The 70,223-nt window shown below is 44.1% G+C and overlaps 4 protein-coding genes across 12 annotated transcripts; 1 reads left to right on the top strand and 3 right to left on the bottom strand.

Annotated features, from left to right (window-relative positions):
* Positions 1–13,563: 13,563 nt before the first annotated feature.
* LOC117835092 (serine/threonine-protein kinase Nek2) lies at positions 13,564–18,629 on the bottom strand. Of its 3 annotated transcripts, none has more exons than XM_034714456.2 (15): positions 18,142–18,629; positions 17,257–17,380; positions 17,109–17,175; positions 16,778–16,843; positions 16,555–16,601; positions 16,414–16,459; positions 16,241–16,321; positions 16,109–16,151; positions 15,970–16,019; positions 15,800–15,881; positions 15,662–15,711; positions 15,380–15,453; positions 15,248–15,299; positions 14,719–15,159; positions 13,564–14,569 (listed from the first exon to the last, which is right to left on the bottom strand). In XM_034714456.2, exons 2-15 carry the CDS (start codon positions 17,340–17,342, stop codon positions 13,892–13,894), a joined length of 1,863 nt encoding a protein of 620 aa, XP_034570347.1. In that variant the 5' UTR covers positions 17,343–17,380; positions 18,142–18,629; the 3' UTR covers positions 13,564–13,891. The 3 variants fall into 3 exon arrangements, with proteins under 3 accessions (XP_034570347.1, XP_034570346.1, XP_034570345.1); XM_034714455.2 differs by having other exon boundaries at positions 13,564–14,572; positions 17,257–17,375; positions 18,142–18,622; XM_034714454.2 differs by having other exon boundaries at positions 13,564–14,572; positions 18,142–18,620.
* Positions 18,630–33,478: 14,849 nt separating this feature from the next.
* Positions 33,479–35,101, bottom strand: LOC117836491 (leucine-rich repeat extensin-like protein 6). Its single transcript, XM_034715929.2, has one exon. It carries the CDS (start codon positions 35,008–35,010, stop codon positions 33,847–33,849), a length of 1,164 nt encoding a protein of 387 aa, XP_034571820.1. The 5' UTR covers positions 35,011–35,101; the 3' UTR covers positions 33,479–33,846.
* Positions 35,102–39,588: 4,487 nt separating this feature from the next.
* Positions 39,589–47,873, bottom strand: LOC117836604 (protein NETWORKED 1A). Of its 3 annotated transcripts, none has more exons than XM_034716073.2 (6): positions 47,716–47,873; positions 45,834–46,064; positions 44,479–44,826; positions 43,080–44,401; positions 41,184–42,956; positions 39,589–40,881 (listed from the first exon to the last, which is right to left on the bottom strand). In XM_034716073.2, the coding sequence occupies exons 2-6, from the start codon at positions 45,934–45,936 to the stop codon at positions 39,835–39,837; spliced, it is 4,593 nt and encodes a 1,530-aa protein (XP_034571964.1). In that variant the 5' UTR covers positions 45,937–46,064; positions 47,716–47,873; the 3' UTR covers positions 39,589–39,834. The 3 variants fall into 3 exon arrangements, with proteins under 3 accessions (XP_034571964.1, XP_034571962.1, XP_034571963.1); XM_034716071.2 differs by lacking the exon at positions 47,716–47,873 and adding an exon at positions 47,206–47,670; XM_034716072.2 differs by lacking the exon at positions 47,716–47,873 and adding an exon at positions 46,636–47,133.
* Positions 47,874–56,496: 8,623 nt separating this feature from the next.
* Positions 56,497–60,930, top strand: LOC117839007 (organic cation/carnitine transporter 7). 5 transcript variants are annotated; one of them, XM_034719232.2, is made up of 8 exons: positions 56,497–56,702; positions 57,384–57,501; positions 57,721–57,988; positions 58,654–58,703; positions 58,815–58,891; positions 59,034–59,568; positions 59,658–59,860; positions 60,536–60,930. In XM_034719232.2, the coding sequence occupies exons 3-8, from the start codon at positions 57,732–57,734 to the stop codon at positions 60,743–60,745; spliced, it is 1,332 nt and encodes a 443-aa protein (XP_034575123.1). In that variant the 5' UTR covers positions 56,497–56,702; positions 57,384–57,501; positions 57,721–57,731; the 3' UTR covers positions 60,746–60,930. The 5 variants fall into 5 exon arrangements, with proteins under 5 accessions (XP_034575123.1, XP_034575121.1, XP_034575122.1 ...); XM_034719230.2 differs by having other exon boundaries at positions 56,498–56,702; positions 58,654–58,891; XM_034719231.2 differs by lacking the exon at positions 57,384–57,501 and having other exon boundaries at positions 56,498–56,702; positions 58,654–58,891.
* Positions 60,931–70,223: the final 9,293 nt, after the last annotated feature.

The following is a 70,223-nucleotide window of genomic DNA, read 5'->3' as shown; positions in this document are numbered from 1 at the left end:
GGTCGACGACGCGCTTCGGTGGCTGCCTGAGCTCACCCCGCCGCTCGAGCTCTCGACCCCACCGGAGTCCGCCCCACTCTCGTCCAGCTCTGCTCGCTCGCGCGGTAGCACGACGGAGAGCCACGACATCGAATCAGGATGACCCCGTCCGCTCGATTTGGAGGGACGGGGTCATCCCGCATATTGGAGGAATATACCTATAAGGGGATGATCCCATCCCACCTGACTCCCATCCAAACGCCTCTAAAATTGGGACCGTCCCATTCTGTCCCTCCCGTCCTCGGAACCAAACACACCCTAACCACTCACACCTCATCTCCAATAGAGTCGCACAAAGTGTCTCACAACCCGGCCCTCTGAAGTAAAGGGGTACCAGTAGGGTGTCCTCAATGGTTGATTTGTAGGTGAGGGCAATTGTGAAAACAAAAACTCGAAGGTGATCGTGAGAACACAAGGAACACGAGAGTTTTAGACAGGTTTGGGCCTCTAGAGAGTAATACCCTACGTCATGTATGCTAGATTGTATTGCTTTGCGATGGTGCGTGGAATAGTTGGGATGAGGTGCCCTCGGGGGGCTCCCTTGACCGCCTTATATAGGCTGATGACCTAGGGTTACAAGTCAGTTTAAATCCAATCTACTTGGTAGTTACATGGAAAGTAATCTGAGTGGGACTATAATACGTGTTCCGCAATATCCGGGCTGATTTGAACTACCCGATTGCCTTGACGTGTACTCCAAGTATCTTCATGTCCTCGGCCGCACGCTTCGGTCGGTCGGGTCTACTTGTCACGTCTGGTCAGCGAGCCAACTTGTTAGGTCCGGCTAGTATCTTGGTCGGTAGGGACCCATGGGGTACGCGTATCCCTCAAGCCCCCGAGCGATGTGTAGGCGAACAGGAACTTGAGGTCATCACAATGAAGCTTGGAATGTAGTCGGCTGAAGCTGCGATGGTGTCATAATGACGGAGAGGCTATGCAGTGCTCAAAAAAGAAGAAAATCCAAACAAACATAGAGACAACGTGCACAACAAAGTCGAGTGCCGAGTTGATGGATGTTGAGCATCCAACAAGTCGAAGCGAAGGATATGGAGGGTGTCACAAGACGCACTCCATAGGAATAACTCCCGAGCATTAAACCAATTAGGATAATCGATCCAATGGTCAAAGAAGAAAAAGTTCATCCTTGAAGCAGATCCTAGTGCCCGAGCACATGATAGGCGTAGCCACGGAGGCCCACCAACCAAAAGTACGCGCCCTGGTCTTTATGGATAATGACTGGTGCAACGATGGAGACAGGACAAAAATGCATGTCCACAAATACTGCGCTACCTAAGCAACTGCAAGATTCTTGTTGACCCTTATTGAGGTCAGGCCAAGCATCACGTGGAAACTGTGCAACCTTATCATATTGGGAGAATCTTGTCATGAGCCCTCATGGACCCGCTGTAGCAGCACCTTGCTGTGAACTAGCAGACATGCTATAAATAGACCAGCATTCAGCGCGAGGAGCCATGGCCTGAATAATAGCACTTGTAGGCTGGAAACTTGTAGTCTTTGATAGGAATAGCACCCGCCTGGAAGCCCGATGCTAGAAGAATTCTCGTGAGGAAAACTATGATGCTCCTTTCCTTTGCAGTCTCTTCGATGAAGTCAAAAGGTAATGATGCTAGAAGAATCCTCATGATGAGGCTGTATCGTGAACCCAGCGAGCTTCTTGGAGACACCGTTAGTGGGGAGGTCTTCCATGTAACTTTTTTTTGTATTGTATAGCTTCGTAGCCGATATCCTGGGATATCAGCTATCTTAGAGTTGCCACAGGCATTTGTAACATATATCATCATTAATCGTTCCAGGGAATATGGTTGTAGCTAAGTATATATATGCCCTACATCCGAATCTAGGGACTGATAGGGCCGCAGAGGCATGCTGACTTGAAATAGGGCATCCAGCCCCCGAGTATGAGGACTGGCGGAGCCGCGGAGGCACGACAACCTGAAATAGGTGCCATCCCCCAAGGGCGAGGACTAGCAGAGCCGCAGAGGCACGCCGACCTGAAACTGGCGCCCAACCCCCGAGGACGAGGACTGGCGGAGCTACGGAGGCACGCCAACCTAAAATAGGCGCCCAGCCCCCGAGGATGAGGACTGGCGGAGCTGCGAAGGCACGCCGACCTGAAATAGGCGTCTAACCCCCAAGGACGAGGACTAGCAGAGCCACGGAGGCACGCCGACCTGAAACTGGAGCCCAGCCCCCGAGAATGAGGATTGGCGAAGCCGTGGAGGCACGTCGACTTGAAATAGATGCTCAGCCCCCGAGGACGAAGACTGGCCGAGCCGCGGAAGCACGCTGACCTGAAATAGGCGTCCAGCCCCAGAGGACGAGGATTGGCCGAGCCGCGAAGGCACGCCGACCTGAAATAGGCGCCCAGCCCCCGAGGACAAGGACTGGCCGAGCCACGGAGGCACGCCATTTGAAAGTGTAATGGAAGACCCTTAGATTCCGTTCCGCGCATGCCGCATTAATGGAAACCCGCAGATTCCACCCGGCGCATTGCGCAGCAATAACGGGAGACCCGCAGATTCTGTCCGTAGGTTACGCCGTCACGCCCCTCAAAAGCGCGAGGGGTCACAAAGCCATTGCATTTTCATCTGAAACACTCATAGCACCATCGCCTTAGTCCATTGAGCTCATCGCCGCTGCACTCGCGAACCCTAGGCCGCGCCGCCGCAAGTCCTAATTTGCACACGCGCATTCTGCCACCGCCACCCAACCAGCTGCGCCGCCGCTGCCTGAGTCACCATGCCGCCGTATGCACATCAAAACCCTAGCGTCCATCAGATCCAAATCGCAAGGCTTGGAGACCAAAGAGATGGCAGAAGCAAAACATTCCTGATCCATCTGCGATCTGGATGAAGTCTGTGATGACCCAAGAGCGCATCCTGGAGCTCGTCGACTGAGGCCTCCTCGGACCTCAGGCGTTGTTGGATTGGAAGCCCACCGCCAGCCAAGATTTCCCATTGGAGGAAAAGATGGAGACGGTGGTCTTCGCTTCTTTCTTTGAGCGCAGGTTCGGGATCCCGTGCGGAGACTTCTTCCGGGGTCTTCTGCACTACTACAAGATCAAGTTGGTACATCTAAATCCCAACTCGATTTTAGATATTGCGGTATTTATCCATCTGTGCGAGGCATATCTTGGCATCCCCCCACATTTTGACCTTTGGAGATATTTGTATCACTTGAAAATCATTGTGACCAAGGGGAAGCAGCAGCGAGTCATCTTAGGTTATGGTTTTTCTCTGCGGCCGAAGAAAGTCTAGGAGTACTTTGACCTCCAGTTGAAAGATTCCAACAAGGGCTATCACAAAGAGTGGTTTACCATCGCTAATCAACAGCCCGAGCTCCCGCCACGCACTGGATACGGGCCAGTGGTCATGCCCGAGTAGTCGAACCAACCGACCTCGGAGGAACAAGTCCAGGTGAAGGAACTGTTGGCAAAGATTGCTGATCTAAAGTTGCGTGGGCTGACGGCCAGAGCGGTTAGCATAAACTTTTATCGGAGATTAACTCAGCCAATCAAGCACCAAGTGCATCCGGCATATGAGTACGCAGAGCTGCAGGACCCGACCCGGGAGGACCAGCGGAAGGTGCCCAAGGATGATATCATCAACCGGGTGTCCGAGTTCTTCGTGGGCATTATCATGAACAAGAGTTGCCCCAAGGATTTGTTGTTAAAGAGGAAGCCATCCAACCAGGTAAGATTGTCAGTGGCATTGCTTCTGCATACCGTTTGTGCTGTTGTATTGTTTCTAAATGTGCTTTGTGAATTGATCAGGAGACCGAATTTGTATTCTTTTGCCCGGCGCCGCTGCCTAGAGGGATCGAGCCGCAGCAACCCAAGGTCCGCCCAACCGACGAGCCCAACGAGCTACCTGCCGACCTTGAGTGGAAGTCCGACTCCTCCATTGGGTCGGACAAGAATGTGCCAAACAGGCTGGTCAGGCCCAGGGGTCTGAGCCAGTGGGACGCTGGACATGGCAAGTTGTGAGGAAGCTGCTGGCCACCTAGACCTAGAAGCAGAGCGGGAAAAGAAAGAAGATGACCGGCAAGAAGAGGGAGAAAGCTGCCATGAGCACAGCCTCCACGGCCAGGTCGGTTAGCGAGGCGGACGAGGAGTCCAACATGCCGAGCCCAATTGCCAAGAAGAAGTCGTAGCTCCAGGAGACCACCGCGGCCGATGGGGAGTGTGTCAAGGAAGCGCTGAAGGCGCAGATCTGTGGAGGATCCAGCGGGGATGTGTCGGCACCGCCACCACCATTGCACCCAAAGTTCTGGGTGACGAAGAAGAGCACCATGTAAGTGTAATCTGTTTATGCTGTCTGCCCTGGAGTTACTGTTGCCGCCTGACTTGCTTGAATGATAACTTCCTCCGTCAATGCAGGACTGCTGTGCTGGATGATCAATCCGGTGCGCAGCTGACTGGGTGTTCAGCCCAGATTGAAGTGACGAGCGGTCGCACCGTGGACCAACCGCCACCTCCGGAGGCCAGAGCTGATAAAGAAGGTCACGCCAGAGGAGTTGTCTCAACTCCAGCGTTGCAACATGATGAAGCCGGCTCTGAGGCTGCAGACATTGCCATAGTCGACCCTGAGGTCGAGCAGGTTGCTGATGAGAGGGCCAGAGCCAATCCCCTACAAGAGGAGCTGCCTAGGGATGACCTGCCGTCGAAGAGGTCCACCGGGAATGTTGATGTTGGCATGCAAGGTCGATATGATGGTGATACCTTGAACTTCTCCGGGTCGGGAATGGTTGGGGGATGCAGCCATAGATCAGAAAACTCTTGCCGAGCTATGACAGTCTTGCTCGAAGATCACCGAGTTTTTGAATGTAAATCTGCCGACCAACCTGGAGAACTTGTATATGGAATCTATATTCTTTTGTCAAGCTCTGAATGTTAGGACGTATGCAGGGTTTGGTCGAGCATGCACAGAGGAGGGCGGACGTGAGCTAGCAGGCCGAACACTATCCCTTGAAGGTGGAGCAACTCGAGGCCGACCTCAAGAAGGCCAGAGAGGATGCCACAAAGCACGCCGACCAACTTCCGCAGAAAGACGTGAACCATGCTATGGAGAAGGATGTGCTTATTGCACATTTGGATGGTACGTTGTGCTGACCTTGTGAATTGATTTTGTAATTGAAGTCTTGGCGGTGACATATACTTGTTTGAATCAGCAGATGGCGCGGTGCGGTAGCAAAGGCTCAAGAGGCACCTCAAGGAGTGCGAGGATTCCAATGCACGCCTTCAGCGGGAGCATGATACGGCGGTCCATCGTGAGTATGCGGTATCGCAGAAGCTGAACTATGAAGTCAACGTGCGCAAGGAAACCGAGCGTTGCTTAGAGGCTGCCGTAGGTAATTTTCAACGTGACCAACGTGTGATTGTAGGGCTGGAAGTGGAGCTGGAGCAACTACGCAAGGCAGCCGGCTATGTGATGTACATGGTCCACCCAGAGGCCGACCCAACCGCGCCAACGCCACTCTTGGATCATATTAGGGCTGCACCTGATCGGCTGAAGGCGTTGCTGAATGACACCGCGGTGGAGTGCGTCAAGAACGTCTTCACACTGCTGGCAACACACTTCCCGCGACTGCCCTTGGAGCGTGCTACGACAGGAGTCACGGCCGACTTCAATGCGGACTTGCTTCCCGAGCTGGCAGACTAGTACCATGATGTAGCTGAGACCATTATTAATGATTTGGACCTGTAAAAATAAACTTCATGATGTATCAATCTGTCGTGGTGAAACATGTGATGTAATGAACTTAATTGTATGCGGAGAAAAAAGGCTCCATCCCTTCCTTGGTGTATACGACCGGACAACGTGTAGCCGAGGCCTGTCGCCGCTAAGCGCCTAGCCTTGCCTGACCAGCATCCTGCTGAGACCAGATCTCGAGCTTGTAGGAGGGGTGAACGCAAGATTGTCTAGGGTTCGTGAGTTAGGACGCCGACCATATGAGTCAGTTGTATTGCCTTGAGAGGGGGAGGATGATGATGAGAGACCCAGAGGTCGGCGCTTGGGAGGTGAGAGACCCAGAGGTCGGTGACTGGGGGAAGGCCCTGAGCTTTGAAGCAAGTGATTTTTTGAACAGGTTGGACAGCCCCCGAGCGTCAGGAACAGCTCGAGCATAGGAACAGTAAGGCAGTGGGTATGTAAAGAATCACAGAAGTTTTATTTATTGAATAAAAGGGAAAAATAGAGTACATAGCTTTTAAGTCTTAAGGGTAGAAACGCCGCAGGTGCTCGATGTTCCTTGATTAGGGGATAGGTGCCTGGTTGGCTAATCCTTTTCGTTGATGATGAAGGGGCGTCATGGTCGTCATGGTGGCGATTGTCATGACGGTTGTGGTCCTTGCAGTACTTGTTGCGACGAGGTCATTTGTACTTCACCGAAACACCGAGCTCTTTCTTGACGACTACACAGTCCTGGAGACTGTGACATGCGTCCTCATGGAAGGGGCACGGAGCATTCATGGTGTCATTAAACTTTTCCCAAAGTAAGCTGGTTGTCCTGGCGTGATCAGCTTCAGTAGTGAGAATCTCTAATTCACGGACGAGCTCTATCTGACCCCCCACGCGGTTATCGCGGTCGCCTTGGCGGTGACCGGGTCTGTTGTGAGCGGATCGGCTTTGGGGGCGCCAGGTAGAAGTGGACTGGCTCCGAGCCTATTCTTTGATCTGGGCGTTGGCTGCGAGGATACGTGCCCGGACTCGTCGAATTAGCTCTGGAAGGTGTTCCAGATTAGCAAAGGCAGCCCCTAGGTTGGCCTGGGGTGTGGTGAAGACGTTGTGGCCAGCCTGTTCGAGGTCGGCCTGTAGATTGTGGTCGCGCACAAGACGCCAGCGTCTGCCTCGTGCACCGTCCTGGCTGGTGTTGTCACCATCGGTGTGCAGTAGGTCGGCGTCGGCAGCGGGCGGTGGTCGGCGTTGGTCACCTCCTGCCTCGGCTCCCATTTTAATAGCAGATTGATTGCCATATATGGATGGATCGTCGACAGAGACCACGAAGACTTTGTGACCTGGTGTGGCGGAGTTGACGTTGTTTCCATAAAGGTTCGGGGTCAGGACAATGCGGGGAATCTAGAACTCGCCACAGTTCGGAAACTGAATGGGTGCGGGTGGATCTCCATGATAGATTGTCACTTTGTTGAAGTGCTTGCCTTGCCCAGTGCAGTATGTTAAGGGCATTCTTGGAAATGATGGGATCCTAACTAGGACACATTTTAAGATTATACAGACTACCTAAAGAAAATGTTGCCACTGGATCTCCTCAACGCATTGATGGTTTTGAAAAGTCATACCTTCTGATCCGATCTGTTTCTTTACCTCTTTGTTATGTGTCATTTTCATTAAGGATGCTGTGTTACTATGGTTCATGCTGTGAGTGAAGTTATTCGTTGGTGTTAGATCTCGGCAAAGTGGGGCTCCGGCTGGCAAAAAGCCCAAAATAGTTTGTACCGAAAGTACGTAACCAAGTTCGCCCACGGGCAGCTTTCGTGATGGTCCAAGCTGCTCGATCTTTTCTGGTTGAGTAATAAATAAATAAAATAATCAGGCCGAGCCACACCCAGAATAATAAATAAATAAAATAATCAGCTTGAAACCAAGTCTTTTTTTAGTTGGGAAAATGACCGCCACACCCGGATTTTTTTTAAGCCAAAAAGATGGCCGACACGCCTCACTAGTAGAGAACTGACTTTCGATACGCCCCTTTTAATCCCGGTTTAAAGTAGGCCCGATATAAAAGGGGGTGCGCAGAGCTTTACTCTCGGTTGGTATTTACAACTGGAACTAAAAGTCACCTTTTGTCCCGGTTCAAAAATCAGCCACCCGTAGGGACCCTTTAGTCCCGGGTGAAAAAATCAGCTACCCGTGGGGGACCCTTTTGTCTCGGGTGGTAAGAATAACCCGGACTAAAGGTCACCCTTTTAATCCCGGTTGGCGTTACCACTCGGGACTAAAGCTCACGACACCAACGGGATAAAATGGGGTCTTTTATCCCGGTTGGAAACTCCAATCGGGATAAAAGGATCCCCACGTGTGGCTGGGGCAGAACTAAATTCTTCAGACCCTTTTATCCCGGTTTGTAATACCAACCGGGATAAAAGGGGGTCTTTTATGGTTGCTGTTTCCAACCGGGATAAAAGGGTCCCCCACGAGTTAGTATAAAAGGATTGGATCCCCTATATAGTTAGATGTGGTGTGTAGGTGGGATGGCAAGAAAGCTATGCGCGAGGCTTGAGGTCGTGGATTCGAATCCCACGAACCGCGCACGCGCATATTTCGCGTGACTTGCGACTTGCGGCCGTGTGGGGGGCTTCCCTGGGACCCCTCGGGGATTTATTTATTTTGCAATTTTTTTTTGCAAAACCATTTATCACGGTTGGTATTACTAACCGGGATAAAAGGGGGCCTCTACCGCGCCTGGCGTGGCAGCCCATTTAGTCACGGTTGGTATTATCAACTGGGATTAAAGGGTGTCTTTAGTCCCGGTTGAGGGACCCGGGATAAAAGACACCCCCTTTTGTCTCGATTGCTATATCCTGGATAGTTTTTCAAGAGATTTGCACCCTTCCAACCGGGACTAATACTTAGTTTTCTACTAGTGCCTGGCCCTATGAAGGACGCGGGCTGAACCATGTTTGCTCAGATCCGGTGGACTCGCGATTTTTAGTCGTGGTTGTGGTTTAGGTTGTAGTTTTTGCATTCTAACTCTTACACTCTGAACAGTTTCGATAAGAGATTCATGTAGTGCTATTCCTCTCAACTTGCTACTACCAAATGAGATCTAGATTGGAGCTCGATCTGAGATACGACGGATAGACTTGCCACTCGTTTCACGACCGTTGAGAGGTGGACAGGCACTCGTCTTTATGGATTTGCAAGAATTATGTAGAGATCAATCATATTGCAGTCACATCTACTCTCTTCGTTTGAAACTGTAAGTCGTTTTGATTTTTCTATCGTTATGTATCTAGATATAAATTATGTACAGATACATAGTTAATACTATTAATCTATAAAAATCAAAACGGCTTACAATTTGGAATGGAGGGAGTATATGGAATCAGTGGAAGATTTTTGCATCTCAAGCTCTCAACGGGGCAAGGTCACAGCCCAAAATGTCACAAGCCCACACAACTACTTCAAAAGCTGAAAGAAGGACGGGTACTACAAGTTTACAAACGCATCATTAGTAAGAGACGCACAACTAGGCCGCCACAAAGCCCACAAAAAACAAATACAAGGTCTGGTCATGGTATACAAATACAACAACGAACATGGAGAACTACACCATGCATATGGCCAACACGTACGTCCGTCGACCGTCGATCGATTATTATTAGCCCTTCGGCGCCAGGGGGCACGGCCCGCTGCCACAGTTGTTCTTGTCGTTGGAGCCCCTGGAGTGGCTGGGTCCCTTACCAGTTATCGTGGCGTCGTCTGGCGTCGTCGCCGGGCGCATGACCACCTGCCAGCCGCCAGCACGCGGCGCCGCCGCCGGCCGGTGGTCATCGGAAGGCGTCGGCCTCGCGGCAGCGGCCGGGGAAACGTCGACGACGAGCACCAGGATGACGGCGAGAAGAGCAAGTGCCGCCACGACATGCCTGAGCATCTTGGCCATGATCGATGGTTGCCGGTTGGTATCACCGCCTGCGCGGCAGTAATTATAAGACACGCAGCGAGAATCCGGAGAGCACGTGTACGTACGTGGTTTCTCTCGACTCCAGCAAGAGATTATCTATCAGCAGGTTTCTACTTCCAAACGAATGCCAAGTCGATCGTCTGTGCTTTGAGAGGACGAAAAATGCCGGCCGGAGGTGGCGTCGTGCAATCGTGTCGTGAGCCTGTGAGCTAGCTGTGCTGGTGTACAGTACGGATCAATGCATGCACGGGGGGCCGTATATATAGTAGGTCGTAGAGGAAGGGGCAATGATAAAAAACAATCCAGAATTTGCCTAAGAGCTTGAAACGGTCAGACTTTTATTACACGGTACGCGGTGGTTAGCTAGGAAGCGAAAAGGGACACCAAGAGACGACTGGCTAAAAAGAAGCTCGGAAGGGAGTACTATACTTGCGCCGTTGCGCGCATGCATGCATGGCTCCGTCCGCCGTTGACTCCTACCACCTTTTTCTGACACGTTGACTCCAACATTGCGGCAACTACTACTGTAGACAAACTGCTCCAGATCGCTCTCGTTTGTGTGCTGTGTCATCACGCGGTTTAGAGCGTGCGTGCTTTATCTTCGGTTGCTCCCCACCGACCTGACACCAAAGCACAGGAGACCGGCTTGGCCAACCTTCGTGCCCAAGGCAGGCACTCGCCGAGTTCTTCTTCTTCAACCCCGGACGTGCAATCTGAAGCATGCAATGCACGGAGGGCAGATAAGGAACTAATTAAAATCCCTTAGAAAACAGGTTTTGCGTGTCGCTGGTGAGGCAATGTTGAGGTTGAGCTCACACTTTTGTACTAAAAATGAGATTCAGTCTGTACACTCAGCCACCTATAAAAGTTTAAATAAAATTTTCATTTTGTTTGTCTTGGTATAGTTTACGTTTTGGATTCAAATTTGTGGAATGATAACTTGTGATTGTACCCTATGTTAAAAAAAATATGTTGCAACTTTTGACGATTGTGTTCTTGGTTAGAGACATATAAAACCAATTTAACCATCCAGATAAGAAATTAAATGGAAAGTAACTATGAACACTTCATAAAGTATGCACGAAATTTGAACTTAAAAGTCAACTCAGAAAAAAAAATACAAATCCCATTATGGTGGCTCCAACAAGTTTAATAATTTGTGAGTAAAATAAAGAAAATTTTCATAAATAGAGTAAAGTAAACACACTAAAGTATCTTTTTTTGACACAACAGAATAAATTATCTTTTTAATTAACATAATAAATTATCTAGTACAGTAAAATCGACTGCATCCGTAAGGCTGCTGAGTGCTGCCAAGCGGCGGCCCGCTATATTGGCCCAACTATATATGATAACCGATATAGAATTGGGGATGTATCAGCCCGGCCCATTTGAAAAGTTCTCATGCACACAAACACAACAAAGGACAGGCTGGGCCCTGAATTGCCGAAATCACCCCGACATATTTTCTCTCTCTTTTTAATTTAGTTTGATTTTATTTTGTTTTAAATGCACGGGCTAATATTTTTAAAAGCTATTGAATCTAAAAATTATTTAGAAATTAAACTCCCAGCTAATAATTAAAATTGTTTACCTACTTCTCTCTTATTTTTTCAATACTTCAACATAATACTCATACAGATATGTACTTATCTTTATCATTAATTAGTAATTACTGTATAAACCGTTTGATCCACATTCACGCTTTTTTCATTTTGTATCGTATCTCAATATATTGTGTTTAGCATAAAAATCAATATTTTCCATCAATTTCTCATATACATGTATAAATGGTCTATATAGTGACACTCGTCATGTGTATATACTTTAACTTAGTATTTCTATATTAACAATGACATAAATAGGTAATTTAGAATCATATATTAGTTTGTTTTTTATGTTTCTGCATGATGCACATGAAGATAATTAGATTAAGATTTAGGTGTTTACTTTATATTATTTCTAATAACGACATAAGTGGGACTTAGATACAAATTTAGAATGGCATTTTAAATTATGCTTTATAATGATACGTATGAGTAATTGGATGAAGATTATGAGGTCACTTTAAATTATTTTTTATAATGGCCGATCTCAATAATTTAGATATAGGTTTAGAGTTTATTTTTAAATATTTTCATAATGATAGTGGTGGGTAACTTTTTAGAAAATATAATAGATCAATGACTATGATTATTAGAGTCTACATGATTGGTGTTTTGATGTTTTTGATTTTTTTTAAATTTCTAGGATTTTTTTTCCTAGTGTGCCTCGTGGGAACTAATGCAGAGTCTCCAATGAAAAAATGAGACCACGTTGCTACAAAACTACTACCATGAGCTACATCTCATTTGTTAAATATTCAAACACAATACTTATATAGATATATACCTATTGTCTTCATTCGATTGTGAGTTAGTAATTACTCTATAATATTTTCATCTACATTAATAATCTTTAATAATGACATACGTGGGTAACTTAGATACAAATCTAGAATGGTATTTGAAGTTATATTTTGTAATGATATTAACTTTTCACTTCGCATCGTAGGTATGCGCTTGAATTTGTTTAAGGACCCTAAGTTTACGCTATAATTTTAACATAGAAATCTATATTCTCATCACTTCCTTTATATCTTTATAAATGGTGACGCACATCATGCATATATATCTTAGTTATTATGTCATATGCCAATAGTGTAAGAAATAAACGATTTAGACTCTTATATTGCTATATATTTTTAATTAAGGTGATTGGATTCAGATGTCGGGTTACCGGATGTTATTTTTAATTATGGCATATGTGGATAATATAGATGCAAATTTAAGGGATTGCTTTAAGTGTTTTTAAGTGCTAGTGGTGGGCAATTTAGTTGCAAATTTAGGGGGTTATTTTAAATATTATTTATAATGGTATGAGTGGGTAATTTTGATGAAAGGTACGAGTTACTTTAGTTAATTTTATATAATGGTAGAGATGGGTAATTCATATATGGATTTAGTGGGTTACTTTAGACTATTTTTATAATGGTATAGGTAGTTAATTTTTTAGAAAACATAATAGATCCAATGGCTATGATGATTTGAGTCTTCCAATTGATGGTCAGATGTTTTATTTTTTTAGTGAGAATTTTTAGATTTTTTTTAGAGTGTCCACCTGGAAATAGTAATTGAAGATGGTAGCGCAGAGTGGAGCTGGAAGCAAGAACCTGATGGAATCAAGAAGACGACAAGCAAGAATCTGCTACGGAGCGATCGTGGCGACGCACTATTGCACTGAAGCTCTGACCCTGCACAGTAATAGTAGTACGAAGCAATGCTTGTCCTCTTGTCTCTGGACCCATCGCTGTGTCGGCAGTCGGCACACGGTGGTACTCGTACTGTGATAACCTCACGTGTGTGATTAAATCGGACCTGTCACGTACTCGCACTCGCAATACGCAGCGTCCAATGATCAGCAGCGGATGGCCAGCTTTTGCTAGCTTTGCTCTGCTCCTCGCGTGTCGTCCCTCTGGCCCTAGTCAGTCTATCCATCCACACAAGCAGCACAGGAACAGCTTGTCAGAGCCCATGCACGCAGAAAAGCAGAGGACACAAGCATGGGAACTCATGCAATTATGCTCGGTGCATTTGGCATGGTGGCGCTTTGGTCAAGAGCTGAAGACAGCGGCATGAGCCCAGAACGCACTGCCAAAATGCCAATAGCCCAATATCATGACATGCATGATTCCAGCAGCACCACAGCATGTGCCTTCAAGCAGGGAGTGACCTTGATGCGTGCATTAGCAACCAATGCAGGCGTCAGTCAAATGATGCCCAATCCATCGATGGATAAACATTCTTCAGTCGTCAGCACGGGTGACTGAAAGTCTGAAACTAACCCTTAATATAAGTTCTCAGATGGTTACAACCTCGGTTGCATGACCTTGCCTAATAAGGATCTCACTACTTCCTGGCTCAAGACACTACAGCTACTTCCTGCTGTCAGTTCTGGGGGCCGGCCTTGAGAAACTACTTGCTAGCTACTAGTACGTAATGGTTAAGCTGGGGCAACACTGAGATGGTGTCCACTCCCAGCATCTAATTAGCTCACTGACCAACGCTAACGCTAGATCATTTCACATCATAGAACTGCAAGAAGAGGCCTGTGACGATGCTTGCAGGCAATAGGCGATCGGCGAGGCTGCCTACAACCCCGTCTCCTTGAAGCTCCTGGTGAGCCAGATGGCCGTCTCCCTGGGCGACACCTTCTCGTCGGGGCCGAACGGCTTCAGCAGGACGCCCAGCTCCTCGTACCGCTCCTGCTGCAGCAGCTGCGCGCTGAACTCCAGCAGACCCTCCAGCGCCTCCGCCCGCTGCTGGTACGACGTCGTGTCGAACCGGCACCGCTGCTGCTGCTGCTGCTGCCGCCGCCTCGACGATCCCGACGACCCGCGGCTCGAGATCGCCGCCGCCGCCGCCGTGGCGTTGTTGCGGCCCGTGGACGAGTCGTCGTCTTCTTCGTCGCCGGCGACGCTCCTCCGGCCGTTGTCAGCGGCGGTGGCGCGGAGCGTCTGGGCCGTGCACTTGTCCTTGGTGATGGACCGGTCCACGAACGAAGGCGTGGCGGGACTGGCCGCGGAGCACGACCCGTGGGCGGATGATACTGAGGGCTTGTTGCTGCTCGGGAACGGGGGCTCCTCGTAGGAAGCGAGCGGGAACTCGGCGATCCTGTCGATGCGAGGCGAGTTCACGGAGACGTCAGGGGACTCCAGCTGCTCCAGGATGCTGATGCTGCTGCGCTTGGGGGTCTCGAAGACCGGCAGAGGAAGCGACGCCCTGCGGGCAAGTCGAGCGCTCCTGTTGTCAACTGGTGTTGTTGAAAACTGCTGGAAATGGGGAGAACACAAGTTTCAGTATCGAGAAAAACTGTCATTTCAGCGCATATAACAAAATATCGGCTGTTTGAAAGAACATTAAGAGCACACCTAGATATTTCGCATATGTAGATTGAGTTTCACTACTGGATACATACCTCAATATGACTTGTCCTATCATAGGATGCTTGCGTAGCTTCTAGCCGGTTCTTCAGAGTTGTCATCATCTTCCATGGAGTTGTCTTTGGGGTCCTCATGATACTCGAGGTCCTTGATGCTACGGTTTTACTAGTAACCTCCTCAACCTGACTGTCATCAACAGATAGCTCTTTGACACCCTTTGTGGTGGTGTAGTCCTTTATGCTCGGAATAGAGCTGATGGAATTCCTCTCCGGAGAAGGTTTGCTCAAGGTTACTATCCTTTCATTTCCCAAAGAGTTCCTCCTGCCCTTGCTTCTGTAAACAGGTTCTCCGGCGAATGTCATTCTCTTTTCACTTGGAGATTGATGGACATGAATCATGCTGCGAGAAGGGGAAGATTTCAAATGCACTTGCAGCACGTATGGTTGTAGATGCGGGTGTTTCAGTAGTTCAGCTGCCTGCTCAAGACAGTGATGCAAGGATTCATATAGGTGTACATATATTATTGTTGATGAATTGATTGGTAAGAGGATTATAAGTAACTACACTTGGCCTGTGCTCTGGACTTCTCCGCAGCATACTCCTAACGAGTCCCCGACTGCAAGAGGCGGTAAATTCTTTCAGAAAAAAATGCTACAGTCAAACTAGGGAAATTGAAGAATAAACCAGGAAACTCACAATGCACCGGAATATCTTGTTGGCAAAGGTGATACAATCGACTTGGTAATCTTGTTAATAAGGGCTTGCATATCCTGTCGAAAAACAATCAAAGCAGAAATTGTTAAGCTGGAAGGTTACCAAACCTTTCAGATAAGGAGTTCAAAATCTATATGTATCTTCGAAATTGAGTCAACTAAAACATTCACTAGCACCACATAGATGAAGTCGTTTGATAATTTAGTCAATCAGGAAGCTCAGATAACACATAAAGCAGCTAATAAAAGCATTTTCAGAACTTACGAAAGCTTTAAATGCAGGTCTGAGTGCAGCCATTTCATACATGCAGCATCCTGAAACAGAGTGAACCGGGCATTACAGTCCAACCGATAGCTTCAGAACTGCAGGCATGAGATCTCTTACATTTCACAGATACCTTACCTAGTGACCAAATATCAGATTTGTTACCATAAGGTATATCAGCAAGAAGTTCTGGGCACATGTGGCTCGGTGTTCCTACAACCTGCATCAGGAGCATAGAGCCAGATGTTGTGACTAAGAAATGATATAGTGAACGGAAGCAAGTGAAGAGGTGTGTTGTATGTGCTAACCGAAGATGCTAGGTCATCAGGGGTCAATATTTTCGCAAGCCCAAAGTCTCCTGAATTTGTTTAGAATGCAAATTAAATTGCTCCATACATTATGTAACTTGCTAAAAAAGCATGCTTGTACGAAAGATAGCTGACCTACCAAGTCTTATATTCTGGTCCCTGGTTAGAAATATATTGGAGCACTGCAGCAAATACAGATCAGCTTCAGAAAACATATATTGAAACATTGTGCAAGAGAATTATGATACTTCAAACAGAGCAGAACTCTTACCTTCACATCACGGTGAAGAATGTGATGTGCGTGCAAATAGTCAAGAGCCATGAGAAGCTGCACTAGCCACTGGCAAAGCTTCTGCAGAGTGAGAAAACAGCTCTCATGTGCATGACTTTGCTACCAGGAACCACCCAAAAATAAATGAACAAAAATTAAGTCATGAACTGTACCTCCTCAGAAAAGTGGGTATCATTAGCTCTTTTAATAGCTTCCGCCCTGGTAAAAGAAGGAATATGTTAGTGATCAAAATGTTCCAGAAAGTTCAATGATGGAAGGATTAACTGCATACGTTGCCTCAGAGAGATACATACATGTCTCCTCCCTCGCAATACCCTATAACAATGCAAACGTAGCAACCCTGGAATTGAAACATAAAGTGCAAATTATGTTAATTCATTTTCCATAGTATCAAATTGGTCAGAACACACATAAAAGAATCGGGGAAAGTCCTCCACAAGTTTTATTTCAAGATTGGCAAGCTCTGTATATTTGATGCATTAGGTCTATTTCTTTTTCCTAAATACTCTTACTGACCTTATCCACCCATGAATCCTTGTACTCCACAATGAATGGATTCCTCACTGTAGCAATGAGCTGCATCTGCATTGGTTTTTCAGTTTTGCATAAGTGTGCTAACAACACACGTATCAGAAAGCAGACGATTTCTAAGTTCAGATCTCAGTTGGGGGGAAGGATAAGCAATAGCATCATCATGAATACACTAGTTTGTGGGAAACCAAACCCTGGCAAACACTAATCATTCTGTACGAAGAGTTGACCTTCACAAGCCATTCTTAGTAAACAAAAGACTTGCGTGAATCATAACTAGGCACAAATTGATCCACGCAAAGCAGCAGCTGCATACCTCCTGGTGGGCAGACCGGCGAGTGCGGTCTGTCTGACGTGCAAGCCGGATCTTTTTCAACACATACCTGCACAAGTTCAGACTCCCAATGATCAAAGTGGACTAAAGATGGTGATAAAAAACAGTGAAAGCAATGTGCTGGCCTCACTTCTTCTTCTCCAGCTTGTGCCTGACCAGCAGAGCAGAGCCAAATGCTCCTTTACCGATCTGCTCCAGCACTTCATACTGATCCATGGCTGTCTACTTTCAGCAAGATGTTTTGTCCTTCTATCCTGCAAAGAAATTCAAGAAATCAGAAAGATTTTTCTTGGCATTTCTGTGATTTGGACCAAACAAAAGGAAACCTAACCAAAGAAAAAACTCTACTTGAGAGCGCAAAGATTAATCTTTTGCTCTTACGGTCAGTAAATTCGACAAGCAGGTGCATTTAAGCATCCTACAGCTTCATTATTGCAAGGGTAGTACTAGAACGCAGTTAAAAAGCAGGTGCGTTTAAGCATCATACAGCTTTTGACATCTAGTAGAATGCAGTTATAAAAAAATTACAGATCGCAACTTTAATGACCTAATGGCGACAAATTTTAATAAGGATACAGTGGTGCCAAAATTGGTGACAGGAGAAAATAAAGGAAGTACCGCCACGTGAAGCTAATTGAACTTTGTGACAAAATCAGCCGACAATGCTGAAGCTCTCCATTTTCCTGAATAGGAAAATGTGAAGCTTTGAACCCCAAAATACCAAACTGAAGATTGAAGGCCACAAGAAAATGCTAAAGACTAAATCTTGAAAGGTTAAGGTTCCCCGGTTTCGAAAACCAAAGCATACAACTCGAAGGAAAAAAAAATTCAAACAAAGAACTCAAATGCCAACCCCAAAAGGTCAAAGAGAGCAATGTTGAGCAGCAAGAACACCTCGGTATACCCAACGTGACCCTCCAATACCAATTCCAAGAGCACACCTAAATCACCACAGGAAATCTTGCAAGAGAAAGAACTGAAACCCAGAAATGAGATATTGACAGGCAAAACTCACCAAAACCCCCGGAATGGCAGCTGCCGGCTCCGAGAACTGACCCCTGGAACAGCTATCTCCCCAGGGAGCAAATGCAAGAAGCGGAAGGGGAGGAGGAGAAATCCTTGGCGGTGTTCAGCTTACACACACAGATCTCGGCGCATTTGGTGAGAGAGACGGGGACTGGGGGAGTGAGTTCAAACTTCAAACCCGCTGGTTGCTCGGAAGCTCAAAATTTTATATGGACAAAAAGGAGGAAAAAGGCGAGGGCGAGAGGGAAAAGTATTCGGAAGAGGAGAGAGAGAGCGCCATGGAATTGGAAGCTGTAGAGACTAGAGAGAAAGCGACAGGGGAAGAGGACAGGGAGAAGAGGGTGGAGGCGGGCGGTGTTTTGCTGAGGCCAAGGTCAAATATGTGCTTTTGAATTCTGGCAATGTGTTTTGTGTTTCGGCGCGTTTGGTTCCTCAGCTTAAAGTTTAGTCCATATTAATCAAATATTTGAAGGTTAATTAAGAGGATTAAATATGAATTAATTATAAAACTAATTGCACATTTAGAGGCTAAACGGTAAGACGAATCTATTAAACCTAATTAATCCATCGTTAGCAAATGTTTACTCTAGCAGCACATTGTCAAATCATGGACTAATTAGGCTTAATAGATTCGTCTCGCCGTTTAGCCTCCATCTGTGTAATGGGTTTTGTAAATAGTCTACATTTAATACTTCTAATTAGTATCTAAACATTCGATGTGACATGTGCTAAAAATAAGCAGCTGGAACCCAACGCCCCCTTAGTCACTTTATGCTCGTGCTGTCGTGCACGGCTCGCTTTATGTATTAAGGGCCTGTTTGGCTTCACCAACAGCTCCACCGCCAGCTTCTGGTGAAGCACCTTGCAAAAGGGTTTCATGGAAGAAGCTTCCTAAAAATCCGCTCTCGAAGCTTTTCGAGGGAGGGGAAGCTAAAAAAAATTAGCTCCCCTCAGCTTCACCCTCGGACGTGGGGGCATATGACCCTTTTGCCCACCGAGCGATGCAGGGAGGCGGGGGAGGAAAAGGGAGGCACGATGGAGAGCGGCGGCGTGGGGAGGGACGGTGCAGCGTAGTCGGCGAGCGGTGCGGCACGGGCGCACCAAACTCCTCATCTCACCGCGCAAGACTCCCACGCCGAGCGCCCGAGCGAGAGCAAGCTGTTCTCTCAGTCTCCAATGGCGCGGCCACAACAATGGTAGCGCGGCGTGCGGCAGCGCCAGTGGGGCTCCTATGCGGACTACACTCGCCGACGGCTATGCATTTGATTGCTTTCTTGAAGCAATCGATCCATGGCGTGGAGCTAGCTAGCTGATCGTGGCGGGTTTCTAGCTGACTGTGGCGGTTCCCCTCTGGTTGCAAGAAGATAAAGGATCTGGCTGGGCACCGATGAATGGATAAGAAAAGGAGAAATTGGGCACCGGTGATGGATAAGAAAAGGAGAGAAAGGAAAAAATAGGAAGAAAAAAAATAAAAAAGGAAAATAAAAAAGACAAAGGGCATTATAGAAATTTCGTATTTCTATCTAAGTTGAGTAGAAGCTATTTTACCAAACGTTTTTGTTAGATAACCCGAAGCTAAAAAACTGGTCTATCGGAGAAGCCACAGCCGCAGCTGTTTTAGCCACAGCCGCAGCCCTGCCAAACGAGCTCTAGTTTCATCAGTCACATAATGCAAAGTACGACTACGGGTGCCTATTTTGGTGAGTGAAATCCTGTTACTTTTGTATGGTTACTTCTTTACCATTAAGGGCTTGTTTGGTAGGGCTACGGCTACGACTGTGGCTTTTCCAATGAAGTGGCTTTTTTTTTTGGCTCGGGCTTGTCTCGCTAGAAAAACATTTGGTAAAACGGCTTCTTCTGGCTGTGTACCAAGGATAAAAAGGATGAAATGTCTGTAACATTCTTATCCTTTTTATTTTTATATTTTATTTTTCTATATTCTTCTCTTTTTTTTCTCATATTTCTCTTTTTTTATTTCTCCTTTTCTCTTCTCCTATTCTTTCCCCTATCCTCCCTTCATCTCTCCTTATCCATTCACCCATCACCTCTGCCTCTCTTTCTCATCCTACCAGCCCCGACACCAGCCTCCGCCTCCTGCCAACGCCGCCGCCATCCTCGGCTCCCACGCACCCACCCCACCACCATCCTCCGACCCCAGCCCCCTGCGTCTGTGCCGCCGCCGCCATCCGGCCTCCAGCGTCCGCGCCGCCGCCGCCATCCAGCCTCCCCATGCCCGCACCGACGGCATCATCCGATCTCCTCGCGCAAGGATGGGGACTTCGGCGATGGCAGCATGAGCAAGCTTGGACTTTGGCCCCCACGGTAGCCGCGGGGAGCTGGTATTTTGGGCTTCTCCTCCCTCTCTTGGCTCCTCTTAGCGGGAATCGCGGGCTTCTCCTGCAAAGCCGTTTCGTGGGCACCCGTTTAGCAGGGTTTCGTGAGAAGCCGATGGAGAAGCCGCTCAAGAAGTCCTGCCAAAGGGGGCCTAAATTAAAGTCTAAACAGCTTAAACAATATTGCAGTTTTACAAATGTTAGATGTCGTTTTAGGTGACTAAATAAACGTTGAGCAGCCTATATCACCACCTTGTGCTCAATCTTGTTACAATCTAGCATCGATACGTTACTCGTTAAGGAAATTTTTTTTCAAGACTTACAATCATAGAAATCAATATTATGCTCCATGCATGCATGTATGCATACTCCAATGGCTATTGTTGTATGCTCTTTTTTTATAATGGTGGAAATGACGTTTTACCTTTTTTTTCACTTAAGAACTCTTAGTTTTCTCTCATTTTCTAGTATATCTATTCGAAGATTAACATGAAGACTCCAAGACTCCCATTAGTGATATTTTCTATAATTGGGATGCAGGAATTGTTTTTTTTTTGAACATTGATGCAGGAATTGTTGGATGGGGACTTCACTGACCTGCACCGGGAACAGTAAACTTTTGTTTTCTGGTAGGAGTAGTTCCGAATAGAGTATACAAAGAATAAAATATACCCCCGTGAGGCTATAACTTTGAAATAGATGTATAGTCCTGAGGTGCCTGGTGGCACTGGACGTCTGGACGCCAGGCAAAACATCGGTTTGTATATACGTATGGGGAGTGACATTTCTGGCGTTGTATATGTGGAACGAACGAGGCAGCCAAGTGTCGTTTCTACCTGGCAGGTTTTGTTCATCAGTGGTCGATCGCCATTAGCCAAGATTTGTTAACGAAACGATGCGGTGGTGTTTTTTTTTTTTTGTTTTTGTTTTGTAGGAGTACGTGCACTTGCATCATTGCATGGTCCGAAGACCTGAATCCTGGTGATATTGTTTCGTGCATCAGATCGATGACGGATCTGAGGAAGACGTACGTACTGCGCCTCAATGCGCGTATCTCCCAAAGACGCGTGCAGGCTACACACTGCACTACTACAGAGAGCCAAGGACGGTTGCACAGTATCGTAGGAAGTACCACTCGATACTGTGTAACGTATCCGCTATGTACAGTACTTATTAATAGCCTTCGTTTGTTCTCTGAGGATATCTTTCCTCGCCTGAACTGAAGGCCCCACCTGAAGGGGCAAATGCGTGTGCAAGATACGTATCTTGCCGTGGAGAATCCAGAGCAAGATACGTGTGCTCGCTGGCGTACGGTACGTGCACGCAGTGCTGCTGGGTGTAGTCTACATCGTGCTTGTCATATTGTGGATGGAGAGGGAGGGAGAGTCTGGGACTGCGACGGAGAGGGCTCGGCAGTGCTCCACTGCTCTTTCTTCCTCTCTCGTCCTCTTCCTCTGCTCTCGGCTGCCGCTGCAGCCGCTTCATCCGCGTCGCTTCCTTCGCTCTCCCTGAGAGCAGGAGCAGCTGAGCTTGGTTGCACTTGCACCAATGCATTGCCTGCTCAAACACAGCATGGCCTCTCGGCCTCGATGAATGCTTCTTTCGGTACACCATCTGGTGCTGTTTCTGCAACAGTCTTGGAGTTACTCTCGGCTGAGTCGCTGTCGAGGCACTGTAGCCTTGGCTACGCATTCCCCGTTTTCTTTTCTTTTCGTTTCGTTTTTTTTCCTGACACCACCGTCGTCATTATTCGACAGTAAAAGTAGCAAAAGAACATCGATAAAATTTCGGGGGGGAAAACCGCAGCCAGCAGTACGTACCGTACGTCCCAAGAGCAGCGAATGCGCAGCAAGGACGCACAAATGTCTGGTGTCGTGGCGAACAGGCAGCTAATGACCATTTTGCTTATCATCTGTCGGTTGGATGGCCCGTGCGCATGTTATCGGCATCAGGTGGACGTGGTCACCGCTTTGACAAAAAATGGCACCCGGCCATGTGGTTGCAAAAACTGGAGGGGGAGGGGGAGGCCAGAGCCGAGAGGTGTGGTTGGCAGGATACCGTCACTCATCACAGCCCCTCCCGGCTCACTCACAACGGAGCCGGCCCCTCCATTCTTGAGGAAGGAGGAAGAGCCCATTCGCCCCTGTTACTCACGCATGATGTCCGCCCAAAGATGAGCCTATAATTCCCCTCGTCATCCACCCGAACGGGAAAACCAACTTCGTATTATTGGTGCTGGTGCACGAATTAGATTTAGATTTAGAGCCTGTTCGGAACTGAGGAATGCAAAACATAGGAAAGGGAAACAACATAGGAATATGATAGAAGTGCAGTGATAAAATAGAGGAAAGGAAAAATACAGGTAGGAAGAAGAGTTTGGAACGCAGGAATATGAAATATAGGAATTTTTATTGGAAGAAAGAAATCTCATTCATTTTAAACTGGAAATAATTCATTTTAGGACTAATTCATTTTTTATACTATTCATTCGTTTGAGAGACTTCTACGGCCCAATACCCAGGTCCAAAAGAGGAGTTGGGATGCTTCGATCCACCCGTTCTTCCCCAGAGGCGCACCTTATCTACTTGACCGGGAAAGAAAAAAAACAGCACATCGCAGTTGTCATCGTCCCTTCGGCGACGGCAACCTCAACCAAGAGTGGCAGCAGACTGCAAGATGCGTGAAGCTGGGTCACGGCGGCGTCCAGCGCAGCCTTGAGGAGCTCTTCGACCTCGAGCACTAGCGACGACGAATCCGCGACCCCGAGCGACAGCGGCAGCGGCAGCAGGCAACATCCGTGAGGCCGTGAGGGCGGATGAGTCCTTTCTTCTTGTTCTTCTGTTTCTCTCTCTTATTATTCCTGACTGATTTTTGACAAGAAGAACAAGCTTCTTTTTATCTCGTCTCGCCTCAGTCGTCCGCGAAAACCACGGCTCGCACTGGATGCTTTTTTTACTTTGTTTTCTGAAGCGAGCCATTCCTTACCTCTGGAACGACAAAAGTGATGTCCTCCATTCCAAACGGTGTATGATGTCAGCAAAACGAAGGAATGCTTTCCCTTTGAAATTCGTATGAAAATCCTATGTTCCAAACAAACCCTTAGGGCCTATTAGTTTCTCTCCTAGTTGTGAAGTAAAAAATCATCACGACTCTGGCATCACAAATAATGGGTAGTTTATTTCAAATTGTTTATAATCTTAGGATAATCTTTTATCAAAGTTCGCCGCTCAATGGAGCTCAAGGATGGCACGGCCTCGGAGGAGCATAAGAGCCCGTGGTTTAATACGACTGAAATGATTAGTGCTAGCACGTCGATATTAGCGTGCTGGCGGGCGGAATTGGCACCCGCCGGCACAAAGATGATCGGGCCTGCCAAGCCCGCCAGCACAGATGTATCCCATCTGTGCTGGCGGGTGTGTTAGATGGCCTGCCAGTACAAACACCGCTTATATAAAGTCGCGAACAGCTTCTTCTCCAGCCAACCTTTCATTTGAAGCTTGTCTGAGAGGAGCTCGGGAAAAGCTCCAAAAATACCAAATCTAAAGGGGAAGGTTTTGCTCCTGTTTTCTTTGGAGGAGGTGGCTATAAAAGGTAAGTTTGTGCCATTCCGACCTTATTTTTCAACTTCTATCCATCATTTCTAGTTTCATTAGGTTGTCCTCTGGATCTAGATCTAGACTTAGAAGAGAGAAAATAATTAGAGATGGATTATTTTTTAAATAAAATTTTATGATCGTATTATAACCATTACAATGCTATAATTATCATTTTAATGTAATATAGAATTAAGTACTTATTAATTATTACATCCATAGTTTTAATTAATGAGTTTGATTGAATCTAATATATAATTGAGTTTGAATTTTTTCCTTCTACTATTCATTATTACATCTATGGTTTAATTGAGTTTCATTTGGGGTAATATAGAATTATTTTTTATTATATTTTTCCTACTTATTAGCTACTACATCCATAATTTATTAGTTACTACATCCATAATTTAATTGAGTTTATAGAATTGCGACCCATAGCTCATTAAATTAGCTAATATAACATAGAATTGTTATCCTAGGTTGTTAAATATGGAACATAGAGCATGGATGTATGGCATATGGAGACATTCGCATACATTCATGTCATAAGTACCAAAGTTTGCGGAGGCTGCGGAGAAGCACGCTCGTATTTGCAAGACAAAGCAAATACGTTATCCGTGTTTTGACTGTAGCAACAATATTGTATGGAAGGATACTGATGTCATCAAGAGGTATTTGATAAAGCGAGGTTTTATGAATGGATACAAAATTTGGTCCCACCATGGTGAGCAGGAGGTACTTTCAACAACACAGATATCGATACTAGCTTTGATGAAGTGGATGGTGATGATGCAAACGAAAATGATCATATTAAGATGGATGATGATTATGATCATGGAGATCAAAATGGTGATCAAACAGATGCGTGTGTGGAACCAAAGGTGGACGAGGAACGTGATGTTGATATGGAGGACATATTGCACCACATTGAACCGGAAGTGTTGTTAGAGAGTGCTAAAGGTTTAGAGAATTTCGCGATACTCAAGAAGGTAGCAAAGGACCGTATGTACGAGGAATGTGGGAAGGAGTGGATAGTGTTTTGTTTCATCCTACATCTTCTAATTTTGAAGGCTAAATTCAGCTGGTCAGACAATAGTTTCAATGATCCCCTTATTCTGCTGGGCAAGTTGCTCTCGAAGACTAACTTTGTGCCAAAAAAACACATACAAAGCAAAGAAAATTATCAATTTGTGAGGACTCCATCGGGAATAAGAAGAAGAAGGGTGCAAAAAAAAAGTGCTGGTGCTTAAGTGGAGGACGAGTCTGTACTGACACGACGACCGTTGGCTCGCTCCGCTCAGGTCGACCAGGAGGCGATCGCGAGGGTTCTCCGCCAGCGATTTCTCTGCGAGGTTGTTGCCGGCTCGCTCTGCTCGTGTCCTCTGCGAGGGTCGGAGCCGAAGGTGGCCTAGGTCCGCCGCCGCCGCCCCTGGTTGCCGCTGCCGGTGGGTAACATGGAGGAAAACAGGATTCTGTGGCCTTCCTCTATGATCTGAAGCCCTCAATTTCCCGCCCGGCTGCCCGAGGCCCTCCATCCGCAAGCCCATCTTCAAGCCCTGCCCTCCATCAACGACTGCTTCCTCATCTCGTTGCCCCCAACAACGAGTTCCCTAGTTCATGAGGTGAGGTAGCCATTCATTCACTCAGAACTCTGTGCTTCTCGCAATTTTTTCCTAAACTCAAGATACTGTGCACAGTCCATCATTACTTAACTTTAATTTTGTAATTATGTCAATTCAATTGATCTAGGTGTTGATTTGTTCTTCTGTTGGTTTGGATATCCGATATGGGCATATTAGTAACGTGACTAGGTGTTCTTTGTTGTTACTGTCATTTTAACTCATGCGGTAATGCCCGATGAACACTTGTGACTTGGCGAAAGTAATTTCTCATGGTGTAGATTCATAAATTCATCATTAATTAATTGCTTTCTCCAAAATGGTCCAAATCAATTCCTTATGGCCACATTTGATGTTTAAAGCAGAGTAAAAAATCATGTCTGCAGGAACTGCCTTCAGTACCTTTCCATGCTCCATTTAGCTAAAGCCTGTTGGAATAGCCTAATTCTTTTATAGCTTACTTTGTTTGTCTTGTTTTCTTTTCTTTTTGATTCTCAAGATCTAAGGCTTACATGGGTGATGCTGGATTTTCAGAGTTCCTTTGCAAGTTAGCCTTCATCTACTATAAATACTATGCCATTTTAGTGTGTTAGGGTCTTTAAGATATATACATCTTTGCTCATGATTACAAACAATTATGTACATGGCAAACCTATGGGTCCATAACATGAAATGGAGGCCTTAGGATTGGCTATACCTAATAAAAATCCTTCCCCTATTCTCTCTCTCTTTTTTCCTATTTTTCCATAATTCTTCATGACTCAATTACATTTAGTCAGTCTCAGTTAATTGATTACTGGACTTATAGACCTCATGTTTGCTTTTGTGGATTTGCCTCAATGATTGTTTATCTGGGCTACGAGTTAGTCTTATATTAGATGCATATCAAGTTATTTACACTTCAGCCTTGCTTTGCAGTACAAAACATACAGTCTTGCTTTGCCTCCCTCGAATAAATTAAAGACAACAAGTTTTGATCAGAATATACTATGGTTAGATATTGCGTGTGATTATGAGGAGGCTGGACCGTACCACCGGGATCGGACCCGGTACTTGAAAGTCTTGGCATCCTCTTCAACTTACATCTATGATTGGATCAAACACAACGGCATGAGGTCAGATACCTATTTTCCTTCTCAGCTACCAAATTGTTGATCACAAATCCTCTTGTTTATATAGATACTCCAAATTGGAGATTATTGTGCATAACCATACACTGATTGGTTGCAAAGTTTCTAAATTTTTTTGCCACTGCTCTTGAGCTTTTGCACACTAGAAGAGTCCGTGTGTATATGTCAGCAGATTGATAGAAGTATATTACTCTGCCAAAAACTCTTTTTTCTTTATTACTAATAGTCGACCGTAGTCATGTGGTTTAGAAACATATTTAATTTTCTGACCTCAAGTACTCTATTTTGTTCTGGCTTGTTTTTGAATTTGCTACACAAAAAATTAATTCTCGATTAGAATGAATAATAAGTTAAATCAATAAAGGATGGCTTTTAAGATAAGATTTTTGTTTACTAGCAAATGGTTTGGAACCCAACATTTAATACTCAACTTCAACATTTCAATTAGTTTCTCTACCATTTTATATTTCTAGTTTCAACAATTCCAAAATGGTATGGTTTGAATATTTGCTTAACATGCACCAACATTTTTTTCTATGTTATTCAAACAATTTTTATACTCTAACCAACATTTTTCTTAAGAATGACCAACGTTTCTTTACATACACAGATATTTTCCTTTAACTTATTTGTGGACACACACCAACACTTCTAGATATTGACCAACATTCTTTTTACATAAATCAACATTTTTTGTGTTTGCAGAACATTTTTCCACTCTCTGACAATTTATTTGACATACACCAATATTTTTCTTGATACACCAACATTTCCTTTAAATAATTCAACAGTTATTGATTGCTGCCAACATTTTTTGAGCATGTACCAATATATTTTTAAAGATGTTTTTAAACTCTTACCAACATTTTAGAATCTGTTCAACTTATTTTTAAACACATCTCCAACATTTCCTTTATATTTCTCAATATTTTTTTCCTAAATCAATATTTATTGATGATTGCCCAACATTTTCCACAATCTCCAATATTTTCTTGACCATTATCAACAATTTTTTCATACACGGTTTTTTCTTGAACTTATTTTTTAATATCATCCAACATTTTTCTTTAACTTATTCTAGACACATAGCACCATTTCTTGATATTGACCAACATTTTATTTAACATTCACCAATATTTTGCTTGATAGACCAACATTTTCTTTACATAATTCAATATTTTTTTTAACATATACCAATGTATTCTTAAATTGTTTGTCCAATATTTTTTACATACTCCAACATTTTCCCAATAATAGCCAACTTTTTTTTGACATGAACCCAACATTAATCAAGAACCCCACTTTGCAGGCTTGGGTAGTGTGGCAACTACTGTTCCTGATGCACTAGTCATTTTCAAAACAGAAGCTCAAAAGGTCTTTTATGACAAATTCACTTATGATATTCCATGAGGAAAATAGTTGTTCATCTTAGTTTTGTTTCAACGCCTCTCTTACAAGTAAAACAAATTTCATGAAAAGTTCATTGACATGCTCCTTTAATTCATGTTATTCTCTACCTTTTGCTTCCAGGTTTGTCACAAGTTTCATATCAATAATGATCTATGTTCTAGACTTTCAATGTTATCATACAAAAATAACATCTTTCTAATATTTTGTTACTATTACACAACTAGTAAATGTTTTCAACATTTTTAGCTGCATGTTCACTTTTTATGATGAGTGTTTCCAACATATTTTAGTTACTACTACATATGAAGATCCAACAATTTCATAGAAATATGTTCAATTGTTCTGAATCTAACCTCATATTGTTCAACAATTATCTAGTCAAAGTTATTATGATCTTTAACATTTCTAATAGTTCCTTTTCGACATCCCAACATTTCTAAAGCTTACTATAATTCTATATTTATTATTAACAGGTGCTCCAATTCTTCATGAGGAGATGATTCATTTTAGGGTTGATGTTTCTTAGTTGAAGATCGAATAGACCTGGTGTTTACTTAGTTAATTATTACTGATTACTAATTATTACTGATTTGTTAGTTCTTAAATTTCTGTAATAACAAATTCCTTCTTGTGTTTTTTTGGTTGGGCATATCTTGCCGATCACATGTAAAAATTATATATTAGTATATTAAACTTCAAACTTTAAGTTGCAAGTGCCCATCCGTTAGTATCCCACTTTAAACCACGTGCCCAACAAAAAAGTCAAAAAATTGCAGCAGTCAATTAAGAACTAGTGTCACGCGGGGAAAAAACGCCCTCAAAAAAGTTGAGGGCGCGCTCAAATATAATAGCACCCTGCTATATGTCCGACGTGGCGTGGCGCGGGATAATTAATCAAAGGGACTCCGACGCGGCGCTGTAACGGAACTGAATGGAACTCCGCAACTAGGCCTTGCTGGCTTTATAGCCATCATCCGGTAGGTAGGAGCCTCCCGCGCTACTTAGCTTTTCCCTTTTTTTTCTTTTTTGAGATCACGTGAATAGTTAGTTGGATCATTGGATGATACATACGGGACCTTGGTACGTGCGCGTGCGGACTACGTAGGCGATGTTTGGATCCCCGGACTAAACTTTAGCTCCTGTCACATCGAATATTTGACACTAATTAGAAGTATTAAACATAGACTAATTACAAAATCAATTTCACAATCCCTAGGCTAAATCGCAAGACGAATCTATTAAGCTTAATTAGTCCATGATTTGACAATATGGTGCTACAGTAAACATTCGCTAATGATGGATTAATTAGACTTAATAGATTCATCTCGCGATTTAGCCTAGAGCTTCTGCAATTAATTTTGTAATTAGCTCATGTTTAGTCCTCCTAATTAGTATCCGAATATCCGATGTGACACGGACTAAACTTTAGCTCCAGAATCCAACAACACCCCTAGTGTCCTCCGGGCCGGGCGGTCCGTCACGTCATTGTTCGTTCCAGCCCAGCCAGCTCGCAGCAACATCAAACCAATCCGCCGGTTCATCTGCCTAGGCCCGGTCCGACTAGCTTAGTTCTCACGCATAGCTAAGCCAGCTGGCGGCCCATGCCATCTTGAGCCCCTTTATTTCTTTCTTTTTAATTATTAAAAGGAGGATGCGCGCGCTTCCCACAAGTTCAGGTGCGTCATGAATCATGACAGATGACCATTTCGTCATCCGATGATCCTACGGGGATAGTCATTACAAGCACTAGCAGGATATTAAAACAAATGTAACTCATAGCTGTACGTGTTTAGAAATGCGTCACTTTGAAGACCTGTACAGTTTGGAAATACGTCTGGTCTGGAGACGGCTTCAAAACAACCTTGGCAGACATGGGCTCCTCTTTACTGTAAGTTCCATGTAAATAGTTGATGGGAGGCAGCAAAGATGAATGTGCGCCACTGCCACATGATGTGCTTAACTTGGATCAGACTCCGCCGAGACCGATCGATCAAGATGAATGCATGGTCAAAGGGGAGGGCCCAACATGCTACAAATAAAAGCAGATCTCGTGCCCAATGGCGACGGCTAACCAGAAAGGCCACAACACACCACCAGCCTTAGCCTGCTGCGTGCTCTGTCGCACCAGGAATATTAAGTTTGGGCCCATGTAATAGTAACGTCACAATCATCAAGAGATATTCATGTGCAAGCTAAAGTTCGAATCCACCAATGATATTCTAACAAAAGAACACAAAAAAGAGTTCGGATCAGGTGCGTTTTCCTTCCCCACTTCTAGTGATTAATTAATTATTATAAGCTAACCTTGTGTTTACTTCTGTTTGCTTACTTTTTAAACGTACTACTACAACAAAACTTTCACCTCAACTTCTTGAAAATCGATGTTAGTTTATTCATTCGATATTAGACACACATACTATATACAATTTTTCGTGAAAAAATATATACTATACAACAATTCATTTTTGCTCATGTGATGCTTATATATGGATAGTCGCACAGTTGTGTTCAAGTTTCACTAAATCTGGACTCTTGCATACAACTGCATGCATCGTTGACTGCTAATTTACTTTCGTGTCTATGGTAATTTTGTTCGAACTAACGTTGCATTATTTATTAAAAAAACGTTGAATATATATAGGCAAATAGCAGAGAGGGAGGTTATTTGATCTCTAGCACAGCTTCTGGGAAGAAAGAGATTGGCTACCAATTTACCAAAATGCTTCTAGATTATACAACCACCTCAACAAAAACTAAATTGTAAAGATCACTTGGATCCATCATGGTGGTGCATCTCCAACACAGAAGGGAACGATTATTGGATATAGCACACTTAGCGCTCCACTTACTCCCGCATAATGTATATTATTTGCACTGTTTGGTAGTACTTGCCTATAGTCTTTCTTTTCTAGACGCGGATGGCTTTTTCCTTTTGATCCATTATACAGATGATGTTCCATACGATATATACAATTCTAATTAATATTTTGCATTGCATGCCCTTTGATGATATAACCAGTGTGCTCATGACCACTCTAACAACACATCATGCATGCATCAGTCGCAAATGCTCCTTCTTTAATTGTTGTTTTGATTAGATGGTTGCTTTTCAGTGACACCGTATAGCACAACAACACATTATTCAAGATTCAGGGGCGTTTATGTTTTGTTTACCCAACATTATTCAAGTTAGTTTTTATGGCACATACAAAAGCTATGGAATCTACATCGTCCTAGGGCGTATCTAGACCCCCCCTGAATCAATATTGTGTTGTAGTGACAATTATTACTAAAATTAAAAACGGTAAAAAGAGAGAGCAGACAAGGCACATGCATGCTTGCTTCATCAAGAAAGAATTGATCATGACCAACTCTCTCTGAGATAAAATGGCACTACGGTTGCCTTCTCTCTAACTCCATTGCTTTTTTACAATGAGTCATTTTCCAGCCCTTTCTTTATCTCGAACGGCTAGTCAGTTGACTCTTGTGTCATTTACTGCCAAGAAAAGTACATCCCTAGATTATTTAAGAGGTAACGGGTCATTATCAACAAGTTATGTGACCCCACGTGACTACAAAAACATATATGATCAAAGCTTCATGGTAGCAAATTAACTCTGTAAGTGCGACGCATCATCATTGGCTCACCTTTCTGTCTCCATTATCTTTTGGGATCTTGATCGTGTAATCAACTTTACACACTATTCTTGGTCAATTTTAATAATTGGAATATGGCATAAAAGCTTGTCCTGACTTTACAATATTGACTTTATGATATTAATTGTCACCATCGCGTTGTGCGTTATATTACAAAATAAAAAAGGCAGGAAATAATACTTTTGACCTTGGATTGATCGATTGGCAGAAGCAAAGGCATGCAGTACATATATGTGTCCCATATGCATAGAATGAAATGTGGGTCATATATAAGATGTAAATAGGACAATTATGAGAACCTGTCCCAAGAATCTTCAGTTGTTAATGTTCCTTTATCACTAATTCCTTTGTTCATATGGAACACATCTTGAAATGAATATAGTTCTTAAGCTCCAATTATGAACCATAGAAAGACCAAAGTCCAATCCATTTATGTTTTTTGAACCAAATGAATGCAAAACACAAATGAAGACCAAAGTTCCACAATGATCCTTTGAGCATGTGTGGTAAGTAAAACATAGGCCCATTTTAACACAAAAATCATAACCTTATGGACCATTTCACCTTTCAACTTGAAGAAACAAAGAATCAATCCCAATTGTTATAGCGATCAAAATGACCAAAACGCTTTAAAATTAAATTGAACATAGCCACAATTTACATAAAAAAGAAGTCCGACAAAAAGAAGACCCACAATTTTGATTGAATTAGAAGTCAATGCAATAATTGTTAGAGGAAAATAATTAATTAATGAGAACAGTGGACGTATGTTCATAAATCAAGTATGGCATTCGCAGTGTGAAAACATGCAAAGCGCCACCCCTTTTTGATGTTTTGTTGCTGGTCTTTTAAAGCTAGGGGTCATTATGTGCATCCTCCATTTCCACTTCTTTTTAACTTTTCTAGTTGAGCCACACACATCAAAAGTGACCAAAGATTTGATGGAGATAGATCATGTTGTAGCTAGTTTGTGCATTACACACAAACATTATTTAGAACAAGTGGCGTACTATAGTTTGAGTTAATGTTAAGATATATATAAACTTTCTGAAATAGCTAGGGAGTTAATGTTAAGAACTTAAGGTATCTGACACAAATGCGATCTAATAATATTAGGCACCAATTATTAAGCTAAGGGATTGCGCATGCGTGCACTAGCTCAAGTAGTTATGAAGCTAATTTCCATGCAAGTTCTTCAGGTTTAAATATGGTTGCACACATAATGCTAATAAAACATTTCTTGACTAGAGAGTGTGATTTTAATTTTCATGATATTTTTTTGCATATAGATTGAGAGGACAGCAAACAGTAGCTAGATTTCGACGGTATATAGACCATTTAATATTATGCTGCTTATAGTTATTATATTTGTAGTGTACTGCATATTTATAATATAGAATTAATTTTCTTAGTAGGTGTTAGATTTTCTATAGAAATTGTAGTTGTATCTTTAAACAAGAATAATATAACCATGTGCCTAGTTTAATGGATGATTAATTCAGCATGTATATATGTAACTACAGGATATACGGGGGGATTATTTGGCAACCTAAAGACGTTTATAATAAAAACAAGATGCAGAGAGACAGTGAGGACTTTTGCAGCCCTTATTCGAATTCTTATTTGAGGCATATATAGTTACATGTCACATTTGTATTGGGTTACATTAGCAATATGCCTTTATTATGTGGTAACAAAAAGTTACCAGAAAAAGAACAAAGGCCAAAACCTAATAGATATACCCCCACTTGCAATCCTTCTCGCTACCAAACACACGTTTGGCACCGACGACACAAATCAAACTCACGCGAATTTATAATAAAATTTTAATTAACTTTGTCCTTATGAACCATTTTCAAATTGTAGCAAGACCACTATTTCTAGGGCCCACGTGCATATGCATGCAGCTTCGCCTTCGCAGTCTCTACCAGCTACGACGAATCGACGACTGATCACAGCGGGTGATGAAGAATGCAGCCGTCGGCGCCGCAGTGCACCGGCGGGCGGTGCTCGAAGGCGATGCACTCCTCGTGCGTGCGCTGGTGTGGCCACTCGGGGATGCAGTTCATCCGGTCGTCGCGCAGGGGCACGTGGAGGCAGGACACCGGCTCGCCGCAGAAGTAGTTGCCGGTGACGGTGAGGTTCCTGAGCTTGGGCAGCAGGCAGATGCTCTCCGGCACCACGCCGGACAGCTGGTTGTACCCCACGTTGAGCACCTCGAGGCTCTCCATGTCGCCGACGCTCTCCGGCAGCTCCCCGGCGAGCTCGTTGTGGCTGAGGTCCAGCACCTTGAGCTTCTTCAGCTTGCCGATCTCCGGCGGGATGCAGGAGCTGATGCTGGTGTTGAGGAGCACCAGCTCCACCAGCGTGTCGGCCATGTCGCCGATGCTCGGCGGCAGGCAGCCGGCGAGCTCGGTGTTGGCGAGCACGATGACCGACGCCGTCGAGTTGGCCAGCGTCCGCGACGACAGGGTCACGTTGAAGCGGTTGTTGTTGGCGAAGATCGCGTCGAGGCTGAGCTTCCCGCCGAACACGGCGTCGGGGAGGTCGCCGTCGAATTTGTTGAAGCGTAGGTCGAGGTACTTGAGCGACGGCAGCGACGTGAGGAACGACGGGAACGCGCCGGAGAGGAGGTTGTTGCTGACGTCGAGCTCGTAGAGGAGCCGCATGTGCTGCATCGACCCCGGGAGCGTGCCGTGGAAGCGGTTGGAGTTGAGGTGGAGGAGCGCCACGTCGGCGAGGAGCCCCAGGTGGTCGGGGAGGAACCCCGCGATGCGGCCGTGGTTGAGGTCGACGCCGGCGACGGTGAGGATGTGCGGGTCGTCGGGCGCCGCCGTGCAGAAGACGCCCGTGTAGTTGCACACGAAGGGGCCGCACCAGTTGGCGGTCAGGTTCTTGGGGTCCTCGGTGATGGCGTGCTTCCACGCCTGCAGCGCGATGTACGCCGCGTCGAGGCGGTCGTTGAACGGCGAGAGGGGCAGCGTGGGCGGCGGCGCCGCCGCCGGCGAGGGGGAAGGAGCCGGGAGTGGTTGGGAGAGGCATGGAAGGATGAGGCAGAGGAGGAGGAGGTGTCCGAGAGCTCTCTTGCCCGTTGTTGGACCTGACAGAGGCGCCATTTCTTGACAGGATTTTGGTGTTTGATTGGGGGAGGGAGATAGGAAGAGAAGTGGATGTGTGTAGTACTGTGGTATTGTCTTGGGGATTTGATGTGGTTGTATATATATTGGATGGGTTGTGGACTGTGGTGGGGGTTGGAGGAAGCTACCGAGCTAGAGAAGTTTATGCTTGGTCGTGGATGTTGACATATAATCATGCTCTTCTTTTTTTGTTGACTTGGTTAAGGTTCTTTAGTAGGTGATGATACAGTAACAAGAACAGGTTTATTAACTTTCCTTTGCCATTTACATAAGAGAGAATCCTTATTTATCTACTCCCTTCCGTTTGATCATTTCCAAAAATATATAGGTTGTTTTAGATTTTTCACAAAAAAAGATTTAAGAAAGTAGATCAAATGACTTTGGAGCCGCCATGCATCTGCATTTTGTTGCAAAATATTACTCATTCATTTGTGAGAGTGATAGAATTTATTAACCAGGAATAAAAGGGTAAAGATGCATAGAAGTTCTAGGATGATTTACATTTAGAGTCGAAAGAAGGATGAAAGTAGCATTAGATTAGGGAATTGGATCTTGTTCTAGAGAGTACCTACTCTGCCTGCCGTCCACTGCGATTAAAGCCCAATCTCAGCCACTAAATTAGTTGTGATGGGTTACTATACCTTCGCGGAATTAATATAAGTTCCATTTATGTTTGACCCGAGTTAAACCTTTTTGTTTTTGCCTATCCATAGCCAAAAAAATCATATCAATTGACAAAGTAAGGTTTGATATAACAATTAGATTCATAATAAAAAAATATTTTCATTAATATTACTTTATCTATTTGATGTAATATGTTTTATATGTTATTAAGTAAAGTATATATCATATTTGAGATTGAATTTGATGGGCTTATGTACCTGTATTTGAGATAGGAGAAAACACTCTCTAACTTGAATTTTGGTAGCCCCATCGTTGGGTAGGGCCCACTATGAAGTAATATTTTTTTTAAACAACTCACTATGAAGCAATCTAGGCTTCATAGGTAAGATGGTGGGGGGTGATGGACAAGGTTCAAATTGGGCAGTAGTAGGCATTGGATGATCACAGGATTGACCTCAAGCGCAATAATCTTATTAGAGGTTGAAGGGTTCGTTGGTCAAATCACATTTGGTGGAAGACACTCACACTTACTAATCCCTCTATTTTTAAATGTACATCATTTTGGACATGCTTTCCAACACGCAATTTTGACATATAACGTTTAGGACATGAACATATTTCCGGTATGCAAGTTTTACCACTGCCTTTTATACGAAGACAATAATTAAAATTTGTAAAATTCTTATATTGTAGAAAGAATTCACAACAAATTCAACAGTATTATGTAACAATCAATCCAAATAGTTTTTCTTAAGGTAATGATGAAAATTAGAGAGTTTTGACTGCACATTTTAGAACATTATACCAAAACACAAATCTGATTATGAATTGCATTTGTAATATTATAGCAAATTATATATTTACTAATACATTTCAAATGCTATTGACAATGTACTACATCAAGCAATTGATGCCTTAGCATTTGGTAGGTTAATTGCAAACCCCAAAATTAAACGTTGCACCTTAGTGACGGGAGGGAGTACTATCTACTACATGAGACGTCACAACAGTATGCATAATTTTTTTCCTCTAGTCGAATTGACACACCATGTAGTTTAGCGACGCATGGTTAAGTGCATTGGCCACTAGGACAATAGATTTTGGCAGAGTAGCAGCACAAGGTGGGAATCAGGTGGGAGGTCATATCTCCCGTCCCCATCCCTGTCTTGTAGGACGAGATTGAGATGGAAATGTTGGACGGCGACGACGTCGACGCCAACGCCTGCTGTTGCTGGCCATCTATCCCCAATACCGGCGCCGTGAGAGTCACAGTGATCTGATCTGGACCCGCCGGCGGCTTGATTCTCATACATCGGAGCAAGGACCAACTGCAAATGCAAGCGAAGCACACCTAGCAAAACTGCACGCACAAGCACAAAGATTAACGTGTGCAAGGATGATGTCTGTGCTTTTTTTGAGAGGGAGAGCTAGGGACGCAGCACGTGGAGACGTCAGAGGAAAACATGCTGAAAGCTGGTCGAGTAAGTGCATTTTCTTGTTGGAAATTGACCTGATCCTTACCTCTATCTCTTGTTGGCACGCACATCTTTGCCACTTTAAAGAAACCAAAATGTTTTGCACCTCTTCCTCTTCTCCCTCCCTCCCTCTCTCTCTCTCTCTCTGGCGTTTGACAGTCACCGGTGTAGCTGATGAGGCCAATCCGGTAGGTGAGAGGGAAAACGGTAGCTGGTGAGATCGCGTCGCTAGCTCCGAATCTTGGCACTGTGGTAAATCAGAGCATTAGCCATGAGCAAATGCGGTTTTAGGTCAATGTTTACCCCCTCCCTTTGGCACCCCAACATATTATATATTCTTATCCAAGGTAGGTTAACCTCTACGCTTGTCGCCGACACCTTGTTTAATTTTACTCGCTTATTACCCCGCTCATGCACTTCTTCTCATCCCCCCTCTCGGAACTTTCCTGCTTCACCAGCATTTTCCAAACGAATTTCCCTTCTTAATTACAACCTCTTCAACTACATGTTAACTAAACAAAAAATTTCACTTGGTTTTGCTGAAGCTTTCAACGCAAGAACTGCAGAGAGCATGCAGCGAGCAGCAGTCGATCAGACTGAGCTTTCATGCACGCTGCTCTTTGAATTGTAGAAACCGATGCCGATCGAAGAATGCCGGTTGCGTTCTCCCATCTGTTTGGTACATGGTGACATCCAATGTCCCGCATGTCACCGGCCCGTCCAGGTCCAGCCCGACAAGAAAGCTCACCGCATGATCGTTTCATATTCTATTAATTCTAGCACTTGTGATGGTGTGGTCTTGGAAGGGTCAAGAGATTTGATCCCTTCTGCATGGACACGAGGTTCCTTAGAGCTGAGAGCAAAGTGACCTGATCAACATGGAAGCATGCAAATGCATGCTAGCTGCATGCCAGGCCTAGTTTGACCAGGGTCGTCAGAGAGCGTGCATGCCATGCATTTGGGCCATATATGGTTTGGTCAAGCAGATGGCATGTAACCTTCGGGGTAATAACGTAATGTCCACTACTACTTCACTGCATCAAATCAGGACCACGCATCGAGAGAGAGAGAGAGAGAGAGAGAGAGAGAGAGAGAGAGAGAGAGAGAGATGTGCGGGCAGTGTGTCGTTGTTCACTGTAGCTGAAGGCACGCCTGGCATACACAATGGGAACTCCAACTGCAGGAGCATAGCGTCATTTGTCCAAACAATGAGAGTTAGGTTACCAAAAACGCTTGCAAGTGGTGCCTGCACCGACTAGCTCAGACTAGATTAATCTGAAGTTCTCGTCATGTGCGCCAACTCCCAATATGCAATGACCAGAACACGAGTCTGTTGATCTCTTCTCCTCCTCTCTTGACATGGTAATCACTAGAACGACGACACAAGGTACTAAACAATTGGCACCACAAGGATTCAGTAAAAAGCACTGGAAGAAGGCTGTTTACAGAAAAGGTCTTTCATATAGTGTGGTTACAGGACTGACCACAGAACCGTTGAAAAAGAGGACACATTAGCTAATCCTTAAGAGGATGCATGCTGTTATTCTACTAGCTAACTCATGATTAGGCTTGACATATTCATGCCTGGATGGAGGACCTCATGGTAGTGGTCTCAGGCTATGAAAAGGCACGAAAAGGATGGAGGATTTCAGGATTGAGATGCAGGACTACCTGCCCCTGTCCAGCGTCAGGAGATGGAAGGTGGGTCTACTCGTGGGAAGACGAAGACCATGTCAAAAGACACGGATGCTCAAACAATGGATCAACTGCAGCTCACGGACAGGATGTTCGTCACAAGACGACGGGTTGAACTAGCAGACAATAATTTCTGTAGGGTGGTTAACTGCAAAGAAGGCCAATCCCAACCACCGATTTAGATTTGGTTATAGCTTTTCTCAATGATCCTGAGCGAGTGTTGTTTTCTTTTCTAATTTCTATCTCCTTTGAGTATATCATTGCCCTGTCCGTATATCATGAGCGAGTGGTATTCATCTCCTCTGCCGGCTTACTGTAGATTAAGTGCCAATGCCATGCTAATGGCTAAAACAGCAATCACAAGACGACGGGTTGCAAGCGTGTGAAGTCCCCTTACTCCTGATAGATGTTGACTCGCCATGGAATTATCCACCAGACCATGGACTTGCTGCACTCCGGATCTCATTGAAATTATTCATTGACCTTCACATGCTCAATAGCCTGCATGCTAATATTCAGAAACAACTGAGAACTTTAGAGCAACACCGCAATAACTGGAATTAAGGATGAAAGAATTGGGAATTAAGATTTACACAAAGAAAAGCTCAACAAACTGTGGTGCAAGCTATTGTTCCAGACTATGACAATGGGTGAGAAAGTAGTAGTGGCAACTTGTGAAGTAACAATGATCAGTTATTGCAGCTCGTTTAAGGAGGCTTTCATCCTGTCCTGTTTAAGGAAAAAACTTTTGCTGTAACAAAGATTCACTTTAAACCAACCATGGACATTATCAGAAGCTACAAGCAACAAATGTTAGCAATAATTTTACAAGCGAAGAGAACCTTTATAACAGATGGTTATTATCCATGGCTACCATTTACAACCCTTATACATTCACCCATTTACCTATAAAGAGCATGAACAAAATAGACAATTTGATGCGATTCTGAAGCTGACAAGATTGACCTTCCCTTGCGCCTTTTAAAAAAGAAGCGGCGTGGAAGGCGAGTTAGTCGTCGATGGTTTTCGCTCTCATGCAACCACAGGGCGAGCTTCGCTGTTTGCGACTGTCCCGCCTTCGACCATAGAGGTACTCTACGAGCTGCACTTTGGATCGCCGCTGCAGGGCTTTTGAAGTCTTTCTGCTACTCTGCTCCTCCTCGTATTTCAGCAGAGCCTGCTGGACCTTCTGCATTTCCACCTCCAGCCTCCCAATCTTCTCAGACATCTTCCTCGCACGCTCCAAGATCTTACGCTGATGTCTGCTCCTCAAGTCGGTGTTTTCCGCATCAAGACCATCAGCAGACGTGAACTCCTCAGCCTTCTTGGATAGCTTGCTGTTGGTATCGATTAGCTGCATGATGGTACCCTCAGCTTCTCTTATTTGGTATCTGACGCTCTCAAGTTCAAGCTCTTCAGATGTTTCGGCATTTGTTTTAAGTTCTTGGATGCTGGACTGGAGGGCATTGAGCCTCTGCGCATCAGAAAATAACCTTTCCACAACCTTGTTTTTCCACTCCTGGTGTGGCTCCATGGCGGTCAACCTCGGTAGCTCTTGCTTGTCAATGCTGAGCTCTTTCACAACCATTTGGTTGTTGTCTGTCCCGAATGACTCACTTTGAGGTGGCCTTAAGTCAACAGCCATATGTCCACGGCTGGGCCCAACAATGGCGCGAAGGTTGACCATTTTGTCATCTACTTGTGCTACACTTTTCTTTTCCTGACCAAATGGACTAGTTCTACGGCCCGAAGAAGTTTGGATGAGGTCAAGTTGTATGTCTTTTAGCATTTGTTCATAATTCATTTCAATTATATCATCATCCAAGATCTCCTTGAGCTTCAGCACCTCAATCTGCTTCTTTGCTTCCTGCAAATTGGCATTGAAATCAAGCCTCTCTTGTTCAAGAAGGACACCAGTATCTGTGACCACCTTCTGAAGTGCTTTGATTGTTCCATGCAATTTCTGCAATTCCATGTCCTTCACCATCCTCATTGCATTTTCATCACCACTGGATCGCATGGTGGTCTTCAAAACTTCAGGTGATAACACATTTTCCTAAAATAGGAAGCAAATATAATGAGTATCTTTAGGAGTTTTTTTTGCACGAGTATAAATTTAAGATTTCTCATGCATATCTTCAGGAGCTAGAACTGCTATGTCCTGCAATCACTGTATGTACTATTTTAAGGATATTTGACCTCTTGCTTAATCTGAATGATAAGGAGAAAATAGCAAAGTTTACTGCACTATGTCACTAGTAGAAAAGAATCAACTTAGAGAATAACATTATGATATTATAACAGGAACTATATATGACCCTTAGATCTTGAATAAAACATGAAAGATGGAACCTATACCTCCATTCTGAGTTTATTTGGTTGCAAGCAGTCATTGGTGAGGGACAAGGTTTGTTCCTCCAGGGCACTGACTTCAGTTTGCAACGATCCTAACATCGTGAAATCACCATTTAGATCAACCTTCAGTCTTCTGTTTTCAATCTCAACAGCATTCAGTTTGTCCTTGAGCTCATCTACATATGAGTTTCTTTGTATGATTTCTTCCTTCAGCACCTCCTTCTGTACCATGGCACTTATCTCAAAACTCTCGCATGTTATGATGAGCTCAAGGACCTTCTCCTTGAACAGAGCTGCATTCATGATGGCCATTTGCATATTAGCCAGCAATTTCATGATCTCTTCATCGCAAGATTTGATGTCAAACACAATCTTCTCCTTGCTCCTAAGCATTTCCACTTCGTTCCTCAACTTAAATACCTCCTCTTGCAGAATTTCATTTGACTCCTGAAAATCAGCGTCGCCAAATTCTTTGTGTTCCACTTCCGTGTTTACATGGTAATCTTCTTGGGTTTTCCTGTCAGAATTCAGAAGACTGGAATCTCTCCGGCCTGGATGCCCTTTTCCTCCAGCAGTTTGCACAACAGACCCGCCATAAACACTCATGGTTCTACTTAGTTCTTTGCCAAGGTAATTGTTCTCGATTTCTATCTCTCCAAGCCTCTTGTTCATCATCTTGATCTCCTGATAAAGTTCACTGCCTGCTGTTTGCATACAGCCAAAATTATTATGCAAAGACTTCAGCTGCAACGTCCTCTCCTCATGAAGGCTTCTAAAGATCACACTGAGGATATCTTTGCTGACTGCTTCAGTAACGAGATTGCTGAAGTCATGTTCAAACACCTTCTGTTTCTCAATGGAGTCATTTAATTCACTTGACAGAAAAGAGTTCGCTTGTAACAGCTTGGTCATCTCGCTTTGCAATGACCTCCTGGACTCTTGCAGTTCTGACAGCCTTCCAACTAAGAACTTTGCCTCAGCCTTCAGCTCATCCACTTTGTGGTTACGAGCCTCTACCTCTTCCAAGAACTCATCACTTATCTTCATAAGTTCCTCCTTTTCTCTCTGCAGCTGGAGCAGTTCCTCATTCTTTGTCTGCTGATCTTGCTTCAAGGCATGCCGCTCTGACCTCAAGTCAGCTACCTCTTGTCCAAAATGCTCGAGAAGTGTAACAACAAGTGATCTCTCAACCAGCTCATTCTGCTTCACATCCTGGGCATCAGATATATTATTCAACAGGCAGCTTATCTCAGTCAAGATGAGTTGCATGATGATTTCAAGCTTCATTTGGTCTAAGGATTCATACTTACGATCCAAATGCAACACTTTCACCACTGAATCAATCCCTTCAGTTAGTTTCTGATTATGCTGTGATAAGCTGTACATTTTACCCTCCTGGACCTTGCATGTTTCTTTCTTCTTTCGCAACTGTGCTGAGATATCAGAATTTACTTCTGCCATGTCATTCAAACACTGTTGCATGACAAATATCTCTACCTGAGCTTTGACAATCTTGAGCTCCTCTTCTCCAAGCTGCACCTCTCTATTCCTGCCCTCTTCTAGTAATAGGCTAATCTTATTCTGTAGAGCATCAAATCGAGTGTTGCTTGAGTGTGTACTATCTTCATGCTCCTTCCTCTCAAGCCTGATTTGTTCCTGTAGCTTAATCACTTCATCGAGCACTAAGTCCTTCTCCTTCTGCAGATCCGAGTGCCTCCTTTCTAGTTCTTTGTATTGCCTTTCCAAATTCAGTAGAGTGACAGTGATGCTGTCAACCTGAAATAAAAATGGTATTACTAAGAAGGCCAACCAAATTACTAAGAATAGTTTTTTTAGCCTAGCCCAACTTGCTTGGGACTAAATTAGGTTGTTGGAAAATAATATTTTGTTCAGACATACCTGGTGGGCAAGCGTTTTCTTCTCATATTGAAGTATAGAGTTCTGATTTTGGAGTGCCTGTGAAGATTCTTTCAGTTCTTTCAACTTCCTCCTCAAACTCTCAAGTTCAGCATTAGCATCAGATAATGAATTCTCCAAGAAGACATTCTTCTCCAGTAAATCCTCCATGGTCTGAGAAACTACCTCAATCTGAGCAACAAGCACAGCTCGCTCAGACTGATGAGTGGCAATCTTGGATTTGAGGTGCATACACGATTCTTCTAATGCCACCTTTTTCTCCCTCAACCCCTCAAGCTCGGTGGCTGCAGATGACAAAGACTTCTCTAACTGTGTATTCGTCTCTGACATCCTCTCCAACTGTTTCAGGTTGTCAATATGCAGAAGTTCAATGCTCTCATGGTTCTTGACAATCTCTTTCAGCTCAACATTGCCATCCCTCAACTCTTGTGCCAATGCTTGTAGCGATTCTACATTCAAATTCACAGATTGTATTTGTTCATTGATTGAAGAGTGTTTCCTCTCCCAGTCACTCCTATCCTCTTTAAGATGAGAAAGCTCATGTTGAAGTTTATTCTTTTCCTCCAAATGTTGACAGACCTCTTCCTCCAGTCTTCGTTGCATGTTCTTCATAGAAATTATCTCATCCTGCAAACGAATTATCACTGCTGAAGAAGAGTGGCTTTGATCATTCAACTTTTGGTTCTCTTCCAGAATCTTCTCCAATTCTTTCTGAAGCACAGCTTTGCTTTCTTCAATGTCCTTTTTCTTGCTTACCTCACTCTGCTTCTCAAGAGCCAAATGTCTCAGTTTGTCTTGTGCCAGTAGTAATTGCTTCTCCAAAGAGAGTTGTGCCATTTCTGCTTGCATACGCTTGAGATGCTCTTCTTCTGTAGAGATATGAAGCTTTTCCATCTCGGTTTGCTTGTCATTTAGCTCGTCATGCTTCTGCTTCAACAAAAGTTTCAGATTATCTAGCTCCAAGTGCAAGTCCTGATTAGCTCTTTCAAGCAGAAAGAAATGTTCGTCTCCGTTGCCCAAAAGCTGTGGTCCAGTTTGCATCTCCTCTTTAAGCCTGTTGAACTTCTCCTGGGTATGCACAATTTCAGATTTGAGGTTTTGTAATCTAGCAGTTGATTGTTGGCATAGTGAAACTGCAGCTTCCTTCTCCTCTTCTTGTTGAGCGAGGGACTCCTTGAGGCGAAGGATCTCACACTCAGCCTTGTTGCTGTGCTCTAGCATGGATGAGATCCGATCCTTGAGGTTTTGGTTTTCCTCCAACAAGCTTGCTAGCTCTTTGTGGAGCCTCTCGTGATCTTGGTCATCTGCAAGAGCACATTTTGTTTGATGTGGATTCTATTTTCAATGTTACATTATTAACCATCAAACATTACAGGCTTACCTTTGTTACGCTTTTTTGAATCACTAGCATTGATAAAAGAGAGGAAATATGGAGACATGTCTGGATTGTCCATGTCAGTTTCAATGGAAGCAGTTTCAGCCGGGAGGTCATCATCCAAGTCCATTAGAACCTGATCAGGAAATGCTTCTGCTATTTTTCGATGTGCTTGTCGAAGTTCTCCTGCTGCATGATCATATCTTTCTGCTAAAGCTCGGTATGCACGGTACAACTCCTCAAGTAAGGTCATCAGCTCAGGTCGCCTTCGGTAGTACATTTCTGCTCTTTTTGCAAATGATTCAGCATCTTCTTCAATTATCCTGATCATCAGTTTAATTTTGCTATCCATATCTGCATTTATCAGGAAAAAACAAGCTCTTTACCAACTAAATGAAAGGTTAAGTAAAGTACCATGCTATAAACAGACATGATAGTACCGCCGATCAGTTTCCAGAAAGCTCTGTTAAAAAAACTCTACTCTTATTTAAATGTCTATGACTGGCAGGCATCATATGAGACCAAGTACTACACTCTAGAGAAGTAGCCCTTCTAGCCTAAATCTTGTTAGATTTTCTAACATAGGGATAACAAATTGTACATTAATGAGGTGCATTGATCTGCAGCTGAAGTCAATATTGTGGTATCACAGTGCTTAACTGCTAGATTGATATGAAATAAGTGATATCAGACTAGAATGTGGTCATTCATTACAGTAGCCTCCTGAAGTCCTAAACCAAGACATAATGCTTGAAGAAGACCAAACTTGTAACGTCATACACCACAATTGAAGATATGCATGTGCTTTCTCAATACTCTTATGACTATTTTACAGGTACCATCACAGTGCAAAGTCATTTTCAGATCATATCATTTAGGAGTTCCAAAAAAATGTATGTCATAATTCTAATCACATTTGTACTTGGAGCCATAAGGTGTTGCCAAACTGTCAATAAGCAAAAGGTGATTGAGGCCACAGATTATTTTTTTAATCAAAAACCATATAAAGTGTGAAGAATTTTGAGTGCAAAATAATATTTTTATGCTTTAAAATATGTACCAAAAGAATAAAATATCTTATTTAAAAACTCAATTAGAAATGTGAATCTTTGGACCACCAATAACAACCAATCTAGATAACTAAATCAGTTACGGTTTTGTCAATTATCCCAAAACTTAAACTCTGCATTTATGTAGATTAAACTTTCACGGAACTGATTGTGGAATTTGACTTAAATCTTTTTGCCTGTTCCAATCTTTCTATTCATAATTGTTTGCAAATTTAAAGAACACTACACAGTTTTCTCAGTTCCTAGAATTCAAAGGGTTCAGAGTGTCTGACATATAAGAAAATAATTTACCTGAAAGATTTTCTTTTAGCCATTTTGAGTTCTTTGGGCAAATGTGGCTGTCCCACCACCATGAATACTTGCGCCTTGTATTAGTTGGCGATGTCATTGCCATTGTGCCAACAAGCCAAAGACAAGAGACGTTCTTAACTTCTGACAGAGAACACTTTGATCCTTTGCAATTCCACGAGCAGTGAAGGGTGAGAAAGCAACAAGAAGCAATCACAATTTAACACCAGTTACCTGTAACATAACAAAAACGTCAAACTCTGGACATCAAGCAGAAAATGAAGTATTCTTAGCATGAAGAAAGAATAACAAAGTACACACAAAGGATCACTGTCTTAGCCAGTAACGACCCAAGACGACTACAATACACAGCAATCATCTAAACTTTTGACATGATGAATCAGTAGGAAAACGTGCTTTGTTCGTTGCCTGCCACCCTTATGAACAAGAGTGAACAGGGGAGTGAAGGGTGAAAGAAAGCAACCATGAAGTAGAGCAGCAAAACTTCAAGCGCAATGTCCACAAATTTGGGCCACGATTTTCAACTGCTTGGATCACAGAATATGAGGGGTGCAGTAAGAAGGATATAGAGAATCAGCAAGTGAGCTCCTAAAGCAATCATCTGAAGAATGATCAATCAGCAGAGATAGAAGAGACAATGATTTATTTATTTTTAGGGAGGAGAGGAGAAAGGAAAAGCAGGAATGTACTCAAACAGTGCAAGACAAGCAAACGAAAACAATACAATAAAAGTGGACTATTCAGAAGTTGATGAAATCAGGAGAAGCTAATTAAGGACTCTCACCAATTGCTCGATAATCGCCTGCAGAACTAGGAGGAGAACAGATGGGATGTTGCTTGCAGAACTAGGAAACGGAGCATCAAGCAGCAATAATAAAGGAAAGGAAATGACAGGGAAAAGGGTGGGGGCAGTGACAAGAAAACCCAACAACCCACATAAAACGATGCTCCCCAACCCCAACCACTTCCCAGCTCCCAGATGCCCCCACGAAATGCAGGTGGAATTCCAACCCATCAGGAAAGAAACCGCATTGATTGCTCGATTGCTGTAATCGTCGGCTGATAAAACGGTATATGGAAAGCGCATTCTTCAGATTTTTGTTTCCAGATACTGAAGAGCAGATTTTGCTTAGCCCAAGGGCATGAACTGAATGCGTGAAGCAACCACGATCCTAAAACCAGGCGCAACCTTTGAAAAGAAGAATTCCAATTGGCCGACGAAGCTATGAAGCAGCACGGTGGTGATGAGAGACAGAAGGCCCCCAAAAAGAAGTGCAAAAAGGCAATCTTGCAGGAAGAAAGGGTGGAGAACACCATCAAAAGAGGCTACAGAGAGAGAAAGGCTAATGCATACCACGAGCAAGGTGAAAGCGAGGGGAGGCCGCGATGCTGCTCGCAGCGAGACCGGCGGCGGCAGCTGCAACCCAGGAGAGATCCAGCTGCTCCCCGTCTCGCCGCTACGGCGCCATCTTCCTCGCTCCCCCGCCGCCTCGGAGCGAAATGCGGTGGCGCAAGCAGCAGCAGGCCAGCAGCAACGAACGGGTGCGAACCCCGGGATCGGATCGGGGAGCCGGGAGCGGGGAGCGGGGCCGGTGACGGCGATTTAATCGTCGGTTTGTTCACACACTCACTCGAACTATTAATCCGGAAAGCAAGGACAGGGTTGCGAGGCTCTCTCTTCGATCCCGGGTGGGAACAAAAGGAGAAAAAGGGATTTGTTTTTGGTGAAGTTCTTGGCTGGACTCGGCTGGTGCGGCGCACCAGCGCTCTGGTCTTGTCCGATCGTGGGGGTTGGGGGCCGACGGCGACGGGCGGCGCGATGATTTCTTCCTCTCTATCCCATTCTCTCGTGATGAGTGTATACCTGACGCTGTCGGACCTGGATTGCCGGCTGCATCCTGCTCCAGCCCCGAGGGCTCGCATGTGCGCGCAGGGAAATGGGAATGGAATTGGATTTGGAAATTCACGAGTGAATGATGATGGGGCGAGCGAGAAGGAATGATTAGATCTTTTTGGATGATTCTTGGCTTGAGGTGTAGTATATGTTAATGATGAAGATTACTGTCGCTGACTAATGATTCCTTTTTTCCCGTGGGGCGCGCACTCGCCCGCGCTGTCTGCAGCTGAGAAAGAAAATGCTGCAACAGGAATAGACTTTGAGAGCTCTAGTGAGCTCATTGGCAATTGCCGCGCCAGGCACTGATCTTCTTCGGTCTTCACTGTGATCCACCACACGTCCACAATAATTAGTTGGATCGTGCCCAGGCCAGCTCACACCAGAGGGGGCACGGGAGCAGGTGCCGCTACAGCATTATGGAGGTAGTGCTAGCACTCCGCTAGCTGATTAGTTCGACCGGGACGTCGGATGCACTCAGGTCAAATGTTACCGAATCACGCTGTGGTACGCGGGTACTCAACACGGTAGCCACCTAGCCGTGCTTCTTTGTTTTCTCGGTTCGCAAATATTTGATGCTTTCACTAGGATCTGATCAAAAGTTTGTTAAAGTGTTGTTAGTTGTTTGTTGCTTTTTTAAACTACTAGTCTATCAACATGTGTTCCTATACGAGCTAAAACTTTCAAAAGGCATAAATATTATATCTGTAAAAAATAGTTAGAGCTCGTAACTAATAATAAAAGAAGTTTGCATTGCATTCTCTCTCATTTACGAAATATTTTGTGATAGACTTTAATTAGCAACTACTCTATACACTTTTTTCATTCACATTTATAGTTTTTTAAAAAAATTCATCACATCTTCATATATGTTTGAACCATTAGTTTGAACTGTGCGTTTAACATGGAAATAGATATTCATCTCTTCCTACATACACGTATTCATGCTCTACACAGTGACAGACATCATACATGTATTCTTTAAGTTAGTATTTTTATATATTAACAATGATAAAAATAAATATTTTAGAATCATATATTGGTGTGCTTTGGAATATTCTTTGTAGTGACAAATGTAGGTAAGCTATATTCAGGTTTAGTGGTGATTTTAGATATTTTTTACGATGGAGATGTGGGAAAATTAGATGAAAAATTAGAAATTATTTTAAGCATAATGTCATATGTAGGTAATTTAGATGAATATTAGGGTGGTACTTTATGTTATTTTTTATAATGTTATATGTGGGTATTTTTTTATTAAAAAATATAATAGATTTAATGGCTATGTTGCTAGAGTCTATCGGATTGATGGTCAGATGTTTATGATTTTTGTGAAATTTTTTAGGATTTATATTTTTATAGTGCGTCTTGTGAGGATTAATGTAGAGGCTCTATTTCTATTAATACTAAGATAAGATATATGATTTACAAATATAAGACTTCTAATGCATAATATTGTTTAAAAAGTACTCTCATGATCTTGTATATTTTTCCTTTCCAAACAATTAGCCCTAAAAAATATAGGAAAGGGTAGTGAATGGGCTTTTCCTGTTAATTTCCTCTATTCCCCTCCCTGTATTTTTCATTTCTTTGCTTTAAACGAGTCCTCACTTTTTTTTGTCACAAACAATTTCTATAAAATAAAGCAGAACATTTTTTCTATAAAATAAAATTAAAGCAGAACATTTTTTCGCAATTTACAGTACACCACTGAGCGTGCCTTCTATCACACGCCTATAAAATAAAAACTACTAAAAGCATTCGTGTGGAGGTAGTACGTGAACACCAAGAGTTGAACCTAGTGGACGGAGTCACTGATGTCTTAAGCATCACACCAAGAGGAAGGACTTGAGTCGTTTCGAAAGTTCAATAATACCAATTAGCACCGGAGCACTCTTTTCTCCATAGGAATGGCACGGCTAAAGAGCGATTTGGATTCACCCGCTAAAATTATCAAGCTAACTTTAGCTCTAGCCGATCCAAACAGGTCTAGCTAATAACTATTGGATTAATTAGGTTAGGCCTATTTATTTCAATTAATCAAATAAGAATTGAAAGGTCCATGGTAAATGTTAAGAGTGACTAATTGGTTAGTTTTGCATGGGAAGTTGAGGAGAGGTTCTTATTGCTGTTTATGAGAACTGACTCACTCAGTTAACACAGCCAATAAAATGCTGAGAGTTAGATGACCATTATTCCCATCAATTAATAGTAACTTTTCATCGCATTATGATGTCCAGGTTTGATGAACATTACCTCTTAGAGCTTATATAAGAGAGGCACCTCCTCTTGCTCTCACACGTGCAAAACACCGAAACACTCTAATGTACTCCTATTCAGGAGACCTCTCTCCCTTACTGTTTTCTGCTGCTACCGTGCATTCCCATCGCTAGCACTGCGCGCACAGTTCTAGTAAGAGCAGAGCCTCCGGAACCACGACTGCCATTGAAGATCCTGCTCGGGATAGGCAGGAGATAAGGTTTTTGGGAGCATTTGACGCGACTGCTCGCTCCCTGTTTGACTACTTCCTAGTGGCCGAACGACTGCTTCCTCTATGTCTAGCTGAACGACTACCTCTTGCTCTCCAAGAAGGCCGTTCGAGGGATTGCACTGCATACATCTTCCTGCATCAACTTGTATGAATACATCGACTGAGGCCCCATGATTAGTATGAATAATCCAGATGGTAACAGCGCATCAGGCCTCCGGCACTGGCCCCACCCTAGGGTACATCATGAATCTCTTTTGATTCTGTTTGTTCTTGTTAGATTAAACTTGAACACTTGCACATATCATGCTGTTCTCTCAACATATTCATGATAATATTTTACAAGATTAATTTTGGAATTAAAATGTACCCAAATATACCTAAATTTCTAACAATAACTCTCAGCTAGCCAGCTAACAAATTCCATCTAGCTGTCTCCATCCAGCTAATGCTAGCTAACCATTAGTTCTGACTGATCCAAACGGGGTCTAGATACGTGAAATTCATGTCCAGTACGTGCTGTACACAATCGTTTTGTAAGTACGCTCAATAATAATCTTGTAAGTACTGGAAATTACTCGCCGCACCGTATTGGCTCCTGTTCATGCCCTGAATAATCGCCATCGTAAGATGATTTTCCTTACATGTCCTGTCAAGAAATAACGCAGATATAGCTAGCGGGTCCATCCAGCACTGAAAAAGTAGCGTATTTATCTAGAGTAGGTTGCTTTGCCTGTAATAATCCATATATTAGTAGCAACCACTACAACTTTTACTTGCCAGTAGTCTACCTTTTTACCTCCTCCCTGGTTTTTTTTCTAGAATCGGATCTTTACAGTATAAAGATGGCTTTCAAGCTTTTTCCAGGGCCCTCCACTACTGAGACATGGCACCAGAAAACTATATTCCTTGGGGCAAAAAAAAAAAAAGAACACTTGTTGTTCATACGTGGACTTCTTGTTGTATCCAGCATCTGCAGTTGACACCGTACTGTGGTACGTAGTACGTATGTAGCTGGGGTCCTGCATGCGGCATCGTGACAGCATCTTGGAGCACGGAATTTTGTTGCGTGTCCAAATCGCTCGCCGCATGTTACGCACAGTACACGCGGCTAATTGCTTGGTAATCACCTTAGTGTGGTTGGACTAGGAGAAATCACCATGCAGTGGCCATAGCAGCATCTGTCGGCAGAACTGTTGATTCTGGAGCAAATTAGCGTACATGCGCATATATACTCTGTCCCCAAAAAGTCACTAGGATAGAAGAAGGATAAACATCTTTGTCCAACTCGCATTTGCTTTTCTGCTCACTCATCAGACACTAACCCAAGTAATCAATTTACTTCCTAATCACAACGCCATTGCCCCGTACGTTATCCCCAGGGCACCGACAGTCTGGCACTAGCTCGCACTGAATCTCTCTTTGCTGAAAATATAGCAGCACGAATTGAATGGGATGCTTGGTGGGTCATCGAAAGATTGATCGGCTGATTAGAGCCGTTCCTTTAGTTGTCATTATGTAAATGGGACAGAAGAGAATATGCTTTAGTTTTTGGAGTGGGGGTGGCCGCCGGAGAGGGAAGAATTTCGCCGACAGATTTGGCGTTTGTGATAATGCCGCCGTCGGGCATCAGGTTCTGAAACGTATCTACTGTGGTGTGTGTATGCATCATAGTTGGCACCGACGACGGATGGCGTGTGTAGCTCGACTGAAAGGGAGAGGGCCGGGGACTTTGCTTTGCACACCTTCCCCGCTTCATCAGCATGCACTGTTGAATTATTTTATCCACAACAAAGCAACACAGGAGCAGATCGAGAGGAGAGCGAGATTGCTTGGCTTGGGAGCTGGAGGAGCATGACCAGTCTTCACTCCTCAGACCGAGGAGGAGGAGGAGGAAATAAAGGATGGTGGGCATTCGGGTACACTGTCAAAGCCTCGATGTTCCTCAATCCTGACCGATCAACCGTTTAATTCTATCTTTTACTAAGGAGTTATGAGTTATGTGTATGTCATTTTTTAGATGCAATTGAGAGTGCGTTTGGCAGAGCTCTCAGAGCTGATTCTTTGCTGATTTCAGCAGGAGCTCTGCCAAACAGTTTTTTAGAGAGAAGTAATTCTCTGCTAATTCTATGAAGTGATTCTTCATTCTGATTTTAAAAGTTTATGCTAGAGAATTACTTTCAACCTTTGAATCACTTCTCTCAAAGAATCAGCTCCCATAAAGAATCAGAATCAACGCATCCTGAATTAGATCATCAGCAGCAGCACACAAGCTGCGGCGAATTCATGTTTTCTGTTTTGCATGGCTACTATATAGCAGCGGTAGCTACAGCTTTTGCTTGGCTTCTCGGCTAATTCAGATCAGATTCACAAAAAGTGGGCGGCGCCTTTTGGCTAGCTAGCTGCGGGGTCTCGGTCTCCGCACGCTTTGGAGGTTGCAGTTGGCACACGAGGGAGCGCCGTCACATCGTCATCCAACGGCTGCCAACTGCCGAGTTTTCCTGTAGCTAATGACACGTACGTCTCATCTCAGCTCATCAACCTCTGTAGCTTCATGCCTTCAACTATCGCAGATTCGCAGCCATGCTTTCATGTTAGCCACCCAACTACGTTCATCGACGAATTACTACGTCACTGGTGCGCAGGTCAGCTACAATAATGGATAGGATCAACTCCATGTGATTTAATCTAAATACGCATTTATTTTATTTGTACTTGGGGGGCAATGACGCAGCTAGTGAGCTAGGTAACCTAATATTCTACAGGTAGTACTGGCTAATGTTGATTTTTGAGCACCATCGCCGTCAATAATGCTTAGAAAGAACAGACATTCGCTAAACAGGTGTTATACCAATCATTGGACGGTTTTGCATGTTTAGTGTGAGTGCATGCATGGTACGTACGGTGATCGTTTCCGCCTCTGATTTGTTGAGCAGTAGATATCCTTCAAGGTACGTGCACGTACATTGCCTCAATGTGAATGTCCGTTGAAAGTTTGCCAAAGTTGAGCCCATTAGTCATTAAGACAAGAATATATATAGTGACTTTGTTTGTGTTTTCAGGGGGTTTAATTAATATTTGGGAGAGATCGATTGGATTTATCTCTTTCAAACGGGCAGGTCTGAATGAGGGAGAGCCAGATATGATATTCTTGCTTGAACTAGCGCAACACGTGCGCCTGCTGCGCTTACGGGCTCACGATCTTCGTGAAAGAATTTGTTGCATATATAGCCTTAATCAAAGATTTTTGGTTAGAATCTGAAAGGTAGACGGCATTAATTTGTTTTCCTAGTTGCACCTTTAATTTCATGGTTTGCAATACGATATATAGGTGCAAAAAATCTACTTTTGAATATCGTCTTCCCTGACAACAATTTATATGCATATAGTAGTTGTATTTTCAAATACAGTGCGTGCAAGTTTGCGGAATAAAATCCACATTCAAAATATTCTTTAACGCGATATTGACGTTGCAGCTACTTGCTAGAGTTATACAGGAGAGAAGCTGGTGATCACTTTAGCGACCCTTTTCAAACCCCTGATACATCTACTAACAACGACCTCGATCTCGGCGTGTGTGGTCAATGCAAAGCATACGGTGTGGATCGAGCTGCTGTCAGGCTGTCACCACCTCCGGGCGATCGACCTGTACGTGATTTAGGCGTCTCATCCGTATTCCTTGGCAGTCAAGCATCATGCATCTCGTCTTCTCGATCCTTCCCTCGCGACCGCTGCATGTGGAAATTAATTAAACACGGCCGGCGTGCGTGATCGATACTGACTGCCTTAATCCACGTACGTACATGTATACGTACAGATATACTGTCGCGATCTCATTTATTCCGTGCCTGTACGGTACGGTACTCCCCGCCGCGCCGGCGACTGGTACGTACACCTGCGCAGCGGTCAGCAACAATAACTTGGGTCGAATAGGGACCGTAGGGTCTCATGAACGCAGCATGGTCGGTGCAAGTTCAGCAGGATCTGCTAGCTGCCTGGCCGGCATTTGGTTGCATTGCTTGCTGTTGGGGCTTGCATTTCAGATCGGACGGATTGCTAACTCTCAGCCCGAATTCCGAACGATAGCATACATGATTTCTGTGTCGCCGTTGGGCAGATCAACACGGCTGCTGATCCCTCCGCGCCGGCCATGGATCCGCGAAACCGCGAAAGCAACCGCAGATTGATCGGCTAACCGGACCGGCCAGCTGGGGAATCAGCGAGCGAGGCTTTAACACATGATACTACTACACTTCTCCTTGAATCCCTTTCATCATCATCATCAAAAAAAATCATCACATTCTGTTGATCTGCGTTCTGTGACTGCTGACTGCTTCTCGGCCTGATTGATTAAAGCCGCTGGACCGACGACGGATCGCTCTTTCACCACCACCACCACCAGCAGCAGAAGAGCAGCAGGGCGCACTCTTGTTTTCGCGGGCCTTAGTTTCGCGGTCAGAGCTTTGAAATGGGCTACCTGGGCCAGACATTACAAAAATGCCCGATTTCCATCGGCCATTCTACCGTTTCCAACTTTCCAACTCATACAATCCCCTTCAGCCAACCAAGCAAAAATCATGTATGACCCTGTACACGTACAGCCAACCAAATAGGCAATCATATCATGTAGAATTATTCCATCCATGCTCCATCCATCCAGGAATATTCCATTCACCCTCGTCCAACCAACCAAACACTGCCTAAAAGGATCATGTCAACCTTCCAGGAAAAAAAATCATGTAACTCTTCTGTGATTGCAGGACGTCTAATTTTTAGTAATGATTGCAGGATTTCTTATAAGTTACATTTTATCAGAGTACAGGTGTTTTGTTTACGGGCTTTGATTGCATGTGAGCCAGGCTCACCTCAGCCAAACTAGGTATATGCAAACGCATTATGTTTGGTTGGTTGTATCTATTAAGTCTGGTCGAGAAGAAATATTGTTTGGTTGCCCGTCCATCTCTGTTGCACAAGATCAAATTATTAGATAATCATCATTATAAGATTTTTTTTCATGATTATGCTCAAATAATCCTTAATTTATCTTATTATAGTTTAATATTCTTTAATACATACTAATATCACTTAATACATGCTAATTATATTCTGATTGCATCATTAACCATACAAAATACTGCACCATGCGAGCCTAGCCCATGGAAAACGGCCGTTCCTTGCGTTTCTGGCGATTCAGGCTCTAACCTCCTTTTTGCATGTGGAGGGCCGAGCTCCGGTGGCCACGCAGGCAACCAAACTAAGAGGGTGTTTGGATACGAGGTGCTAAACTTTAGTAGGCTCATATCAGATATTCAGATGCTAATTAGAAGAACTAAACATGCTAATTACAAAACTAATTGCACAGATGGAGTCTAATTCGCGAGACGAATCTATTAAGCCTAGTTAATCCATCATTAGCAAATGGACTAATTAAGCTTAATAGATTCGTCTCGCGAATTAGACTCCATCTGTGCAATTAGTTTTGTAATTAGATTATATTTAATACTCTTAATTATTATTCAAACATCCAATATGACATGTGCTAAAATTTAACAATAGGTATCCAAACACCCCTATACAGCCTGGTCGAGAAACATGCACCAACCAATCAACCCCTACAAGACCATGTGGGTATTTAAGCGTACGTACCCCTCGTTCCAATCATCCGGTTCCAAGATAATGAAAAGAAATGAGATCCCAGGCGTGACGCAACTAAGATGCGGGTCCAGCGCCACGCTCACGGTTCCAAATGGAACCGTGGTAAGGAAAAGCTTCTTAGGTAAGCTATATAAATATTGAAATAACGATATCATGTTTAAGCCTTAAACATTCATGTTTAAGCCTTAAACATTTTTTAAGTGGAGGTTGTTGGGAGAAGCGCGGTCAAAAAAGCTAGAAAAAATATGTCGTTTGGCTTCTAATTTCAGTTTAGAGCGTGTTTAGATCCTTGACTAAAGTTTAACTCTTGTCATATCGAATGTTCGGATGCTAATTAGGAGGACTAACTATAAGCTACATAAACTAACTGCAGAAGACTGACTAATTCGCGAGACGAATCTTTTAGGCTTAATAGGTTTAATAGATTCGTATTGCGAATTAACCTCCATCTGTGCAATTAATTTTGTAATTAATTTATATTTAATGCTTCTAATAAGTGTCAAAAACATCCATGTGGCTAGAATTTAGTTTAGCTAAAAAAACAAACATCCCCTTAAAGTTAGATTTAATCTGTCACGTCAACCGACCCATCCGTGCTCTGCTGCTCACCTGAGTCACCTCACACTACCCCCGCCTCCCAAACAGACAGCGGCGGACACAGAACAGAGTCCACTCCACGCCCGCCGCCGCCGCCGCCGCCGGCGGCGGCAGGAACGGAGGAGAAGAGTTGCTCGACTCGCCCCTCCGCTCCACGCGCGAGGCTCCTCCAAGTCCACCGGCGCCTCCCGCACCCGCCGCACACCTCGCCCGCCGGGTTTGCTTCCTCGCCCTCCTTCCCTCCCCTACTCCTCCCGTGCCCTGCTCGGCTGCCCCTGCCCTTGCCGATTTTCAAGGGTGTTTCTTTGTCGTTCGTCCGTCGAGCTAGGCATAATATGCGGTCCTCGAGTTCCCCTCAATCTCTATTTCGGTCCCGATTGGAATTACGGATAACGTGTCATCGTGCTAGCTACGATCACAACTCTTTATGCGGATTTCTGTTGCCTTTGACCCTCGCACAACCCCGGTAACTTAGCCAACCTCTAAATTCGTCCCTGAGCTGTGAGAAGCCATGACCTCCGCATCCGGTGACGTTTCTTTACTCTAAAAAAGATCGGTATTAAGAAAATAAACCCAATTAGTAGTTGCGAGTCAAAGTTGTGTCTATACTGTATTTCGGGGGGGGGGGGGGGGGGGGGGGGGGGGGGGTGGAGGTCAATGCACCTGGGCATCTTCAACCAACACTTCATCTCAATTCACAAGGTTTCTGGTTTATGGTGGCATATGGGGTAACGTTGCTATGGCAGTTCGTTACCACTATCTCTTCACTACCCATCTTGTGTGGTTATGTTTCCTTTGTGGTTTCGGCTTTGGTTCCTGGGTTAAAGTCAGGATGGAACTTAACCTTGCTGGATTACACTGGCCTTCTCTTTCTGAACATTGACCTCCAAAACCGCAGTGGCAATCGGCGAAAAGGAAAGGTTAATGCACTGGTTGATGCTGAAACTCCGATCAGACAGGCATTGATATTTATCCTAGTCATCAAATAAGTATTGCCAGATCACTGTGGTTCATTGGTGAGTCCAGTTACATCCCTTGTGTTGTTCAATTAGATCTCAATGGAGACCAAGCCTGAATCACATTGTTTTGTATGCTCCCTTAAAAATCATTTTGTGTATGGAATTGGCAAACACTATGGAGCAAATTGAGTTTACTTACAATGTCTAATAGTTACTTCACCACTAGTTTATGCTTTGGATTTCTTAGAGATGCCTGTTACTTTGCTGGATCTGCAGGTTCTTCCAATATGGAAACATACACCACGGACAATGCGCTTACAGCCATGGGGTTCGGGAAGTTCCAAGCACTCGTCCTTGCATATGCTGGAACGGGTTGGGTTGCAGAAGCCATGGAGGTCATGCTACTGTCATTTCTTGGACCAGTGATGCGGGAAGAGTGGAATGTCTCTCCCCAAGATGAGAGTCTTCTATCGAGTGTTGTGTTTGCTGGCATGCTAATTGGAGCCTTTACATGGGGCTTTATTTCCGACAGATATGGAAGAAGGTAAGGATTTGCCCCTCTTCATGTTTCCATTTCACAAGCCTTGGCTTCTCAGGATAAACAGGAATAAGATTAACTCATTTCTGATAGGCAGGAAATTGGTTCATTTTCCCACTAATTCAAATGTATTGGATCTAATCGCCTATGTCCAAATAAACCAATGCAATTTTGACAATGGTGGTGGTACTGGAATCGGCTTTTCCTTATGTGACCTCTGATTGGGATCAGGTCGCTGAGTCGACAAATCAATGAGCCATTTCGGTTAGCGATCTGATGCTGTGAGGCAGCACAGATTAAAAAAATAAAAGACAAACAGAATTTTCTTCGCTTTCTTCTCACTTCCACCTCTGTCTCTTTTTCTTCTCTCCTTTCTACTTGTAAATAATAAAAAACCAAGTGGGATGCTACATAAGCAGCCAGCCTTGCATATCAACTTTGATAACCATCACCACTAAATAGGGATTTGTACCTTCTCAAAGTTGAGGGGATATTAAATAACTGGTTTCACAGTTTTGAGTAGAGGGTATAGTTTGGATGAATTATGATTGTATTATGTTGAACTTAGAAAGGTTTAAATTGGACTTTCCTCTTTTTTAGTGTGATTCTTTTCTCTGTTTGATTTCCTACATCTCAAGAGTAAACGAAACAAACCCTGTACCTTTTTTCAGGACTGTTTTATTGCTTTCAACTCTGCTTACTAGTGGACTGGGTTTTCTAAGTGCGTTATCTCCTAACTACTTGTGCTTGCTGGTTCTTCGGTTTTTTGTCGGCATAGGAGTGGGCAGTGGCCATGTATTTTCATCTTGGTTTTTGGAGTTCGTTCCTGCAGGAAATCGTGGCACTTGGATGGTTATTTTTTCCTTTTTCTGGACTATTGGCACAGTCTTGGAGGCTTCACTTGCATGGGTATGACATTTTGTTCCTTTACTGCGAGCTTTCCTATACTGTATCTAGGAATCTGTTCAAGCAGGTCTTTGAAATTAGGATATTTTTGGAATGCTCACAAAGTTTTCATATAAAAATTTCTTTATTTTTATTTGCATTGCAGGTTGTACTATCAGCATTGAGTTGGAGGTGGTTGCTGGCATTGAGTGCCCTTCCATGCTTCCTGTTGCTTCCTTTCTTCAGAATTACACCTGAGTCACCACGCTATCTTTGTGCACAAAACAGAATGTCTGATGCAACTGCTGTCCTGGAGAGAATGGCCAATGCAAACCAAGCAGCTCTTCCTCTGGGAGTTCTCACATACCATGGAGAACCAAAAACCGACTACGTTACTCATAATATTTCTGAGGATGAACACCTGATTCCAATCAGAGAGAAGAAACATACAGTTGTGAATGCTATTTGCTCCAACACTGGTGCTATTGCTACATTGCGCAAGCTATTATCACATAACTTGCTCAGATCAACTCTTCTTCTTTGGTTTGTTTACTATGCAAGTTCCTTCGCTTATTATGGGATAGCATTGCTGACATCGCAGTTAAGTGATGTGAATAGAAGCTGTAGTTCTGATCTGATTTTTGAAATGCACCAAAAAGATGGCAATCTTTACAAAGATACTTTTATCACTAGTTTAGCAGGTAGAATTCAGCAAGTCCTTTAAATCCCCCACTCTTTATGACTGGCTATGGCATATCCCACTTAATTTATGGCTTCACTTCTCTCACAGAGATTCCAGGCTTAATTTTGTCCGCTTTGCTTGTTGATTGGTTTGGCCGAAAAGCTACAATGTGCTGCCTGATGTTTGCATGCTGTGCTTTCCTTGGACCGCTCGTACTTCATCAAAATGAGTTGTTTACTACTACACTTCTATTCGGAGCTCGTGCCTGTGGCACAGGTGGCACTACAGTTTTATGTTTGTATGCTCCAGAGGTTCGTCTCAACTTCTTATGGTATATATTAATTTAATATCACATTCTTTGTTATCTGTTGCAAATAACATATATATCAGGCATTGAAGTAAATTTAGATAATATATTCACACAGCCAATGTGTGTTCAACTTGTACTTTTGAATATCCATCATTCAAGATCTCTTTGTATTACTTGTTAACATTAGCAGTAGTCAGATCTCCTTATGTTACAGAATGGAGAAGGGGTCCCAATAAAGAAAGTACAAATAGAACACATTTTTGGGCCCCTTTGCAAAAATTGGTGGTTATCATGTCTTTGTTGCTCTATGCATAGTATAATTATCATTCTCTTTGCGTGAAGCTACAACTACTAAATTGAATTGCAAGTTGTAGCTTGCACGAAGGCCATGAAAGACTTGCACACAAGCATAACCATGTGCACGTGACTGTTCCCCTAGCTGAAGCATCCGCGCTCCAAAATGATCAAGTGCAAGCTGTTTGAGTTGAATATTAGTTCTAGGTCAGAGTTTTCAGGTTGAAAGTTTCCAAGTAACACTTAGCCTAGGAGCAGAGGATAGGTCAGGGAAGTATTTCTGAACACGCTTTAGCAGTTATAGTCTTATAGACACAAGTCAACTCACTCTCATGCAGCAGAGTATTTCTCGCGAGATTAAATTCTGCACTTCTCTGTGCAGGTGTATCCAACGTCCGTTCGCTCGACGGGGGTCGGGATCGCGACCGCCATCGGCAAAATCGGCGGGGTTGTTTGCCCTCTGGTCGCCGTCGGCATGCTGCGGAGCTGCCACCAGATGGCAGCCATCCTGGTGTTCGAGCTGGTGCTGTTCCTCGCCGGAGTTGCCTGCATCCTCTTCCCTGTAGAGACCAAGGGCCGCGAGATGGACTGACGCATGGTGTTGAATCAGGACACTTAGGGCGTCTGGGATTGTAGTTCATCATGATTCATCAGTGATATCATGATTGCATATAGACAGCAAAATACAGAACTGTATACATAACAGTTTATTGGATGTGCAAAGGGAAATGAATTACGAAGAACTAGCAATAAATAATATTTGTAGATTTCTAGGCAGGACAGCACAGGGGACGGACAAACCAATCAAAACTTTTAAGGCTATTCGCACCGCGTTGCGCTACCCCACCTCAACTGCAAATTTGCCGATCCTTCTCCCGCACTGCGGTACGCTATCCCACCCCTATCCTACCGATTGCTACAGCACCGGCAAATCTAGAGGCGGACGAGGCGAATGGTATCGCTCTCTCGCGCCATCCTGGAGAAAGGAGGGAGGGAGGAGGCCGCGGGCGGTGCCGGTGAGGAAGCTGCGGCCACTGGCGGGAGGAGGCCGCGGGCTCCGAAGCCGACGAGCTCGCCGTCCGCCACATGCTCACCAGCGCAAGGCCATCGAGGAGGAGGTGGTGGTCGGGGTAGGGGAGGAGCAGGAGACGGTGGTCGGGAGGAGGAGGAGCCACAACGGAGGAGGCCATTGTCGGGGAGGAGGAGGCCGCTGGTGGCCGCCGCGGGCCACCACAATGACGACAGGCTCCCCGTGCCCTCGCCGCATCGGATCTGGAGAGAGAGGGAGGCGGCGGGGAGGAGAACGGGCGGGTCGAGGCCGGAGGTGGCGCCCGTTGTCGTCGTTGAGGTTGAGGTACGGGGAGAGAGGAGGCCATCGGCCATCGGCGGGGAGAGAGGAGGTCGCCGTCCGCCGACGGGAGGAGGCAACGGTGGGGAGGGAGGAGGCCACCGGTGGGAGGAGGCAGCGGCGGGGAAGAAGGAGGCAGCGGCGGAGGGAGGAAGCCGGGCCGCCGCGTCGGAGGGAGGGAGGATGCTGGGCCACCGTGCCGGAGGGAGGAGGAGGCTGCCGCCGGCGCGTGGAGGGAGGAAGCCGGGTCGCCGCACCAGAGGGAGGGAGGAGGCCGGGCCGCCGGCGCACGGAGGGAGGGAGGAGGCCGCTGGCGCGCGGAGGGAGGGAGAAGGCGGGTATGCGGTGGTGGTTGATTTGGAGGTGGGAAGAGAGGCGACGCACGGCAGCACTCTGTGTTTACCGATCTCTATATTTGCTCATGCCATGTGGCCATAGGCTTGTACAGGTGGGTTTACCTGTTATGCGGTGCGGATAGCCTAAGCTCTCCAGAACTCTTAAAAGCTCCCCATTACATCCTGACAACACAAGAAAATAAACCAAGTAAGGCAAAATAGCCATTTTTGACCCCTAAACTTTACACTTAGTCAAGTTCGTCTTAGATAGGACTAGTCAAACTCATCCTTCCGCTGACATTGTGCTATATCTTAGTGTGAGACTAATGTGAAAAATCTAATTTACCCTTAGGTTATGTAGGTCAAATATGCTCGTACTTTCTTGATGCATACACACAGCAATACATTTTTAACTGACCTAAAATATAGTTCAAAAAGTATATGTACTCGAATTCTTTAAATCATACGTTACTCGTTATATGTAAAGTGTACATACTCATATTGTTTCATAATATACGCAACTTAATATAAAGTTGATATGTGCTCATATACTCGTGGTACATTATATATGCTCCATGTCTGTATTATATTCATACTCTCTTAGTAAACATATATCTACACACTCGTACTTATTTTGGTTAATATTGTAAATAAACGGCGGAAATTGAGGAGGGGAAGGAGGAGGTAAGGGTAAAAATAACTTTTTCATTAGTTTCATGTTAATATGGAGCCTCATATCAACACAAGGATATGTCTGATAAAAACAAAAGTTGAAGAACTAGATTAGCTATTCAAGCAAGAGTTGAGGAACAACCTTGACTCTTGATGCAAAGTTCATCAAAGTTCAGGAAGTAAAATAGATATTATGCCACCAAGTAACCATCGGGACTACTCTGGAATAGTTGCATCTGCAGCTGTGTCACTGACATATGGGCCCACACGTTAGTGACTCAAGAGAGGTACTTTCCCTGTCCCAAGTAACTTAGCCCTTGTTTACTTCCCTCCAAAATCCCAACTTTAGCACTATGCAAAAAGAAGATTCCCCATCACATGAAACTTGCGATACATGCATGGAGTACTAAATGTAGATGAAATTAAAAACTAATTGCACAGTTTTGTTGTACTTTGCGAGACGAATCTTTTGAGCCTAATTAGTCAATGTTTGGACAATAATTCACAAATACAAACGAAATGCTACAGTTGCGTATTTATGGCAAAATGTCAATTTTGCTACTCCCAAATTGGGAAAGGCCTTCCTGTGTCTGTGTCCGCACGTTCACTTCACCAGAACTCCAGAAGTCTTTCACCGATCGGAAGAGACTATCTGCCTGCATCGGTTTCTTGAGATCCAACCATTTCCCAGAATTAATTGCAGCATCAGAACGGGATGGCAGCCATTTCCCAGAATTGATTGCAGCATCTAGAATTATATATTGCTGATTCTTGGCTTATCCACTTCTCCATACCTCTCGGCATCTTCTCCATGCCCCAATCTGAAGCATGCTATCCAAGAAGCAAGCCTCCTAGGATTGCTTGCCAATCTTCTCAACCCCTCTCGTGTGTCCAGCTAGCAAAGCCTCTTGTCTGCTGCCTTGGCTACTTCCAAGCAACAAATGATATTTGCAATAGGATTTATTCTTATAAAACCTGCTCATTAGGTGAAGGAAATTAAATCAAATAAAACTTGTGGTGGAGACTCAATGTAGCTCACTAGCTCTATAGGATATTCTCTTGGTCCAGGATGTGCCGGACGTCAATTCGTCGAGGGCGCAGACGACCTGACGCGTGTCTCCGGCCTCCATCATAGTGGAGTCCATGGTGCTAAGCTTGTACGCGCGTCTCCAATCCCCATCATGGCACATGATCATGATGACAAGGTTGTTGTCCTTTTTAATTATTTTTTAAAACTAGTCCCCCGAGCAGCTTTGTTGTGTTCATCTGTTACCCTAAACAAACGTCGTCGCCTTACACGCAGGAGGCTCATAGAAAGAAAAAAAAATGCAACGAGAGCGACTCGTACAAAAGGGATGGATTATGATATACTCGTAACCTAGTAATATAACTGTATGTGTTATGATAGGGTTGTTAATTTGTGGCACGATAGGAGGACACACTGATTACTGAAAGCAACCTCGGAGAAAAAGAAAACTAAAATAAGGGCAAAAGCAACCACACAAATCATTGATCGGCGGCATCACACGGCCAGCAATCAACAATCGAAGGTCTAACTACTTCCTCCCCCTTTCTACAGTACACAAGGGCGGCGCAAGGGCGATTCCGATCCCGACGTTGATCTCACCAGCTCCTCCTCGCATCCGGCGACCGCTCTAGTGCCGGAGGTGGAGAGGAGCTGCGGGATCGATGGCTGGTGTACATACCCTCTTCTTATTAGTTAGGCTAGAGTTAGGTCTCCTCGCTTCGTCGACGACGAGGCAGAAGTTAGTTTATCCTGATGGTTTTGACTTCCGGCTACTATTGCTTTTGTCCCTCCAAATCATCTTCGGCGATTGCGGCGGTGGTGACGCGTCTTCCGAAAATGAATTTGTGAGGTATGCTTACTCCCACCTTAAGAAATCGGGTTGGAGTCTCCTTTTCGGGGTTGTGTTGACGTTGTTTGCTTTGGGGTCACAAGCAGTGCTTGCGGCGTTAGATCTCGATTCTCTCGGCGATGATATGGCCGATGGCCATTTTGGTTTGCTCGGGTGTTCAACGATCCAAGTGCGCATCCGAGTGTTCGGTGCGCCAATTGATGTAGCGTTAAAACTTTATGTGGCTTCTTTGGAAGCTTCTATGTCAAGGTGGGAACCGGCTCCAAGTTGCAAGCTCGGTGGGTCTCAACGTGCTGCCCCTGGTTGCTGGCGTCGAAGATGACTGGAGAAGGACTTGGTTGTAATTTTTTATTTTATCAGGGATGTCTTTGTAAGGATATGTGTGTAACCTTTCATATAAATAAATGAAATGCAACCCGTTTTTTTTTTAAAAAAAATCGAAGGTCTAAAGCATTGAGAACCGAGCATTGCTCTCGGGTGTCTTGGCACTGAACTTGCAGGCACCTCGAGTGTTAGGAAATGGTTTACTGCTGCTCAAATTTGGACCGAAATGTTATGTTTGAAGATGGCATCCGATTTTGTGCCCGCTTGATTTGTTGTAATACGTGACCGTTCTTGTCAATTTGGCTGCAGGCTGGAGAAAAGAAAGGTGCTAAGGCCATTAATAAACACCTGGATTTTCATTCACACATACAGCAAGTTGTATCGGTTTATATTGACTAGAGTCGTAATTATGGATCGATCTGTTTGGTTACCACCGCACTCTGCTACACCGTTGGTACGGTGGCGGCGTGGCCGGCGCCACGGTTTGTGGTGTCAAAATTTGGTGCCGTAGTCTGTGGACTGAAAATCATTATTCATCGTATGGCACGCCAAAAGCTGCGAGCCAATCAAGCAGTGACAAGAATTTTATGGCGGCGCCACATATGCGGCATGTCATGAGGCCTATACTGCTCTAGTGTAATCGCAAAATAGAGCTGTTGGTGGGCATACAAACCCATATGTTGAAGTGGGAATGAAAGCACCAGTAATTCTTTTTCTCTCTTAAAGCGAGATCGAATCCCAGCCAAAAAAGCAGTAAGATGTAACGGGTGAAGACTTAGGGTGCAAGAGTAATAATCTCTAATCAACAAGTGTATATATGGATGGCCAGTAAAATACCACTTGCCGAATACATTTTTTTTCTAAAAAAGAAGTTGCGTATATATGCAACACAAAAATAATATAATAATAATAATTATCAGGTACTACATGAAAAGGAAGGCCATAGACAAAGCCTACTCACCAACTCCTACAATAGCAATCTATATCGGCAGGTACGCTACAGCACATCAAAGCATGAAAACACTCCACGTAGCATCAACAATCATGTATTCCTGTTGTGTGGTGTACTGGTGGCTGTACACACACTTTTTTTTAAATAAAATAGGAGTACTGCTAAATCATTTAAGGATGTAGAGGTTTACGATTACATGTAGTTCAATATTACATAGGATGAATAACTCTCTAATCTTACTCATATTTATAATTAAGATACACTACCCCAACATGGGGTTCCCGCATGCTCTCTATCGCAGCTTCACATCGTCTTGGATCATATCGAAAACTTGGACCGGCCGTAAAGATTTTCCTTCAAAGATTCTCCTGTTGCGTTCCTTCCATATGTTCTAAGCAGTTAGGATTAGATATGTTGCTACTGATCGTCCTTGGTTCTGTTAAACCCCGTCAGTGCTCTTCTCCACCATTGTTCCACATCTGCATCGGCGTCTGCTGGTATGGTGATTTTACCCCAGTTCAGTTGCATACTAGCATCCAAACTTCTTTTGCGTAGGAGCATTGGAGGCACGGATGCACTGCTATTTCAGCTTCCTGATCACATAGCTTGCAAATCGCTCCACACTCCCAATTTCGAGCCAACATCTGATCAACTGTTAAGAGCTTACTTCTAACAAACAACCACGCAAAGAACTTGTGTTTGGCTTTACATGGGCTTACCAAATGGCTTTGCCATGAAAGGTACTAGATGTTCCCTTGAGCTGTGCTTGGTAAGCTGATTTTGTTGTGTATGATCCATTAGCAGTCCACCTCCATGTGATTTTGTCATCTTCATCATTGAGCTGAATATTCTGTACTAAATCTCATAGAGTGACAAATTCTGCTATTCGCTCCACTGATTGCATTCTCTATAAACCTCTTGTCCAGCTATGGTCTGTCAGGTCCTCCCTCACCGTCCTATTTTTTCTCCATGCCCATTTGTATAATCCTGGAGCTATATCTCTAGGTGCCCTTTCATTGATCCAAGAGCATTGCCAGAACCTTGCCCTACTGCCATTGCCCACTGTTACCACTTTGCTAGCTCTGAAAAGTTGTTTGTCTGTCTCATCACAAGGTGTAGCTGATCCCACCCATGGCCTATCATGATCAACCCACTCATACCATAGCCATCGTAGGCGAAAGTGCTCTACTGAAGGCTCCCAATTCTAGGATACCCAGGCCACCAAGGTTTTTGGGCAGTGTTGTTTGCTTCTATTTCACAAGACAAGATCCTCCAGTTGCCATCTCTAACCCCTTCCATAGAAAATTTCTTCTCACTTTGTCTATTTTCTTCACTGCCCATTTCTTCAAAGCAAAGATTGTGATGAAATAGATTGGCATGGAAATGAGAACTGAGCGCACAAGAGTTAAAGCTTTGTCAAGAAACCTTCATTTCCATGGAGGAAGTTTTGCAACTACTCTGATAATCAATAATTGTAACTCAACTCTCTTCAATTTGGTTAGACTAAGTGGCAACCCTAGGTATTTGCATGGAAAGCTTTTAACTTGGCATGGCAAACTTTGCAAAATGGAGTTGATGTCCAGATCTTGACAGCATATTGGATAAGCAGCACTTTTCTACAAATTTATGTGTAGTCCTGACACCCTGCTGAAGGCGTCCAAAATCGCTCTTACCACCTAAATATCCTCTCTGATAGGGTTAACAAAGACTGCAGCATCATCAACATATAGGCTAATTCTGATCCTTGCTGCTGTGCTTCTGATTGGTGATAGTAGAGACTCATTTTCAGCTAAAGCTAAGAGCCTTTGCAGGGGTTCTAATGTTAGGATGAAAAGCATAGGTGACAGTGGATCCCCCTGTCTAAGCCTAGTTCGGTGTTTGAATTTTCTTGTTTGTGTCCCATTTACCAGCACTGTTGATGTTGTTGTGCGTAGTAGAATAGATACTCATTCTCTCCATCTTGTTCCAAACCCTATATGTTCTATTACCTCCATCAAATAACCCCATCTAACTGTGTCAAAAGCCTTGGTAATGTCAAGCTTCAGAAATAGGGCTGGTCTCTTTGCTTTGTGTAAATCTCTAATCAATTTTTATGTGTATAAGAAATTATCATGAATGCTTCTTCTTATTATGAAGGCACTTTGGTTTCTGGAGACCAGGTCATTGAGCACCTATGATAACCTTGATGCAAGCAATTTTGATATGAGTTTAGCTATGCTACTGGTCAAGCTGATGGGTCTATAGTTAGTCACCCTTTTTGCTTCAGGTTGCTTGGGTATTGGGACAATTTGTGCTGAGTTTAGGATATTGAAGTGTTGATTGTAAAAGTATTGCATTGCTAGAATCAGATCTTTCTTGATAATGTCCTAACTGTTTTTGAAGAAGACCCCAATGAAACCATCAGGTCTAGGTGCCTTCTCAAATTTTTGGTCCATAACCACTGCTTTGACTTTCTCCTCTGTGAACTCTTCCTCTAAAAATTCAAGATTGTGTCTCTAAAGGTTTAACATTTCCCAGTTGAGAGTTTCTTGTCTGGATTCTTCCTTTCCTAGGCTAGACTAGAAATGGTGAAGAATTTCCTGCTCCTTTTCTGCCTGCAAGTGGACCCTTTCCATTTGGGGTGTCAAGTGCTTGTATGAAGTTTTTTCTCCTCCTTCCATTTACTCCTAGGTAGAAAAATTTAGAGTTTTCATCTCCAGCTTTGATGTATGTCATCCTTGACTATTGCCTGACCCTCAATTTTTCAATTGCTGTAGTGCTAAAATATGTTTTTCAAGTCCCTCTTCAATAGTAATTCATCCTGATTAAGTTGCATGTGCTCTTGAACCACATCCAGGATCCATATCAGCTGTCTAGCTGCAATTAACAGCAGCCTGTTGTTCCCAATAATTGCTCTTGCTCAGCATATCAATCTTTTAGTTGTTCTTTGCATTTTAGTATGCAGTCTCAGGAATGAGTTATGCAGTGTTACATTTTTGTTCCAATTCTCAGATACCTCCTCTTTGAATCCTCTAATTTTTGGCCAGAAGGACTCAAACCTGAACCCTCTGTAGCTGCTAACTGCAATATCCCCAGTGATTAACATAGAGCAGTGATCAGACACCAATGATGACACAGCTTGGAGCAGTACATTTGGTAGCATGATCTCCCAATTTGCAGTACAGGAAAACCCTATCAATTCTAGTATGTGTGACATTGTTTGTCCAAGTGAATTTTCTCCCCCTTAGATCAATCTCTTTGAGTTCCAGATCATCTACCACAGCTCTGAAAGCTCCTATCAGCCTTCTATTAATGTTATCATTGCTCTCATCCTGTGCTTGTAATATCATGTTGAAATCTCCCAGCAGTAGCCACTTGTCTGATGTTAACCCTTAACTTTCTCTTATCTCATTCAGGAACTGTAGCTTAGCATTATCTCCCTGTGGTCCATAGACCACTGTGACCCACCACTGCACTGGAGTAGTTTTAGCTTCAACACATGCTGTTATTGAGTTAGATCTAAGAAACCACTCATTTATTTTGTAGTAATCCTCACGGACTGCTAGCAGAATCCCCCCTCTGGTTTCTTGAGCTGATAGATAACCATAGCTGTTGCCAAATTGATCCCCTAGGCATTCTATGACTAGATGATCACTGAATTCTCCAATCTTGGTTTCTTGCAGGCAGATAATAGTAGCATTGATATCTCTGATAAGGCCCTTAACAACCTTTCTTCTTGCTTTGGCATTGAGCCCTCTAACATTCCAGTCTAAAATTATGCATCGTTGCTCATTCATGGAAACTGTAATAGCTCAGTTTCTCCCCCAGATGCTTGTAGCACACACATGCTTGTAGCGCGCGCGCACACACATCCTTGTGGCGCACACACACACCCCAACCTACCCACACACCCTTGAAGCAACCACACATACATGAACCCACACACCCACGTACCAGCGCGCACGCGCGCGCGTGCACACACACACACTCCTGATGCTGTGGGGATCATCAGGTTTCTCCTTGTAGCGCTAACGCGCCAAGGGGGTCTTCTGCTGCATTCTCAATTAGGCTCAAAGTCTCTCTGAATCCTGTCACCACTTTCTTTTCCAGTGGTCCCATGAATTGTTCTCTAAAGTTGCTGTGATCTGCCGGAGTTACAGTTTTGTCCCTTTCCAGTGTCCCACACTTCCTCATCAGTAACATAGTGGCATGTTCTTCCATGGTTAAGTTAGTCTTTGGTCGATCTGCTAGCCTATTGCTCTTTCTTATAGATTCAGTTGATCCCTGTGTGTTGGCTGCTCAATTTTCTTTTCCTTTTCCTTAGCGTGGCTTCTTCTACAGCACTTTGGGTGGATCTAGTATTGCCTTTGGAAATGGCTTGGTGACCGGCATGTGCATCCCTGGCAAATGAATTCCCTTGTGTACTATAGACTGTCCAACAACCAGCTCATGTTGCTCAGGAAGTGCCCCCTCCTTAGCTTGCTGTGATTCTACCTGGCTAATATGCAGTGCTTCATGCTCAGGTGCATGCACCAGCTCAGTTTGAGCCTTGTTTACTGTAGCTCGTCTGACAACCATCAGCT

The sequence above is a fragment of the Setaria viridis genome, chromosome 9 (assembly GCF_005286985.2).
Source record: "Setaria viridis chromosome 9, Setaria_viridis_v4.0, whole genome shotgun sequence".
In the NCBI taxonomy this organism is placed as follows: Eukaryota; Viridiplantae; Streptophyta; class Magnoliopsida; order Poales; family Poaceae; genus Setaria; species Setaria viridis.
This window is presented reverse-complemented; position numbering and strand designations above follow the sequence as displayed.

What these genes read in the sequence shown, in the direction of transcription:
- LOC117839007 (XM_034719231.2), top strand. Translation starts at nt 57,732, where the DNA reads ATGGAAACATACACCACGGACAATGCGCTTACAGCCATGGGGTTCGGG. An exon ending in TCCGACAGATATGGAAGAAG is followed by an intron (nt 57,989 to 58,653) that starts GTAAGGATTTGC and finishes ACCTTTTTTCAG; the next exon opens with GACTGTTTTATTGCTTTCAA. An exon ending in TATGTTTGTATGCTCCAGAG is followed by an intron (nt 59,861 to 60,535) that starts GTTCGTCTCAAC and finishes TTCTCTGTGCAG; the next exon opens with GTGTATCCAACGTCCGTTCG.
- LOC117835092 (XM_034714455.2), bottom strand. Translation starts at nt 17,342, where the DNA reads ATGGATCAGTATGAAGTGCTGGAGCAGATCGGTAAAGGAGCATTTGGC. An exon ending in GCCGGTCTGCCCACCAGGAG is followed by an intron (nt 16,844 to 17,108) that starts GTATGCAGCTGC and finishes AAACCAATGCAG; the next exon opens with ATGCAGCTCATTGCTACAGT. An exon ending in GTCCAGAGCACAGGCCAAGT is followed by an intron (nt 15,160 to 15,247) that starts GTAGTTACTTAT and finishes TGTCTTGAGCAG; the next exon opens with GCAGCTGAACTACTGAAACA.
- LOC117836491 (XM_034715929.2), bottom strand. Translation starts at nt 35,010, where the DNA reads ATGGCGCCTCTGTCAGGTCCAACAACGGGCAAGAGAGCTCTCGGACAC.
- LOC117836604 (XM_034716073.2), bottom strand. Translation starts at nt 45,936, where the DNA reads ATGGCAATGACATCGCCAACTAATACAAGGCGCAAGTATTCATGGTGG. An exon ending in TTCAAAAAAGCGTAACAAAG is followed by an intron (nt 44,402 to 44,478) that starts GTAAGCCTGTAA and finishes GTGCTCTTGCAG; the next exon opens with ATGACCAAGATCACGAGAGG. An exon ending in AGAAAACGCTTGCCCACCAG is followed by an intron (nt 42,957 to 43,079) that starts GTATGTCTGAAC and finishes TTTTTATTTCAG; the next exon opens with GTTGACAGCATCACTGTCAC.